General features: G+C 36.7%; 4 protein-coding genes and 1 long non-coding RNA gene across 6 annotated transcripts; 2 read left to right on the top strand and 3 right to left on the bottom strand.

Annotated features, from left to right (window-relative positions):
• Positions 1-5,828: 5,828 nt before the first annotated feature.
• On the bottom strand, positions 5,829-7,285 carry LOC116107845 (sulfite exporter TauE/SafE family protein 3-like). Its single transcript, XM_031394128.1, has 6 exons — positions 7,129-7,285; positions 6,824-7,024; positions 6,680-6,744; positions 6,532-6,592; positions 6,320-6,485; positions 5,829-6,240 (listed from the first exon to the last, which is right to left on the bottom strand). The coding sequence occupies exons 1-6, from the start codon at positions 7,283-7,285 to the stop codon at positions 5,829-5,831; spliced, it is 1,062 nt and encodes a 353-aa protein (XP_031249988.1).
• A 2,435-nt stretch (positions 7,286-9,720) lies between these two features.
• LOC116107917 lies at positions 9,721-10,514 on the bottom strand. Its single transcript, XM_031394190.1, has one exon. The coding sequence runs from the start codon at positions 10,379-10,381 to the stop codon at positions 9,866-9,868; it is 516 nt and encodes a 171-aa protein (XP_031250050.1). The 5' UTR covers positions 10,382-10,514; the 3' UTR covers positions 9,721-9,865.
• A 43,308-nt stretch (positions 10,515-53,822) lies between these two features.
• On the top strand, positions 53,823-59,831 carry LOC116107844. Its single transcript, XM_031394127.1, has 12 exons — positions 53,823-54,247; positions 54,345-54,472; positions 54,560-54,713; positions 54,846-54,955; positions 55,200-55,283; positions 55,363-55,411; positions 55,496-55,587; positions 56,694-56,877; positions 57,112-57,191; positions 57,274-58,637; positions 58,971-59,078; positions 59,166-59,831. Exons 1-12 carry the CDS (start codon positions 54,155-54,157, stop codon positions 59,741-59,743), a joined length of 3,024 nt encoding a protein of 1,007 aa, XP_031249987.1. The 5' UTR covers positions 53,823-54,154; the 3' UTR covers positions 59,744-59,831.
• Positions 59,832-59,850: 19 nt separating this feature from the next.
• Positions 59,851-60,820, top strand: LOC116107830. Its single transcript, XR_004124539.1, has 2 exons — positions 59,851-60,040; positions 60,201-60,820. It is a non-coding gene; the product is annotated as an uncharacterized LOC116107830 (long non-coding RNA).
• Positions 60,821-66,408: 5,588 nt separating this feature from the next.
• LOC116107909 (AP2-like ethylene-responsive transcription factor TOE3) lies at positions 66,409-69,532 on the bottom strand. Of its 2 annotated transcripts, none has more exons than XM_031394179.1 (10): positions 68,800-69,532; positions 68,673-68,698; positions 68,535-68,565; positions 68,354-68,441; positions 68,091-68,236; positions 67,880-67,924; positions 67,691-67,791; positions 67,483-67,601; positions 67,264-67,380; positions 66,409-67,101 (listed from the first exon to the last, which is right to left on the bottom strand). In XM_031394179.1, exons 1-10 carry the CDS (start codon positions 69,258-69,260, stop codon positions 66,823-66,825), a joined length of 1,413 nt encoding a protein of 470 aa, XP_031250039.1. In that variant the 5' UTR covers positions 69,261-69,532; the 3' UTR covers positions 66,409-66,822. The 2 variants fall into 2 exon arrangements, with proteins under 2 accessions (XP_031250039.1, XP_031250040.1); XM_031394180.1 differs by having other exon boundaries at positions 67,483-67,598.
• Positions 69,533-72,089: the final 2,557 nt, after the last annotated feature.

Genomic DNA, 72,089 nt, shown 5'->3' with positions numbered 1-72,089 from the left:
GATTTCTCGTCGATTGTCAGCCACTACAAGCCAAGGTCTTGTTTTTTTCGTCTGATTTTGATAGTGAATATTCAATCGGTCACCACCATTCAATCCACCAGCCCCACTCTATAAAACCCCTTTTATCTGGCTTTTGGTAACTCGCCGAATGTCGGTTGAGAAATAAAATTTATTTTGAGTGTTAATGGAATATAACTTGGGGGGGAAAATTGTTTTTGAAACTTTTTGGGGTAGAAATGTCATTAAGCAAACCTTGGGTGGGAAAACTTCGTTTACTCTAAGAGGGTGTTTGGTTAGGGGAATGTGAGATTACTAGAGTTATGTCCTCTATATTACTTGATTATTAATTTGATTGTTACGTTGGTAATATTGAGGTAATTTGATTATCTAAATTTTCTTAGGTATTTTAAGATTATTAGGGTAATTTTTTTTTGTTACAATATCCCTATTATAAAATCTTAGGACAATATACCCTTATTTTTAAATTGTTTACATGAATATGACTTTTACTATTTCACCCTAGTTAATTAACTTTTTGGACAAAATACCCTTGAATTCAAAACAAATTGTAGCACACCCAAGCCGCCACCCCCACCCACCTGTTGCCGGCAACCACCGCCGCGGCCAGCTACCGCTGCGGAATGGCGCACGAAAGGCGAAAATGGCCACCGTGTGTCTATATGGCCATTTCCAACCAAATATCTGGCAGAGAAATGGACAAATCGTGACAATCTAGCTGTTTACGGCTAGTCTCTGGTCGAAGATGACCATACGGGGCACGGAGACAATTCCTACCTTCTATGCGCCGTAGGTTGTCGGCGGCCTGTGATGGTTGTCGGCGGCCGACAATGGTTGGGTTGGTAGGGTGCTTGTGTGATTTTCCAAACTTATTATGGGGTTGTTGGCTAAGTTTAAATGCAAGGGGGGTATAATAATCAATTTTAAAAAATATAAATAATAATATTTAATTAGAGGACAATTCAGTAATTTAAATACATACCACCAATTTATTTATCCCAACTAAACAAATAACATAATATATCTACCAACGACCAAACACATTTTCTTAAGATTTCCTTAATCTAACTTTCCAGAATCCACATCCATAATCATTCCCTGAACCAAACGTACCCTAATTGTATAATGAAAAAAAATTCTTCCTCTTCTTTCATATATTTACTTCAAGTCTCTATGTTGTAATTATCAAATTTAAAAGTAAATTTAGATCAATAAGAATTAATAATAAAACATGAGACAAAATCAATCAAACCAAATATCTTAAATTTCTTTAATGATAATTTTTATGCTAGCTGTTTGTCTTAATGCAATGAAACCATATTTTTATTTTCTCAAAATGAGATTATAAATTATTACTTGATTGTAAGAGTTTTGAAGTCTAAGTATTGCAAATTTCCTTAATGAGAATTGTGATATAGGTTTTTTTTTTTATTTTTTATTTTTTCAAATAGGAATGAAACAAGATTTTCTTTGTGAAGCAGTGAAGATGGATCTAAAAGTGATATTGAATAAGAGCTATAAGGTTTTGATCCGAAAAAAAAATTAATCTATAATTATATTACAATGATATTGATTGATTTGGTCTCATATTTTATTATTAATTATATCGATTTAAATTTACTTTTAAGTTTTTATAACAATGGAGAGTTCGTCATATTACATATGATATTAATATTACATAGAATATGCATGAAGGAAAATGTCACACCCACAATTTTTTCTCACAAATTCTCTACAATTCGCGTACAGTTTAATTAGTCTCATCTGAATCCATTTAATAAATTACGATTGACCAGTTATGACCTATCACTCAAAGGTTGTGGGTGTAGTATTACTTATTACTGAAAACTTTTACAAAATGGATTAACTTTTTTTTTTTTTTGGGTCAGAAACAAAACGGATTAACTGATTAATTTGTATTAACTTTAATTAATTTGGATTGGACTGAGGAATTACTCGTCTGACTTTGGGCTGGTGTAAAGGCAATGATCCTATCTAAAAACGACATCTTCATGCCTCCCCGTCCAAATTTCCAGAGTAAAGCAAATGAACAAGCTAATGATCTCAGATTACTGCAATTGTTCATAAGACATACAAAAATAAGAGTACTTATTAAATTACAAGAGTTATAAAATACTTAATTGACCACTTCGATTGAACTACAAATTTTTTTCCCAGAATTGAATAAAAACTTTGAAAATTTGTTTAACGTTTCATCACGGAAGTAGAACAACAGCAACAGCAAAAACAAAAACACTTCCATTTGATTAATACTATTAATTAACTAATCTCACACAAATCCTCAACCAAAGTTGGCCCTCTCTCGCTCTCTTTATTTTCCTTCTTCTCTTCTCTTTCTCTTCACCCACTCTCTTCATTATTGGAAACAAGTTCAGTCAGAAAAGAGAGTTGGCAAATTTGCATTTTGTGCACTGGACCATCTTATAAGCTAAGGAGAGTTGACCAACCAGGAAATTTTTCTTGAAACCATTTTGTTCAGGAATCTTCCTTTCTTTTTTACCCCAGAACACCACTCAACTCCAGGAAAATATGAGGTAAGACTGAACTCTGGCACATAATTTATTTTATGACAGAAAAAATCACGTTGAAGTGGGTAATTTTTGGTAATACTCATAATAATTAAATCGAGCGTCCAATCTCATGGCCAGCTACCTGCACTATGTAAGTTTTGGAATTTACTTAAATAATCTTGAGTAGATTTATTATCAGTTAGGTTCCATCCCCATTTATCATACATGTACGTCTTTCATCCGAGGCTGAACTAAAGTAATATTTTTTAGAAAATGGAAATCCAGGCGCTTTCACAAAACACATATTACAATATTTTCCATCAAATAATATAAACCCATATTGAAGAAGAAGAAAATTCGTATTAAAAAGAAGACATATACTGATGAAAAAGAAGAAAAACACATGTTGAAGGAAAAAAATAAGCTAATATTGAAAAGAAGAAGAAAGCTGTATTGAAGAGCTTTCAAGTTTTTCTTCTTCTTTGGGTAATTATACAATAATAAAAGAATAACAACCTAAAGAGGGAGACTCCTAACCTTGGAAAGCCCAAAAGGACCGAAATACAAAGAACAAGGCAAGGATAATCAATCCTAAAAACAAAAGCAACAAAAACACAAGACACCAACTCAAAAGCTAGAGTGCCTTACACAAAAGAGGCAACAAGAGCAACCTAAGCAGCCAACCAGCTGCACTTGCAATAACAAACCGCAGCCCCAAAGAAAACCAGACAACACACCACAAAACCTCAACCAGCTGCACTCCATAAAACCTGTATAAGCTTCATAATGTGGATGTGCCACACAACAGGACTAAGCTTCAATACCAACAAACATCCCACTGAACACCCTAAACGCAGGCCGCTCTAAAGGCTCAAAATGAACCAAAACGAGTTAGGCATGGTACGCCGAAGCATGCCTCTCCAAGGAGACCATGTTGGATTCAACATCCGTGTCATCCTTGTCATCCATGTCCGAATCACTTATCAGTTTCGATCCCCTTTTTATCTATGTCCCCGAAATTACTTTTCCTCAAATCCTCTACCTCCTCAGAAGCCAAAGTTAAGCATTGGAAGGTATTTCCTACACTGAAAGTTTGTTTCCTCCCTTGATGTTGATCCAAACTACTCTTTTTGGGATATGTCACCACCTTAGGCCTCCTCGCAAATGATCCGAGTTTTCCTTCTTTGGGATGGCCACCCCCACGGGCTGGGTATTGGGATTCGTACCCACTTTGGGACCTCCGGGCATTTTCCCTTTTCCCTTTCGATTAACTATTTGGAATCCATCATTTTCTACAACTGTTATCTTTGTCTTCCCCGTACGAGTACCCTTGTCCTCTATCCTAGGAAGACGAGGACACGACGTATCCCCGTGCCCAAACTCACAAAATCGCTCACACTGCGACGGGCGCCACTGGTAATCAACTCTAACCCCCATTATCTTGGATTCATCGTTCACCTCATTGGGCATCCTTATCCTTAACGATTCCGGCAATTTCCGTGCAGCATCAATTTCCACAAGCACTCTGGCAAATCCAATTCTACCTACTCCAAACCTACATGTGTCTTCAGTGATCTTATCCATACCCAGTGGTTTACCCACACCACTCGCTATGTAGCTTAACCCATCAGGACTCCAAAATTCCAGCGGGACATCAAAGAGCTTCACCCACACAGGAATTAGCCGCGGAGCCTCTTTGTTGAGTTCCATTTCCGGCTGCCATTTTTGCAGCAGCAGGGGCCGATTCTTGAATAGCCATGGCCCATCCTCTAAACAGTTCATCATTTCTACCTCATCCCTCATTTCTACCTCATCCCCAAATTTGAAAAAGAAGAATCCTTTATCATTCAACATGACCTCCTTAATTCCATATTTCTGCCATAATTTCAAAGCACAGCATTGTACTAAATGGAATGGAAGCTTCTTCTCAATAAAAGTCCCAACTAGACAATTCTCCCATTTCCTCCTACCTTCCAGAGCCAGCGAAAAAGGAGGACAGATTGTTGTTGTACCATCCGAGGCAACAATCGGCTTAAAAAATTTCATCTTGAGTTTTTCCTTCTGACAGCTATTTGCAGCCATATTAGCCCAGCTCCGGCGCTGCCCATTTGAACTCCCCGTCGCCAAAATACCCATTGTTTGTTGTAGGTGCCCTTGTGTCCCGACTGCCTTCTTGGTACCCGATCCACAAGCCTCTTCATCTGCATCAACTTGGCCCAAAAATTTTCCACTATCATTAGAAGCTCCAGCTTGGCCCAAAAATTCTCCACTATCATTCATGTAAGGTCCATTCCCCATGTCTTTATCCAGCCCACAACACAACTCCTGCATCCGTGTCGCTCCTGCCCCGACTGCAGCTCGATCCCCACGACCCGTGTCCATCAATCCAGCCCCTTCTCTCATTTCCAAATTTTTTGCCCTAACCAATTCCGTCGCCGGCCGCCCCTGTTCTTGTCCTGCCGCCGGCTTAGCCATTACAACCCCTGTGGCTCGATTGCTATGCTCCATTTGACTACTTGAGCGATCCCGGCCATCTTCATCTTCGCTCACGGAGTTTGAGCGACTATCCTTACGCCGCCATTTCTGTCCCGTTGAGATGCCGCTGTAGGCGCCTCCCTTCTCCGAATTAATCGTCTCAACATCAATGCGTGTCTGACTCCTAATTACCTCAAGAATCTTAGCATTGGTGTTCTTCCCATCCCCGTCCAACCTCTGCACTGGATTTCCCTCCAGAGGAGTTTCTTCCATTCCTGTCTCAGCCACGCTCATCGAGGCGTCTCCCCCATCGTCACTTCCTAACAACCCAGCAGATCGGAGGACGCCGGTAGATGGATTCCTGATGCCTTCTAATTCCAGCATACGCCGGAGCAAATCCCTTCGGCTACCATTTTTCCTTTTCGATATCATAGAGTGGCAATTCCCGGTGAGCCGACGCCGTCACCCAAACAAACCCTTACACAAACACACTGAAAGCCGCCTGAGGCGGGGACGGCTAAGGCTGAAAATGAGAGGAAATTTTCTCTCTCTATCTCTAGAACTCTTTTGGGTCAGTTTTTTCTTAGCATAGTTTTTTTTTTCTTCTTCTTCAATAGAAGATCAAACACAAAAGAAGTACAAAGCTGTGCAATCGATAAACATGATAACAAATTAAATTGAATTTCCGGAGAAAAAAAAAATTCTCTACTCGTTATAGACAACTTGATTGATTAAGTTATACCGAAGAGACTGGAAAAAGTTTCAGGAGGTAATACTCTACCACAGTCATTGATGAAACAAATGTCATGGCAAAGCTGGCTGTGGGCTGTGGGGGATTCCTAGGTCCAAAAATAGAGGACCTAAAATGGCTCCTCCTCCAAGACCAAGCAATCCACCAACTACGCGAGCCTTCATACCAATAGCACAATATAGAACCAACTGATATACTCGCCAGTTTGTGCCTACAGCTACCTTCGACGCAATCCTTCTACGCCCTTTGTACAACCTAAAAGCCTCATATGCGCTCAATCTGCAGGTTATGGTACTTGTAACATGTTTAGTAGCCAATATAGCATTGAACAGGTTGTTGTGTAATTCTGTGAACAAAACAGTTAGGATTTCCATCAGTTCAGCTAGATTGAATACATAAAAGCAAAATGAATTGGGTATTTGAAGGCGATATAATACAATTATAGCAGACAAATAGCTTAGCAATCTGCAATGCAAGGATTATAACCCAGACAGCAAAAAGTAGTCCCAAGTTCTTGGCAGTAAATATTCTCAAGAAGAGAGACCTGGTGAAGTACTGATCATATCCTGAAATTTTTTTGACCACAAAAGTTGTTGCAAACTGTAAAAGCCTCCTTAGTTTTGATCTTTTCGGCTCCTTGGTTTCGTTAGGAGTTGTGTTGATTAAAGACACAGGTTCATATCTGAATTCTTCTGCTTGACTTCCAATTCCTGATCAAGAATTTAATCAGCTTGAAGGATAATTTTCAACACTCACCTAAGATAAAAACACAAACATGAATCGACTCACCATCTGATTCCAAGAGTGTAGCAGCTCCCTCAAAACAAAGTCAGAAGAATTAGAACATGAAAAAATTCACCAGAAATTGCTAGTCTGACTAAGCAAGGCAGAGACAAGATATTACCATCTTAGATATTGTTTCCTTTTTCCAGGTTTCAACTCCTTTCAAGAATGATTTAATTGATATAACTGCAGGCCAGCCATGCCTAACTAAGATACTAATCCAAACAGAAAACTGAGAGAAAAGTGCAATTCAAACAGAAAATACCTGTGAACACGGTTATTAGCAAAACTGTGATCATCCATTCAGCAAAAATCACATTGAGTACAACTCCAATACTGGTTCCAAGCAACAACATTGGTTTAAACAATAGTCCAAGTTCATAGTTGATGATCGGTTGTTCAAGTGTAGGATACCTTCGCTTTATATTGTAGAAATTTGTAATTGCTGTTGCACCAGTGATCATACCTTGCCAGACAAAAACAAAATTTTATCAATGTTCTTCAATCCCTTTAGCCCCGCATTCTATTAATTAAAAAACTGAAACCAATAAAAGGGTTGGTATGTCTTACATTTTGAGATTGCTGCCGCTGATTTTGTATCAAACCCAATGAACAAATTAAGCATAGCAACAAATATACCACATCCACCAACACCTTCTACAACCCCACAAGCTGCTCCAAGGAATCCAATTATGGTACCCACCACAATTTTCCAGCCAAATTTCATCTCCTATGCATGGTAAAGTTTCAATTCATCTATAGACCGTTTGCTTCACCATAGACACATTGACAACACAGCTAATTGAATATGATACTGCTACATTTTTCATCCATTTGACTTGTAAATCTTTACTCCATTTATATCACATATTATTTAGAGACAATATTTTTCACTTTTTCAGCATTTATGTCTGTTTGATGTATAAAAACTGATATCATTGTCAGAATAACATCATTCTTTAAAGAAAAACCTTGTTCAGCAATATTGGACTTGAAGCCTTTACTTAATTAATGAAGATAAGAATTAAAATCTTTGTTCAGCACCTTCTTTTAGTTCAAAACAAGCCAATTATTTGTATAACCAGCATCGTTTCATATCTATTAGTCCAATTTCCTATTCAAAAAGTAATGCTACACTCATAACTTTTTTATACTAACTTTATCTCACAAACTTATATGACAAAAGATGATTGATTAAAAGTTTATTTTAAATTTTAAATTACTCAATTATCTTTTGTCACATAAGTTGATGAGAGAAAATTTATATACAAAGGTTGTGGGTGTAGTAATATTGATTTATAAAAGATGGCAAAACTACTTAATAATTTCATAGGCGGCAAACCTTACAAATTTGGTTTGAGGTATAAAGTGGCGGCCTTCACATTAGGCAAAAGAAGGTATGTTATTCAGTGTGTCAGTTTCCTCCTTTCCTCTACTCTGAACAAGGTATGTTTGTGTAAAACAAAAATATAAATTTATGAGAACTGTAAATAGTGAACCTCCACCATTTATCTAGTGGTGGAGGTAACTTGAGGCGGTGAAAGTAGAGGGGTGTGATGGCTATAAATACCCTCCCATCCCTTTCATTCTTAAAATCCAAAAATTAAGAGGGATTAAGCAATATCAATCACATTTCTCAATTCTCAATTCTCTCTTGTTTGTACAAGATGAACCATTTCTCTAACCTGTGTTGATTCTGTGGTCTTGTTTCTCTCTGCTCCTGAATGAGTGTTGGTGTGATATCATTGATTAATTGAGAAGATTGGCTTTGTGCATGATTCCCCTAATCAATAAAGAAGTCACATACTATGTTGTATACGAGCAGAGGTTATCAAACCCCTTGTAGTCCTTGTGCTGAATCCTTTCAATCATCTGTGCAGTCCCTACACTACTACTTGTTTCAAAACAAAATGAAACCCTTTATGAAATCGTAATCGCAGGCACACTCCGACAATCTTATTATTAGAATTATAATCTCTGGAAGAAACTGGAGTCAGAATATGAATGAAAATTGCATACGTAGTGATAATTAATGCACTCAGAATGATCATCAAAGGCATGGTGAAGACTATTTTATCGATCTCTTTTTCACCACTAATTGAATGACTAAAGCAGCCACGGTGATCACAAAAACGAACTAGAAAGCTGTGCAATCGATCAACATGATAAGTCACTATCATTGAATGTCCAGAAAAAAAAAAAAATAAAACCCATTCCTCTACTAAGCATACGTGTTCTGAATATAAATTCATAAGATCGAAGAAGGTTCATGTGAACACTAATATAAATATCTTCTTGGACATCCAATTTTTATAATTTAGGTATTTTATCTTGTATTGTTTACAAATGAGAGTCTAGATCCCCAACTCAACAGATGAAATTTGGGTAGAAAGTATAACACTCTGGCCTGCTACCAATCCAATACAATCAAGATATTATCCGTTTGGATAACATAAGTGATCCGACTCTGAAGCCCAACCTCTCAGAATTTTGTTTTCAAGCCCAAAAACCTTTGCTCAAGTCCAAAACACATCTTGACTATTGGGGAATTCCCCTTGTATTTAACTAGTTGAAGCTCTTTTGTTAGGATTCAACATTGAGAGGAAAAATGATTGGACATATGGGTTATAAAAGGCTTACGACACCCGGTTTTCTAAGAAAAATACTATCCAAGCCTATGAAAAACCCATAACTCAGCCCAATTATTAAGTTATTGGAGTGGCTCTTACCACCCTCCTTCCCAAGCAACGTGGGATGTCTCATAAACGGCTCAGTGAAACTGAAAAACAAAACCCTGCAAGTGAAACAAACACAAACAATATTTATTTGGTTAGATCAGGACACGTTGCACAACTTACACTTGGGCTTCACTTGGTGAAACTCTGCCAGCAGATGAATTTGGATTGGACTGAGGATTACTCGTCTGACTTTGGGCTGGTGTTAAGGCCCAATGATCCTTCCTCCAAACCATCATCTTCATGCTTCCTCGTTCCAAATTTCTAGAGCAAGGCAAATAAACAAGCTCAATGCATCTCAGATTATAGCAATTGTTCGTAACTTCAGTGACATACAAAATTAAGATTACTGGTTCAATTACAGGACTTTCTAAAATACTTTAATTTGTGCATTCTTAATTGACCAATTCGATTCAACTACAAAAAATTTACCAGAATTGAATAACATTTCGAAAATTTGTTTAACATTTCATAACTGAAGTACAACAACAGCAACAGCAACAACAAAAACAAAAATCAAAAACACTTCCATTTGAATAATTTATACTAATTATTATTTAATTAATCTAATCTCACACAAATCCTTTAACCAAAGTTGGCCTCTCACTCTCTTTATTTTCCTTCTTCTCTTTATCTTCAATCTTCAAGCCCTTTAACCCTTCAACGCACCCACTCCCTCCCTTTCCCTCCGCCACGTCACCAGCACCACCCACCACCACGTCATACTTTTCCTCTGCCACGTCATCACCACCACCCCCACCTGTGACCACCACTTTATCTTCACCCTCCTCCACAACCCCACCACCCTTCACCACCCCACACGGCCCAGTCGCCTCCGGGAGCGAGGAAACTCCTACCACAGTGTCGGAAACGTCCTTGGTCTGGGGCCAGGGGTCGTCCAGGCAGTCTTCCTCTTCGTCGTCGCTGTGGAAGAAAGAGGTGGCGCGTGACTTGACAACGGAGGCGGCTTTAAAAAAGGCTTCCTTGATGGCGTCAGGCGGCAAAGCACAGTCTTCGAGACCCGCATCTTCGAGGCGTGGTGGGATTATCTTGTTCAGCAAACGTGAATCTTCTTTTGCAGCTTCCATGGATCTTGAAACTGAACTGGGCAAACTGAATTTGAAAGTTTAATCTGGAGAGTTCTTGTCTGAGTTTTAGCTATAAAAGGAAATTGGGAATTGCTAGGTGGCATAAAGTATTATATCCACGTGTCCGTTTGTCCTTATGTAGCATTGGAAACTATCCTGTTCTAATTTTCTGAGTAGTGAGTACGTACAAATACAATTAGCGGGCTATGATTTAAAGATAATTATAAAATATTTAAATTTTAATTCAATTTCTATTACATAATAAAATCTCAAATTTTCAGTCCTATATAACACACAAAACATGATATAGAAATACCCTTATTTGTCAACGATAAACAGAGTGGATTATGAATAATAACCTATATAAATTCGTCTTCAAATTCAAGTGCTAAACACCATCAACTCAGTCATCACATTACATACTGAAACAAATAAATCACCTGGTTTTAAATTAAAAATAATTTTAACTCGGTGATATCTTCGATTTCAGCTCCTCAACCGGATTGGTACCCAACGTATTTGAATCCACTTGTTAAATAATGTTCAGAAAACCGGACTGAACATGGCCCAGTCGCGTGGGGGCAAGGAGGGTAGGTTTTAATAGTTTTTAAATACAGTAAAACCTCTCTATAGTTATAATGGTAGGACTAATTAATTTTATTACCATGAAGAAGTTATAATTTAATAGAGGTGTAGTTATAAAATTTTTTTATTTTATAATTCATGTTTTAGTAATACAATATTAGGATTTCAATTCATGTTTTAATAATATTAGGATTTCAATTCAACGCTTTAATTACCTATTTTTTAAACGAACAAAAGATCGTGTCTTAGAACCGACAAAGATAAGTATCTTTGATGAATTGTAAATACAGTTGCTACATGCTTAAATTGATATGAAGCCATAAACAATTACCAATTGTTTTAAGCATTATAAAATTAAGACCTTTGATGTCGATGAATTACAAGTTATAAGTAAAGTGGATGAGAAGAATCAAAGAGTCATTGTAGATTTGAGTGATCGGATTTGACAACTTCACTACATTAATCGAATAGCTATTAATATCTTTCTCAATCATTCAAATGAGCAACAAGTCATATAGTTTTAACTGAAGAAGAAATCATTGCTACAATTACACAAAAAGAGAAGGAAATAATCATGAAGATGATAGTATGGAAATACAAAAAGTTTCGTGTTAAGAAGCTTCAAATATGCTTGAAAAGTTATAAATATTTTAGCTTCAACAAGAAGATGTCTATGCTAGCGAGTAATGTAACCACAAGTTAAAAGTTGTGATAACAACTCTAAAGCATAAATCATTCTTTTAAACAACTTTAGATAAATATTTTATTTCATCTTAAACCTTTAATGTATCAAATAATTTTTTTTTTTTTTTTTGCAATATACACATAATTATTATTATGTGGAGGCAACTTTCCTTAAGATGAGAATTAGAAAAATTATAACTTATTACAATGTAGAGTTTATCCTTATTTATAACTATCTTAAGTTAGGAATAAAATTTTTTATGACTATGTAGAGTTTATTCATTTATAGAGTATCACTATAAAAATGTTTTCCTGTATCATGGAATAATCTTAAATAACATAAGGGGGACGTTTGGTTCATGTAATGTTGGATTACTAGAAAGTTAGATTATCTTAAAGATTACCGAGAATCTTTAGGAAAATGTGTTTAGTTAATTGATGGATATATTATATTAATATATTTGGTTGGGAGGGATAAATTGGTGGGTATGTTATTTAAATTACTAAATTGTCCTCTAATTAAATATTATTATTATATTATTTTTTGATATTGATTATTATTTGGATTATTATAACCCCCCGCATTTAAAAACTTAGCAAAAACAACCCCATAATAAAAGTTTAGAAAATCAACAAACCCTCCCAACCGACCCAGCCACTGCCGGCTGTCGATAACCTAATGGTGCACGGAAGGTAGGAAATGACGTTCGTGCACCGTATGGCCATTTCTGACTAGAGACTTGGTCAGACGTGACAGATCTAGCCTTTGACGACTAGATTATATGTGGCCGTCAACGGCCAGCTTTAGTACAATCTGACCATTTTTTGCCAGATATCTGGCCAAAAATGGCCATATTGGTTTTAGGCCTTTCGTGCATTGTTTCGCCGGTGACGGCGGCTGGCAGCAAGTGGCTGGGGGTGGTGGCTGAAAGATGGATCCATGGAGAATCATGCATATCATACTATAACAAGTATAGTCATAGTTTTAAAAAAAAAATAAATCAAATTGAAATAAGTAAGGTAGAACATGTTACCTTAAGCCCTTAGCAACCTTGGAAGCTCTTAATTTCAAGAGAAATTAAGCAAAAGAGTATCCACACCAAACCGAACGAATGTCACCTAAGTCAGACAAACCATGAAGCATGTAAGTATATTTCGCGAATGAAAACCATCCATCAAATATGGACGCGTCCATTTTTATTGGACGGTCGTTCATTTGAAATGGACGGGAGTCCATTTATAGGATGCCCGTCCATAGTTTAAATTAAAAAAAAAGTTTTGATAACAAAAATCATGGACGCGTCTATATATTATGGACGGGCGTCCTTACTTAATGGATAAGCGTCCTATTAGATGGACGCGTCCCATTGTTTCAATTAAAAAAAAATTTAAAAACAAAAGTAATCTCATTTTTTAGCCAAAGTTTGTGAACATGGATCTGTTTCTTACTTTATTTTTTATTTCAGATGATGGACCCCTTGATTGCATTGATGTATGCATGGCACCTGTTTCTCTACTTTAATTTTTATTGCAGATGGTCATTGATGTATGTAGTTCAAGTGATGAACTTCTATTACTTTGTGTTTGTGTTTGAAAGTAAACAGAAATAGGAGTTTAGAAGAAGAAAATAGAAGGAACTTTGCGGGAAAAAGGGGATTCTGTTGTAGAGCAGAGTCCCTATTAATGGACGGAAATGGACGGGCGTCCATCTAAGAGGGATGCCCGTTCATTGCTTTTGTTTCAATTTAACAATGGACGGACATCTATCAATAGAGACACCCGCATATTATGGACGGGTGTCTATGATTTTTGTTATCAATTTTTTTTTAATTTAAACTATGAATGGGCGTCCTTATAAGGGACCCCGCCCAATAAGTAAGAACGCCCGTCCCTTTCAAATGAATGGTCGTCCAATAAAAATGCGGTCGTCCATCAAATAGGACGACCGTTCATTTTCGCGAAATATTTCTTAACGTGCTATGTGGTTGTCTGACCAGGTGACACATCGTTCGGTTTAACATTTCGGTGCAAGCGTCAGTGTTCGTAGCATATTGTTAGAAAACATCATTTACTTTTAAGGATCTAGTTTTAAAGCTTGTAATATACACTGATGCGATGGGCAAGTTGCCCTGAAATCGTTGAAATATTACTAGGGATATTCTGTGTTTCTTAGTTCAAATTTGATATCCTCATCTTCAACTAAGCAAAAGGTGGATCTATACGTGTGATAGTAAGAGAGCAAACATACTTTGCAGCACATCAATTTCTTCATGCCCGTACTAAGCATGTGGAAATTGTATGCAAACATATGGTAGACGTTCAATTTACTCCTTAGACACACAACTAGCTATATATTATGAAAAGGCACTTCTTACAGTTGGGGGGAATGATGATGATGATACGAAAGAGGTGATGGACGGGCGACGCCCGTCCAAAGGTAAGGGACTGGCGTCCATTCCTAATGGACGCCCGTCCAAACGTAAGGGACGACCGTCCAAAATTTATGAACGGTAGTCCCTAATGTTTATAAAATTTTTTATTGTATTTTAATTAGGGACGGGCGTCCTTTAAATGGGGACGCCCGTCCCTTGTATATGGACGTCCGTTCATATAATATGGACGGGCGTCCATGTGAGTGAACGGCCGTCCAAATTTGATGGACGACCGTTCACTAGAAAAAAATTATTAAACAAATCAGATACGTGTTACACGTAAGCCGGTACACATTTTCGGTGTAAAATTTTCGGTGTCCCTAGCATTATTGAAGATTTATTGGGTAAGCTTCATTTATTTTATAAGATTTCGGTATTTAGTTTATAAGTAATAAAGTATTATGATAATTTTTTATTATAAATAATATTTACTGTTGCTAATATGAGTGGTAATCTTATTGTCTTATTAAGGGGTGTTATTAAAACATTACCGAGGTAATCTGATTTTTCTACCAATTTTGCCCTTAATTAAAAACTATTTCGGACACAATTGTCCTTAAATGTCTACCAAATAACAATTACCTAGCCCCTTTACATTTGAAAAATTAGCTAAAACACCTCAGCTATAAGAAGTTTAAAAGTTAACAAAATACCTCCAGTCATCTAAGACCACCGTCAACTACCAGCTTCATTCGCTGTAATGGCCAGTGGGATTTGGTCGGTCATGCTCCGGTAAGGCCAGATCCATAGCTGAAAACGGTTAGATCTGGCGTTTCTATGGCCATTTCACAGCCAAAGATGTGGTCGTGAACCACATCTTTGGCTGTGAAAAGGCTAGATCTTTGGCCTTGAAATGGCATAGCCACATCTTTGGTCGTGAAATGGCCACAGATCTGACCATTTTTCGGCCATGGATTTGTGATCCATGGCCATTTTCGGCTTTGCCAACGCACGGTCAGCCATATATAGCTAGTCGTGCTCCATTTCGTCGACTGTCGACAGCAACCGACGGTGGTGGCCCGTCAGCAGTGGCTTGGGCTTGGTGGGGGTGATTTTGCTACAAATTAAAGTTTTATATGACTATGGTGTTTTAGCAAAATTTCAAATGTAGGGGGTTAAAAAAAAAAAAAACTATTATATTAATATTTAAAAAGGAGGGCAATTTAGTAATCTATGTAACATACCCACCCATTTATCCTTCCAACCAAACATATTATTCACCAATTTATTTGAACCAACTAAACACATTTCCTAAACATTCCCAGTAATCTTCAACATGATCTTTTTTTCCGTTAATATAATATACCCATATAATAAAACATTATATGATCTAAACGCCCCCTATGTGTAATTTGGGTTATATACTTATAACCCAATCTCATGAATTTTCTCTTACAATCTCGACCTATTAGGTCACAATTGGTCAGCTCGCAATGGATTCCGTCTATCCAATAATGGGTATTGTCTTCCCAATTGCGAGCTATTACATCAGGGTTGTGAGTTTGAGTTGTAAGTTAATCTTTATTGTTGTAATTTTTAACATGGTGTTGATAAAATTTTCTATACTATCAATTAAAATATTATCAGTTGGGATAAAATTTGTAATATTTATGAATATAATTATATCATCTTAGGTTAAAAGCAAAAGAGGTTGTTATAGGTTTTTTTTTTATTTTTTTATTTTTTTATTTTATTATTATGATCGAGAATGTTTAGGCCAGTTTACCTGCACCTCAACTAATCTCTTAGAACCTTGGAATTATCAGTCGGGTAAGAGCTTCAATGGCTATTCTCATTGGCAACCGAGGAGGCTTGAACTACCTCTTGGGTAATACACTCAAAAGTCTCTATCAAACTACTCGATAACCCAAAAATAGTTTTGTTATACGTTATTACTACAATATAATACAACTAAAATTTTTAACGTATTAGTGCCCAAAAGAAGGAGGAGATTGTGTTATATATATATATACACAAGTTGTAAGCGATGATACTGTAAATTGCAATGTATGGATGGACGATGAAAGGATAGAATTATAGAGAGATTGCAAAATAACAAGTTTAAGTGGGTTTAATCCATATTTAGTGTACCCACAAGTTTACCTGTCATTGAATTTTCTACCACCTATAAATCTAAATTATTCTTGAAACTAATAAAATTATGATTATTGTGCTTGTTGTTTTTATCGATTATATAATTGTCATAGGGACTCATAGAGTAATACTACACATACATCATTTTCATACAACATTTCCCATACAACATTATGTGGCAAGATATGATTGGCTAATTTAAAGTTAAAATTAAACTTTCACCCAATCATATCTTGCCACATAATGTTGTATGGGAAATGTTGTATAAAAATGATGTATGTGTAGTATTATTCGGGACTCATAATGTATTAGTACATAAGTTGATAAGTGGTTTAGAAATAGAATAATGCTATAGACATCGACGCTTTGCACCAAAATATTAAACCGAACGACATGTCACCTAAGTCAGACAAACCATGAAGCATGTTAAGTAATATTTCGCGAATGAACAACCATCCATCAAATATGGACGACCGTCCATTTTTATTGGACGGTCGTTCATTTGAAATGGACGGGAGTCCATTTATAAGGATGCCCGTCCATAGTTTAAATTAAAAAAAAAAGTTTGATAACAAAAATCATGGACGCCCGTCTATATATTATGGACGGGCGTCCTTACTTAATGGATAAGCGTCCCTATTAGATGGACGCTCGTCCATTGTTTCAATTAAAAAAAAATTTAAAAACAAAAGTAATCTCATTTTTTTAGCCAAAGTTTGTGAACATGGCATCTGTTTCTTTACTTTATTTTTTATTTCAGATGATGGACCCCTTGATTGCATTGATGTATGCATGGCACCTGTTTCTCTACTTTAATTTTTTATTGCAGATGGTCATTGATGTATGTAGTTCAAGTGATGAACTTCTATTTACTTTGTGTTTGTGTTTGAAAGTAAACAGAAATAGGAGTTTAGAAGAAGAAAATAGAAGGAACTTTGCGGGAAAAAGGGGATTCTGTTGTAGAGCAGAGTCCCTATTTAATGGACGGAAATGGACGGGCGTCCATCTAAGAGGGATGCCCGTTCATTGCTTTTGTTTTCAATTTAAACAATGGACGGACATCTATCTAATAGAGACACCCGTCCATATATTATGGACGGGTGTCTATGATTTTTGTTATCAATTTTTTTTTTAATTTAAACTATGAATGGGCGTCCTTATAAGTGGACTCCCGCCCAATAAGTAAGAACGCCCGTCCCTTTCAAATGAATGGTCGTCCAATAAAAATGGACGGTCGTCCATCAAATATGGACGACCGTTCATTTGCGAAATATTTCTTAACGTGCTATGTGGCTTGTCTGACTCAGGTGACACATCGTTCGGTTTAACATTTCGGTGCAAAGCGTCAGTGTTCGTAGCATTATTGTTAGAAACATCATTTACTTTTAAGGATCTAGTTTTAAAGCTTGTAATATACACTGATGCTGATGGGCAAGTTGCCCTGATAATCGTTGAAATATTACTAGTGGATATTCTGTGTTTCTTAGTTCAAATTTGATATCCTCATCTTCAACTAAGCAAAAGGTGGATCTATACTGTGTGATAGTAAGAGAGCAACATACTTTGCAGCACATCAATTTCTTCATGCCCGTACTAAGCATGTGGAAATTGATTATGCAAACATATGGTAGACGTTCAATTTACTCCTTCAGACACACAACTAGCATATATATTATGACAAAGGCACTTCTTACAGTTTGGGGGGAATGATTGATGATGATACTGAAAGATGGATGCATGGAGAATCAAGTATATCATACTATAACAAGTATAGTCATAGTTTAAAAAAAAAAAAATTCAATCAAATTGAAATAAGTGAGGTAGAACATGTTACCTTAAGCCCTTAGCAACCTTGGAGCTCTTAATTTCAAGAGAAATTAAGCAAAGAGTATCCACACCAGGGAAGAAGAAATTGACCAAGAGAAAGGTTTAGGGTTCTTAGAGATTTTTTTTCTACACAAAAATTGATATATCATTTTCTTTATATAGGATCCTTGTAAACAATTCAATAATTGTTTTGCATTCCTTAAACAATTCCATAATTGTTATGAAGTTGTTAAACTTCTTTAAATTATAACATTGGATTAACATTTAATCACGATAACATTTAATCACAATTAACAATTTAACTCTAAATTGTTTACATAACAATTTAACCCTTAAATTGTTTCAATTAAACCCTTGTAAAATCCAATTTAATAAAGAAAATGATTAATATAAATAACTTTTACCTTTGGTAGGTGTAGCCAACCTTGGATAATCAACTCTCTTTGGCTATTCTTCATTCTCCTTAGTTTTTATGTGTGACCTTTAGGTTCATGTGGCCTAGCCGTGGGCCCAATATCACAGTCTATTTCGATATGTTTGTTCTAAACTCTTTATGAACAAAACTCCCGCTGATTATGGTAAGCATCTAGCAATGCTCCATACCCCTAAGTCACAATGAAGGCATACTCCAACGAACCTTTACAATCATACAGTTGTATAATCAAATCCTTCGTTGTTTAATCCCAATTAAGAAGGATCATGGTATGTCAAAATCCTTATCTTAATTTTAATTAATACATATGGAACGTGTCACCATGAAACAACCTTTCATGAACATTTTATATACCCCGACCGGAGATTCCCTTTTCCAATGTATCATGACATTTGTTAGAACTTGATATCAATCTATACCAAGTCAACGGATCCCAACTTGACTATCACTTGTCTCACACAAAAACAACACATGGCCAAATCGGCTTATTAACACATGGCATGATTAGCCTCATGTTTATACACCATATGAACATATACGTTTATGTAGAATCAACCGTGATATTCAGGTTAAGGATTAATAATACCCTAGTACGATCTTATGATAAATCATTGACTACATTTTAAATGTCCATGTGATCATATAAATGGCCATATTCGATAAACAGTTCACTAACTGCGTTCCATGCTAATGCCCTGGTGATATAACTTTATAATCACCCACACCAATACCATCACATGATATTCTACGGAGGCATTCAGCATGCCTACTATGTAATATTATTGCCCAATTAAATTACCTATGTAGGGAATACTTTGTGATTTTAATCTTCTAAAGATTGTATCAGGACATTCACATGTAATACATATATATAAATGAGCAATAAACCATATGTGAAATAAGAACACTTTCTTCTATTGATAAGATAAAATGTATATACAAACTATATACGTTCACATATAATACAAAACATAATGCCTCGGAATCGATGACACGATAGGTTCCTAGGGCATACATTAACAAAACTCCCACTTGCACTAGAGCTAATCGTTATGGTATCTAATACCCATCTTTCAAGATGATAATCTAATTGCTTATGTGTCATCGCTTTAGTAGTGGATCAGCTACGTTATCCGCTGAAGGTGTTTTCTGCACCAAAATTTCTCCAACTTCAACAAGCTCTCTCAAAATATGATATTTACGCTGAATTGTTTTGATTTTTGGTGTGCTCTTGGTTCTTTTGCTTGTGGAATAGCACCATTATGTCACAAAACAAGATTATCGGATACCTCATGTTTGGAACCACGTCAAGTTCAGCTACAATTTGCGTATCCACACATCTTCTTTTGCTGCTTCTGAAGCAGCAAATATTCAGCTTTTGTAGTGGAGTCGGCAGTGGTCGACTGTTTGGAACTTTTTTAACTAACTGCTCTCCATTACATGTAAAGTGAAACCGGATGTAGACTTTCTATCATCCACATCTGATTGAAAATCAGAATCTGAGTATCCCTAGATTTTCAATTCTGAACCTCCATAACTTAGTATTAAATTAGTTTCTCTCAAGTACTTAAAGATTGTTTTAATGTGACCCATGTTTTTCTCTGGATTTGATTGATATCTGCTCGCAATACTACAGCATAGGCTTATACAGGCCTTGTATAGCATTGCATACATAAGACTACCCACGGCTGAAGCGTAAGGTATATTACGCATCCGCTGTCGCTCTGATTAGTCTTAGGACTCAATCTAGAAAGATGTAGTCCATGACCGCAGGCAAAAAAACCTCTTTGGAGTCTTGCATGTTGAACTTTTTCGACATTTTATGCTCTGAGACGCTCTATTTCTATAGATGCGATTCATAAGATGTTATTGCTCTCCCAAATCTTTCTTGAGAAGTTTTGACAACACATCTTAACTTCAGTCATCATGCCAATATCATCCCATTAATAATATGTCATCTACATATAATATGAGGAAAATCAGACATGATCTCTACCCACTTGTATACACATGATCATCCGGATTCTTTATGAAACAAAAGTTTTGATGTTTCATCAAATCGGTATTCCAGCTTCTGGAAGCTTGCTCAATCCTAAATGGATCTATGCAATTTGCACACTTTTGTCTCTCAGCATTGGATACGAAACCTCAGGTTGTTGCATATATAGTTTTCCTTAATAAATCCATTGAGGAACGCGGTCTTGAAATCCATTTGCCAGATTTTATATCATAGTGTGCTGCTATAGCTAGCAAAATTCTGATGGATTTAAGCATTGCAACTGGTGTGAAAGTTTCCTCATAACCAACCGTTTCTGAGTATAACCTTTCGCTACCAGTCTAGCCTTAAGGTCTTACCTTTCCATCAGCGCCAACCTTTCTCTTGAGAACCCATTTACAACCAATAGGAACTATTCTTCTGGAGGATCAACAAGTGTCCAAACTTGATTAGCGTACATGGATTCTATTTCAGAATTCACGCTTCTAGCCATCTTCCAGAATCGATATCTAATATCGCCTTTCATAAGTTTTAGGATCATCTCCATGATCAACTTCTCCCACTGAAAAAGATTCAAAACTTTTTTAGTAGAAAGCCATAATATCTCTCTAGAGGTCGAGATATTCTGAAGATTTACAGGGGTGGAACCATTGTGTCATGCGTTGAAGGTTCTGATCTGGTTCACTATTTTGAGTATGATCGATTTGAGACTTTCAGAAATTCTTTGAGTTCAATTTTTCTTCTGCACCTCCTTTCTAAGAATTCTTTCCAAGGAAATGTGCATTTCTACTGATTGAAATTCTTTGATCAGTAGGGAAGTAAAAATAATATCCTAAACTTTCTTTAGGATATCCTATAAATCGACCTTTTTAGTCTTACGTCCAACTTGTCGTTTTAACAATCTTGACATAAACTGGACACCCCAGACCTTTAAATAGTTAGACACTAGGTGGTTTGCCATACCACACTTCATATGGTGTTTTCTGGACTGATTTAGATGGGTGTCTATTTTAAATATGCACTGCTGTTTGTAAGGATACCCCACAAGTAAATCGGCAAGTCCGTAAAAGTCATCATCGATCGCACCCTATCCAATAAAGTACGATTTCTCCTTTAGATACACCATTGTATGTGGTGTAAATGGAGGGTAATGTGATAAATTCCATTTTCTTTAGAAAATCTCGAAATTCCGTACTCAAGTATTCACCTCCCCGATCTGATAGTAGAATTTTAATACTCTTTCCAATTTGTTTCTCTATTCATTCTGAATTCCTTGAACTTTTCAAAAGATTCTGATTTGTATTTCATTAAATACAAACACCCATACCTTGAATAATCATCAGTAAAGGTAATGAAGTAGTGAAAACCTCCTCTGGTCATTTTATAAATGGTCACATACATCTGTATGTATTAATTCTAGCAATTCTTTGGCCCTTTCCCCTTTACTCTTAAAGGGTGACTGGTCATTTTTCCTTGAAGACAAGATTCACAGGTCGGATAAGGTTCTGAACCCAATGAACTTAAAAGTCCACTTTCTCCTAACTGGTTTATTCTTTTGTCTCTTATATGGCCTAATCTATGATGCCAAAGTAATTTAGGATTAATTTAATTCCGAGTTCGTTTTATAGTAATGGAATTCATTATGCTATGCCCATTTAATTCTAGCACATACAAACCATTTGTATTGATAGCTTTGCCAACAGTTTATTTCCAAAATAAACTAAACATCATTTCTATTGAACTGTATACTGTAACCATATTTACATAATACAGAAACAGAAATTATATTTCTAGTGGCTTTAGCAAAATACAGGACATTGTACAAATACAAAATGTGTCCTGATGGGAGCCTAACTGCATGTTCCCATGGCTTCGGCAGCAACGTTTGTTCCATTCACCATTCTTAACATGACTTGATATTTTGCTAGAGCAAACTATTCTGCAGGTCCTGCAAACAACACAAATATGTGAAGTGCAGCTGAATCCATATCCAGGTTGAATCATTTGAACTAACATTTAATTCAAATTCAATGACATAACATTGGGACATACCTAATCCAGTCTTGCAATGCGAAGAGCTTTAGCCTTCTAAGACTTTCTAGATAAAGAGGACAATTCCTCTTCCAGTGCCACTTCTTTACACAAAGCATGGGCCCTTTTCATAGATTTATGGCTTGAGGAGCAGCCTTGTTCTTAATACCCTTTCCCTTGGGTTTGTTCCAATTTCTTTTGAGATTTCATTGGCTTTTTCTTCTTTGTCTTACTGGAAGAAGCCATACTTACAACCTGCCTTTGCCTTTTTTTTTTTCCTGATCATAAAACTGGTGAATCTCATTTAACAAATCGAAGTTTTCTCTCATACTCTTGAGATGATAATTATTGATGAAAGGTGTAAACTTGGAGGTAGAGATTGGAGAAACAAATCCTCCTGAGGGTATTCGGCATTACAATTCTCATGGCATGTAATTGACCCAGAATGTTAATCATTTCCAGACATGTTCTTCTAGTGACACGCCTTCTTTCAACTTCATTCCGAATGAAGTTGAACTTAATTTATATGCCTTATCCTCGAATTCTCACGAACAACTCTTGTAATGCGAGGTAAATTCATTAGCACTTTCATCTTTTCACACTTTCTCTGAAGCTCGTCACTCATCGATGCCAACATATAAGAGCGAGCTTTAAGTTCATCTTCCTTCCATTTTTTATATTCATTATGCTCACAGAAGGAGCATCGAAGGAGGGGTTCAGGCGGGGTGTTTCTAAAACATAGGCTGCGTTTTCTAATATATATGTCAGTTTCCTCAGCCAATCATTGAAATTATTAAGGCTAACACTTGTTCTTATCATCAGGATTTTCAACAGTAGATTATTCATCTTTCACTTTTATTCTTATGAGAGGTGCTGCAAGAAAATTAAAAACAAATTATGGTGTTTTGTTATATATATTTTATTAAGCATATAATTAGCTCCCACTATTTTATTCAATATTATACTTCCCCGGATAAAGATTCGGAAATTTGCTGGATTAAAATTTCTAGTGGGGAATCAAATTCTTAACAAATTTCATAAACCTCACATAATAGAAATCTTGGTCTATTAAATTCAATAAGTAGGAAACTATTCCTTTTATATCACCATATAAGCTATGATCATTTTCTTGCCTTAGTTTCAGATACCTCACATAATAGAATCTTGGTACCCTACACTATAAATCCGACCCATTATGCTTTCTTAAAATAGAATTCCTATTATATCCTCACATAATAAAATCTTGGGTAAATGTGAATTTCTATCCAAGAACTAAGACAACAATTCTAAGTCATAAATTAGCATCCCTACATAAAGAAAACTGGGATCTTTAATTTATGGCAAGAATTAAGTGACTCATAATGGAAGGCATAGACTTAATATTTTAATTAGGGAAGATTTAAAGTTTAGGTTTTAATTTTAGGTTAATGTTTTAAATCTACCCTATACTATCTAAATATGTATCAACTAAAATAAAACATAAACCCCCAAACTATAAACCTAAAACTAAATGTCATGCCATAAAATTAAGTTTCAACACTTCATTTAAATATTAAAACTAACTATAACAATGCATAATTAATATGCATAAAACATACAAGCATATTGCATGATTCAATATAGCATCACGTTATCAAACATGACAAAATGCATTATGTTGATATAACACACATATATTCATATATCAATATATTCACATTGCCCATCAATAAGCATAATTAAAAACATTTATTAAACTTTAGGGTATAATGTACATTTACATAAATAAGCATATTCAACCCTTATCTTATAAGACACATGGCATTGAATCTTATCAAACACATAAGCAACAATTAAACATGCTTATCTATAAGACACATGTCATATTATATAAATTAATCTAATTAATCTTATCAAAACAAATTAACAATTAAATGTGTGTCACACTACTTTTCCATGTTTTTGGCACAAAGACAATTTACCCTTAACTCTTAAGACAAATTATTAATACCCTTTAATGTCCATTAAATCACATATTTAACAAACACAGTATAAAATAACAAATATGCCAATTAAGATCAAACAACCCTTTTGCACTTACTAAAAAAATAGCAACTATTTCTCATATGAACAAAAAACATCTCCATGTATCCATGAACATTTTAATCACTATTAAAACATTCATTTGAATTGTTAACAAGTATGCTAATTAATCAACAATTAATTTACAAACTTGTCATGGCCAAAATGTCATATAATCAAAATAATGTGAACAACATTAATTTCATCAAAATTGACATTGTAGCATCCATACAATGTCCTAACCATAAGAATCTTATTCTCAAGCATAAATATTGAATAAGCAACATTTTAACCCAAAACTCATTTAGCCAACTTCAATCAAATATCAAATTTCAATTAAATCTTGATGCTTGTGCATAACCATCATGTTATTCAAACAAAAAACATAAGAGCATAAATTGAAATTAAAACTTTCAAACACTAAGTCATGGGCCGAATTTGCTAGTCCACTAAAATGATTAAAAACAATTTTTTTTTTTTTTTTTTTTTTTTTTTTTTTATGGCATATTAAGCATACATATGCATGGATCTACAATTCTTACAAAGCAAGTTAACATGTAACTCACAAATCAAAATTTGGAAAATTACACAACATTATTCAAATATGAACATGAACTTTTTGGCCAATTTTAGACAATAAGGATCAAATCATTGGCTCTGTACCATTTGAAAGATGGATGCATAGAGAATCAAGCATATCATACTATAACAAGTATAGTCATAGTTTAAAAAAAATATTCAATCAAATTGAAAAAGTGAGGTAGAACAGTTACCTTAAGCCCTTAGAACCTTGGAGCCTCTTAATTTCAAGAGAAATAAGCAAAAGAGTATCCACACCAGGGAAGAAGAAATTTGACCAGATAAGGTTTAGGGTCTTAGAGAATTTTTCCCTACACAAAAATTGATATATCATTTTCTTATAGGAATCCTTGTAAACAATTCAATAATTGTTTTGGACTTCCTTAAACAATTCCATAATTGTTATGAAGTTGTTAAACTTCTTTAAATTAAACATTGGATACATTTAATCACAATTAACAATTTAACTCTTAAATTGTTTACATAACAATAACCCTTAAATTGTTACAATTACAACCCCTTGTAAAATCCAATTTAATATAAAGAAAATGATTAATAAAAATAACTTATACCTTTGGTAGGTGCTAGCCAACCTTGGATAATCAACTCTCTTTGGCTATTTCTTCATTTCCTTAGTTTTTATGTGTGACCTTTAGGTTCTGTGGCCTAGCGGGCCCAATATCACAGTCTATTTCGATATGTTTGTCATAACTCTTTATGAACAAAACTCCCACTGATATGGTAAGCATCTAGCAATGCTCCATAACCCCTAAGTCACAATAAAGGCATACTCCCAAAACCTTTTACAATCATACACGTTATATAATCAAATCCTTCCGTTGTCTAATCACACTTAAGAATGGATTCATGGTATGTCAAAATCCTTACTTAATTTTAATTCAATACATATGGAACGTCACCATGAAACAACCTTTCATGTAACATTTTATATACCCCGGCGGAGATTTCCCTTTTCCAATGTCTTGACATTTGTCTAGGAACTTGATATCAATCTATAACAAGTCAACGATCCCATCTTGACTATCACGTGTCCTCACACATAAACAACACATGGCCAAATCGCTTATTAACACATGTCATGATAGCCTCATGTTTATACACCTATGAACTATATACGTTTATGTAGAATCCAACCGTGATATCTCAGGTCTAAGGATTAATATATACCTAGTACGATCTTATGATAAATCATTGACTACATTTTAAATGTCCATGTAATTCCTCTAAATGGCCATATTCGATAAACAGTTCACTAACTGCGTATCCATGCTAATGCCCTGGTGATATAACTTTTATAATCACCACACCAATACCATCACCTGATATTTACGGAGGCATTCAGCATGCCTACTAGTAATATTATTTCCCAATTAATATTACCTATGTAGGGAATACTTTGATGATTTTGATCTTCTAAAGATTTGTATCATCCGGACATTTCACATGTAATACATATATATAAATGAAGCAATAAACCATATATATAAAGAAGCAATAAAATATGTGACAATTAAGAAACACTTTCTTCTATTGATAAGATAAAATGTATATACAAACTATATACATTCACATATATATACAAAACATAATGCCTCGGAACCAATGACACGATTGGTTCCTAGGGCATACATTAACAGATACGATGTTGTTGAGTTGATGAAACTTCAATTATCAAGGAACTAATATGACTTTTAAGAGTTGTTAGAGTTTGTTTCATGATAATGTTTTTATCTTTACTTTTGCCTTACGAGATAATGTTGCACTTGTAGGCTTACCAAATACTGTATACATGGTTTATAAATTGAAATAACATTCTGCTCTTGATAACAGAGCAGAATAGCTTAAATGAAAAAACATAAATCTCTTGATTCTTTTTCATAGCGAGTGCCCTTTGATATGAATTTTCAGATCTCACAGCAAATAAATTTCATATCTTCGCTATTGCCTTAAAAGATATGTTGATTGTTTTGTTATTTGCAGGATTTATCTAACCTTTTGAAGGTGCTAGAAATCTTCAATAGATATTGCAAGAAAAAAGAAAGATGGCATATGTTTGGCAAGATAGAAAACAAGAGAAAATTTTAGAGAAATGAGATCTATTTTTCAAAGTACAATTTTTCTACCCCTATATATATATCTCTGTTCCCTTTTCTATTTCTTCTGTACCGTTACTCTTTGCATCCTCTACAATTCCCTTTCACTTCCTATGTGAACTTCTTTGTCATCTCCTACTCTTTGACATCTTTTGCATCAATTTTCTTCAGATGAACTCCTTTTTATCACAATAATACTCCTACACCTTGTTTTCAATTATTGTGGTGATTTTTCACACCAACAAGAAGTATGTGAGCCTTCTGGGTGAGTTCACGCAAAGGGCCTGTGCAAGACCATGAAATATGATGCTGAACAATGAGCAATAATAACAATAATGCGTGTAAATAGATAAAAAGAGTAGACAAAAGTAGTTTTTAAAGTGGTTCAGATACAAGACACAAATCTCACATCCACTATTATTTTATTGATGTGTTTACAAGAGATATTCTTTCTCAAGAGAGAAAGTTGCTCTTTAGCTATTGAGAAAATGAAATTCTAGATCCCTGATTTGGGGTGAGAGACCCCTATTTATACTATTGGATGGGTGCTCTTACTCTTGAAGTAACTCTCTTATCGCATGACAAGTGGTCTAACAAACCCCCCTTATTGGAAACTTAATAGTGAAGTAGTCACCTCATAAGGTGCCATGCAACCTGAATGATAGCTTAGTCCTGAATTTGAAGCAATCTTTAGTAGCCTTACAAGTGAAGTAACTTCTTCTATGTGTGACACGCGACCTGGTCAGATACATTGTTACTAAAAAAATGGTGAGAATGCATGCTCTAATTTGCTTATTCATAAAACACGTGTCGGGAATTCATGCCCTACTAATTTACCATATAACATCAATAGATTGCTAAATTTACATGTTTGGGTCGCATTCAACTTTGTCGTAATTTCAAAGAAAAATCTCCTTGCTGACTTTTCCAAATTAAGAGAAACGTAAAGAGACATAGAAGACTGCAAATGTGGATTATTATTCAAATACGGTGGCTTGAAATCTTTGATTAGTATGGCATCATGAATAATAGAATTTCTTGGCATGAGTTCAATTGATTAGAGTTCCAGTTAGATTCATCTAGTTTCAGTAATGAAAATATTGTATGATACATAAAGGATCATAGCACCATGTACAAAAGTATTAACATTAAGATGCTTGAAAGAAACAACTTCTTGGCGTGGGTTCAAATTAATCCTACAGCATATGTATTGTGAATTTGTGAGGATTAAGTACACTATGTTTGTTCTGTGTCTTACTATAACAGGTTCATTTCATTTTTTTTAGAAATGAAACTGTAAACGCTAAAATTTACAATTGAATTGAAGACAAAATCTTGTGGGTCAAGCCACTGTCAACCTTGATGGACATGTGGAGGATATTCCTGCAAGTAGAGGGGAACTTTAGCAGTGTAGGGAAGTTGGAGTATGTGAAGTATGTGAAGAGCTTGGGAATACGGATACTAGAACCTTAGGGTGATTTCTGAATGTCTAATGAGAGGGTCAACCTCTGTTTATATAGTGAACCCAAGGGGTCTGAATCCTAATAGGACTCTAAGTCCTACTTGGTAGGTGAGTTATCTTTTTCGGAAAGAGATTAGATTTTCTGCCTTTATCAATTTAGGCTTTCCTCTTTGAGTGAGATACGAGATCTTGCTAAAAGAGGAATTTGGTTAGGATTCTGATCTTTATTATGGACTGCTATGGGCGAATGGGCCGAACCCAGTTCAACTTAACTCGGGAGGTAGCCCAACTCATAGATCAGACAGTTCACAAGACATTCTAAGCGTGGCTCAATCGGGATCAGGCCGAGACTTTGGGTCATCACATATTTGGCCCATACAGAAACCAGGTGTAATATGAATGCCTTAATTTGTGGCGATGTTAACGTGATGCATAGCCGCATAGGTAGTATTATATATATTTTTATTGATTAATATATACATAGACCATTATCCTGCCTGTACAAAAATGTAGCACTATGGGGCCGTTTGGATCGAGTTGATATTATAAAACGGGGGTAATATATTTTAAATTGGGTAGATAACCATGTTTGGTTGTTTTGTAAAAAAACATTCCTTGGAAAAAAAAAAAATGTCAAACAGTGCCAAATTGGAGGTAAATCGCCGAGAATAATATATTACCTGGAGGGAGGATGTTATTAAAATATTACTCCGGTAATCCAATTTTGTCTCAAAACAGTGGACAATGTGGACGAAAATATCCTTGGCCTTGTTAATAATTACAAAACACCCAATTTGCACAAGAAGACGAATTTGTCCTCAATTTTTTAATTTTTGGGACAAAATTGCCCTACTTATTATCAATATTTTCAGAAATGCCACAAAATATTGGTGTGCCCATATTATCCTCACATATTTGCATATTGTGACCAATATGCCCTTTTATTTCACTAAAAAATTCTTAGCCCTAATACAAATTTCGACCGAGACTCTGCCTTGAACCTCCATCGCCACCACTGGTCTTCTTCTTCTCGAGCTTGCTTGCGACTTCATCACTCCGATCACCATTTTTTGGTAAGTCAAATGCCCTATTTCCATTGTGTTTTTCATTTTGGGTTTGTTTTGCGTTCGTTAGTCTAAGATCTTGGTCTTGCCTCTACCGTTGATCGACCATCTTCGCCGCAACGCCTTGGGTCTTCGTCTCCATCCGTTTGATCCGGACAGCACTCCATTCGCCATTTCTGGTAAGTCCCTCTCCCTCTTTCCATTGTATTTTTCGTTTTCTGTTTTGTTTGCATTCGTTAGTCTAACTTCTCCCTCTTCCCTTTGCCGTTGGTCGACCATCTCCACCGCAACAAACTCGGGTCTAAGTCTCCATTTGTTTGGTCCCGACAATGACTTAACAATAAAATACTTGGCTAAAATATAAGTAATACAAGTAATCATCCCAAGGGCATTCTAGTAAAAAGGTATTTTAGGACATCTGTTATTACTATCAACCAAACACATTAATTATTAATACATCTCAATTGAACCAAGCACAATGATAATTTAAACCCGACAATCTACAATGTAATATTTCTTTTCGGTAATCTTATTATAAGATAAAAAAACATTATATAATCCAAACGCCCTCTAGTTAGTATTCAGCAGAAGTTCTCTGATTAGTCTACCGTATGGCCACTCTGAAAGGAATTTAACACTACCCTTTCTTCAGTGAAGTATTTGTGCCTTATTTATGCAAGTTTTACCAGATTTGACACAGTGAATGAAATTGTTGTTTACATAAATATCTTTATGCATGTTTAACAGCCGCCCAGTATACTAAGGGCATCTCCAACCCACGCCAAAATGGTGCAAAAAACACCAAATTGGCGTGGGTTGGCACTCCAACCCACGCTAAACACTGCACCATTTTGGTGCAGTGCTACAGTGCTGCGCCAAATTTGGCGCAGCACTGTAGCACTGCGCCAAAATGGCGCGGTACTGTAGCAAACAAAATATATTTTTTTTTAATTTTGGTTTTTTTTTTTAATTTTGTTAAGTTAATTTGGGTATTAAATTTTACACCAAAAATCACACCAAATTTGAGTATTTGTATTTAATTTAATTTGATTATTATTTATAATAATGATATAATTTAAAAAATGTTGAAAAATTAAAAATAGAACTTTATTCAATGCAAATATTAAACTACAATAACTCAAAATAAAAATTAACACTAATTTAAAAACACTAAAATTAAAAGAAAATACAACATAAACTAAAATAACAATTTAGTATTCCGGTAGATTAGTTCCGGATCCAGTAAGATCATCAAAATATTGAAAAAAGAAAAATTGAAAGACAACACATCTTTTTTTTTTTTTGTATCATTTTTATTAGATGTAATGGTTTCTATATTAAATGTAATGTTTATTGATTAATAAATGCTTAATTCTATTAAATTAGTATAATTTTCAAAATAATATTATTTAATAAAAATATCATTTCCAATATTAATTAAATATACAAAAATAATGAGTGAAAAGATAATTGTTGATTATTACAATAAAAGAAAAAAGAATATTAAAGAATATTCTAGGGAATATTCTTTTTAGTGCAATATTTGGTGTTGTGGGTTGGAGAGGAATAGTATTTTACACCAAATTTTGTACTAATTTGGTGCAATTTTGCCACCAAATTAGTGCAATGGGTTGGAGATGGTCTAATACTACTAGTCTGTAACTCGGACCTTTGTTTCCTGCACGATTAAAAAAAAAAGATGATTGAGGCACTTGTGGACCTAGCTGTTTTCAGTCTTAATTCTACCAGAACACCAAATCAACACCACCGAGCTGTAATCATAAATATTTTTTTGGTTACTTTTAAATTTGGTCTTTGTCATCTTCCTCCAGAATGAATGCGAAAATGAAGTGAAAGATTATGATATATATCTGTAAAGAGCATCTCACCAATTATTCTTCACGTAAGTAATACTAGTACTACCACTTCAAACGATTATATTACGCGTTTATCTTTTAACTCTTGAGAGGTCAAGGACACACAAATTAGAAATTGAGCCCAACTCCTTTTTCTATTTGATTGCAGACTTTTTTTTGCAGAATATTGATGATGGTGCCTGTCGTTTTGTTGGCTAAGACTAAGAAGACTTAAGACTTTATATTTACCAAGTCTTTCTTTATTTTATTAATTGATTGATATATGAATATTTTTCACTCCTGTTACTATTTTTTTATTTTATTTACATATTTGGTTACAATGAATTTAACCCAAATTTAAAAGATAATTCAGAAAATTACAAAACAATGGTCTACAATCTCTTATAATATGATTAGTTTGTACAGAATCATTATTAACAACACTTTATTATAAATTAAACAAGAGTCAACTTTAGGAAAAAATTGTATTTAATTGAGTTGTATCTCAAGTATATAACTAAATAAATAATTATAATAGACAGTCTCATTGAGGTTCTCCACCTCAGCCCAAAGGCCCAAAATCAAGGGGAAACTAAATTTTCTCACCCAGGTTTAGCTAACGTACTTTTTCACCTTCAAGTCTCAAAACGATTTTCCTACCCACCGTTATGTTCCGTTAGAAAAATCCATTATATACAAATTTTTTATTAAAAATAATGTTTTACTAGAATTTAACTAAAATTTATTAAAACCACAAGATCTACCACGTTCTAACAAACCTATTAAAATTTCAAATGTGCACCTTTGTGTGTGTGTTTTTTTTTTTTTTTTTGGGGGGGGGGGGGGGGTTCGCATGTGCACAAGGTAGGTGGGGGTTCGTGTAGTGGGCTTTGGGTGGGGTTTTTTGTCGAACTAGTGGTGGACGACTTGGCAAGGTAACTGTGTGAAGGGGTTGGATATGGTGGAAATCGGCCAAATCTTCCACAAAGCATAAATAAAAAACAACACTTAAAAAAAAGCCACTTCAAAACCAAATCAAACTCCACAAAATCAACAAAACAACCCACTTTCAACCGTCAAATACAAACTTCTCCAAACAACGGCGACAAAGGCAGAGGTTGGGGTGTGAGATGACGAGGAGCGATCGGTGGGGGACGATGGGACAAATGGAACTGGCGGTGGTTGGAGGGGGGCTGGATGCAATTGCTCGCAGTCGCGGGGTGCTGCGACTACGAAGGAGAGAGGAGGTCTTTGAGACAACAACTTAGTGGAGAGGTATGCAGAATGGGTTTGGGGCAATGAAGAGTTGATGAGGGAGGCAGGCAAAGTCGTTGGGTGAGAGAGGCCGGTTGTGGCGCCTGCAGGGGACGGCTCGTGGCTAAAGGTTGTGACGCCGCCAGCAAGGAAATTTAACTCGCCATACCTCCCAAGTTTGCATTTAAAAAAAATAACCCTGAAAAAAATTTGCAATTTTTTTTTAAGTTAGAAAAATTGACATGACACACTTAGGATTCATTAAATATGTAAAATGGGTTAAACTAAAAGGATTTAAACATATGTGGGTAATATTATAATTAATGAAAGTTTGTTTAAATTTTAAAAAATTAAACCTTCCCTTCAAAATCGCTTAATCGAGCAATATACCCAAAAAACGACCGACGAAACACCTTTGATTTCTCTGCAATTTCTAGCGATAAAAGTTTCCTATTTCCGGCCAATATTTGATCCTAAAGATTCATTACACAAAATCATGGCTGATATTCACAAAGAGGAGGAAAACCCAACCCCACTCCAAATCCTAGACTCCGGTGGTGGCAGCTGTTCCAAGGTTGTCGAAAAAGACGCTCCGGTGGATCATCCGATGAGTCAAAGTGGTCCAGAGGCAGAGGAGACAATGGCGACACAAGAACAAAGAGAAGAATCGGAAAATGGTTCTAAAGAGGAGGACATCGGTGAAGAAAGGGTATGTTTTTACTGGTGGTTTTGAATTTGATGAAAAAATTGATAGGTTTGTGCGAATTTGGGGGATATGTAGTTGGTTTTATTGTTACGATGGTTGTGGGTTTTGTCGAGCAGTTGGCGGGCAACGGGGGAGTGGCTTTGTTTGGGTTCCAAAGGATGGGGGAAGGCAAGGAAGGCCGTAGGGAGGTTGTTTGTGGGAGGTTGGAAGGCTCCAGTCATGGAACCTGCCACAACAGCTTTTGTAGGGCCTATGTTAGCTTCCTCGGTCCTCTCGAAGCCAAAAACACCCACTCCTTGATGCCCTCGAAGCCCATATCCCCCAAATTGGCAGCCTATTGGTTGTTTTGGTTTCTTTTTTTTGTTGATATTTAGTTTATATCGATTGTGCAGCTTTTCTGAAGCGTAAATTATAAAGACTATGGGTTGGAGGTTGTAAATGATAAGGTACCGTACTTCCCCATAAGGGTGACAGTTAGGTTGAGTTGGCAAGTTTTTATGAGAATAATAGAGATTTTAGAGGAACAAAAGAAGGGTACGGACCGATTCAAAGAGAGTTGTTTCGATCATTTTGCGGATATCGGAGAAAATTGGAAAAAAGGTGTTATGGGGGCAAGGAGTGCATTATATGTTGCTGCACTTAGTTAAAAGCCAAAAAAAAAAAAAAAAAAATGTGATTTATGGTGGATGGGAAGCCACTACATTTTGGGATAATGGAATATGCCCTAATAACAGGCTTAAGATGTGGGACACTTCCAGATGTGGAAGAGTAAGAGAGAATAACGAATAGTAGGGTAGCCAATAACTTAGCTAAAAAGGTTTTGGGGGGGAAGGCGTCTATTACAGGACACGATTTAGAAGAGAGGTTAGGATAATGTAGGTATACCTCTTCAGAGAAGTTCAAGATGTGGATGGTATGGTTCGTGCATTTGATCCTAATGGCTTCTGACTCAACAAAAGCTGTTAATATGGATTGGGTGAAGTTTGCAAGTAACATGGACTTCTTTAATGCTCATCCGGGGGGACAGTTATCATTTCAGCTAACCATTGAGTCCTTGCCTGGAAAAGACATGGCAATAAAGCATCGTCAAGCTGTCGAGAATGATAGACCGAGCACGTACAATTTGTTTGGCTTCCCATGGGCAATGCAGGTAAATATTAATAGCTTTTTGTTTATTTTTTGTATTATATGTGTTTTAATTATGATATGGAGTGTTTTTTTTTTTTTTTTTCCAATGTAGGCTTGGATGTATAAGGTCGTCTTTGTCCTATCTAAGGCGGGGAAGCGGAAGAAGACTTCGGATGAGTGACCGTAATTTCCTAGGATGTTGTGATGGCACATCAAGAAGTGTACCCATTGGGATTACGACAAAATAGAAATGGAAATTCAAGCGGCTCGGGTAAGATTAAAGAATTAATCTTTTGAATATGCACTTACTTTTAAATGTGGCTTAAATTTGATTGATTTTTTTTCTTATTGTAGGGAGTCGTCCGTCCCTTCCTCACCCCTACTATGGGTGAAATGGGAGAGGAGTATATTACATCGTTTAGAGCATTGGACAATGCAGCAGATGAAGGGATAAACTGCCTAATGTGGGACCTAGAAGGGGTCACACATGTGAGTGCAGCTGCAAGACCGCTACTTGAGAATGTTGTTGAGGCCGAGGATGATGAAGCTCCAATCGGCGAGAGGGAAGAGGAGGAGGAGGAGGATGAATAGGTTCGTACACCTTCACCCAATTGGCAAACTGGTACAACAAGTACCGCTTTATGAGAGGTTTGAGAGTTTTGCAACAGTCAAGTTCTTATCAAGCTTTTAACTTCTAACATACTTTTGGATGATAAATATCGGGCAAAAGTGTCAGATTTTGGGACTTCAAGATCCGCCGCAATTGATCAAACTCACTTGACTACTCAAGTTCAAGGGACTTTTGGGTACTTAGATCCAGAGTTTTTCCGATCAAGTTAATTTATTGAGAAAAGTGATGTTTATAGTTTTGGAGTAGTTCTTACCGAGCTTTTAACTGGTCAAAAGCCTATCCGCTTAAATAACAATGAAGAAGAAAAAAGTTTAGAATATATTTCTTGAATGCAATGAAAGAGAATCGTCTGTTTGAGATCCTTGATGCTTGAGTTATGAAGGAGGATGAGAAAGAAGAGATCATGAAAGTTGGTAATCTGGAAAAAAGGTGCTTAAACCTCAGTGGAAAGAAAAGACCCAACAATGAAAGAAGTAGCAATTGAATTATTGGGGATTAGATCAACAAATGGTGCTTTTACTGTGCAAGGAAACTATGAAGAACTTGATTTTGTCAATGATGATGCAAATAGATATTTTGAAACTGGTACATCTTATAGTGGATCTTTTCTGAATAGTTTTACTAAACTAGTTGACGTTGAGCCTCTGATGTTGAGCAACCAATGATGAAAGGTAATCTGTAATGAGCTTAAATGTTACATTTTCCGTATGTGATTAGAGAATAAATCAGTGGTCTTCTTTTCTTTTCAAAATATCAATTTGAAAACTTCTTGTTCAATGAACTTTTCTTTACATAGCAGAGATATTGGATATACGAGGCTTTTACTATAGAGGAAATATTCCTGCAGGATTGCTCAAAAGTACATAAACCTTATCATTGCACCAGTTACTGTTTGAGACCCTTGTTTTCTCACTTGTTCTAATAAAAAAACCTCTTGACACTTTTGTTAGGACTTCGGACAATAGTGTGGAAGATCGAAGGACGTTGCCCAAGCGAGTTAAACAGCAGCCGGTGTGGTTAAGGGACTATGTTGTATTCACCGCAAAGTGTTAGGATGCGGTAGTTGTCTGGTTTTTTTAAACTTGGTTTAATTAGGCGTTTTAGTCATTGTGGTGTTAGGATTATTGCCTATTTAAGATTGGACTTATGGAATAAAAAGTATCGATGAATTAACCTAAATCTCTCTTCTCTAATATTAACATAGACAGATTAGATCTCTATCATTTTTGTTTTGGAAATTTAGAAGTTTCTTAGCATCCAGCGAAGATGTATTTTTTGAAAACTGGCGATTTGAAGAACTAAAACTAATCAAAGACACCAGTTCATACATGTTAATTAGATGTTAGTAGTAGTTTTTCTAAAAATGGAGAGCATGCTTCCAAGAATATCCTTTTTTAACAAGGTTCTCTTTTCTTTTCGAAACATCAATTGTAAAACATCCTTTTTAATGAACTTTTCATTAATTACGTAGCAGAGAAATTTTTCTGGGTACCTGTATATGCTCAATCGGAAGATTTCTTCCAAGATTGCTCAAACTGTACAACCTTATTTTACTGGGTACCAGCCCTTATTATCAGGCAGGATTGCTAAAAGCAAACATCTAGATCTATGACATTACATTTCAAACTTCTAAATGTCTAATACAAAGTTTTGGAAAGAGTGTTTGAATTGTTATCACAGTGTTCTGGCAAGATGTATTTTTTTGGAAACTGATGATTCAAATGAATTGAGACTTCCATTGTTAGATGTTAATAGCACTTTTCATAATCTCATATTTGCATAGCTTTCATCATTTTCTCTATAATAATAGCAAAAATTGGGGCACTTATTTCCCAAGAATCTTCGAACAACATTGATCAAGAAAAACATTGTATAATAAGTTTTAAGTCTTTCTACACAACATATTCCACAGAGAAAAGAGGAAGAGTAAAGATAAGAAAATAATGGATGTTCATCTGGTGTTGCAGATTGTCTGGTATAATTTGCAGTTGGTGTACTGAAATACTATTGAACCAATGCACGTTGAGCTGCTTAACCATAAGGGTTATTTAAAGAATGATAGAGGAAGGAAAAATGTTGCAAAGGAAGAACCAAAAACCTTCTGATTCTTATTTTACGGTTGCATTAGAATAGGCTAAGAAAGAACAGCATTGTCCATGTTCTAAATGTATGGCCGCACCTTCTCCTCCAACATCTCGTCAACTGATCATCAAAAAACATATCAGTATACCTTTTAAGCAAGTCTGGAAACTGATATGTCGAATAAACCATATACTTCACTCAGGCCAATAAATATTAACTGGTACTAACCTTATTTTGTCGCCATTTAGTTTCCCACTGAGCATCCAAATTTTATCAGCAATTTCTCTTTGGGCATTAGGAAGAATCGTCTTCTCATACAATTTTTTCGGGTCTAATGTTAGAAACCACAACTAACACACACAATAAAATAAAATAGAAAAATAAATAGGACACTTAATTTACCCTAGTTCGTTCCAAGTAAGGAACTACGTCCAACATTCAAATAAAGATTTTGTATTATTGTTTCATAACTCTGCAGCAATTACATTCTATAATGATGGCAGTCTCACTCTCTCTATTTGTCTTAACTTTGGTTTCTCATTATTACATCATATATAAATATAATAGAAAACTCTACCCCATTTGGGTCTACCTGAATCTAATCTAATCTAGACCTAAATATTAGTAAATCAATAACAAGTTCAATTACTAATAGAACTTACTGTAAAGGGGGCATTGCCCCCTCATTGTGAAGTGGGACCCCCGAATGCGTTTGCATAGGGGACTTCAAACCCATATAAAGTATGAACAATATCCAACATTTTGACATCATCCCACTACTACAAAAACGTTTAACAATGACACTTCAAAGATCCTCACTCCAAGAAGAAGCATTGAGTGGAAGGTCGACTTCAATGCTCAACAGTTAGTCAATGTACATTTCCTTACATTATCAACAAAGTAAAACGTGCATGAATAGTGAAAAACACAAAATAGTGTATAAAGAGTTACACAGGATATGCTTTGTTGATGTGTGATTTTGACACCAACTAAACGTACGTGTGAAATGCTGAGTTGGCCCAGAAGACACACGTGAATGGGGGATTGAGGATGTAAATGGTGGCAAGACAATGTTTTAATTTTTAAAGTGGTTCGGATGCTTGACCAAGCGAATCCTAAGTCCACTAATATTGTATTTATATTTGAAGGATTAGGTCGCGGACTAGCGAGCTGATGAGAGTACAAAAGAGAGAGAGAGAGAGAGAGAGAGAGAGAGAGAGAACTATTACAGAGAGAATATAGCTAATCAAGAGTAAAAATGAGCGAATCCCCCAAACGGGAGAGGAGCTCTCTATTTATAGTGGGGATACATTGAGGTACCATGCAAATCCTCCTTTGCGTCCCGTTATTCACCTACTCACGTGATCTCCTCACTTTATGCAGGGATTGGACACGTGGATGACCTCCAGCCTTTCGTCAGTTTGGCGCGCACCCACTGCACTGGCAGGAGCATGCTGCTCACGCCAGCATGCGACGTGGTCGCGTCTGAATGGCTGCAGGATCTACCTAGACCTTGACCACTTGAGCTAACTGGGCTCTACGTCAGCCCTACTTTTCCAGGCATAACAGAAGTCCCCTAATTTTTTAGGTTTGAGAATCGAACCTTGGAAATTACAAATGCCTTGATCTGACCTGCTTGATGCTGTTTGAAGCGACTTGATTATGAAAGAGGTCAAGAGAACATCTTCTTGCATGCGACCTGGGGTGATCATTGCCCTTACATTCAGCGACCTGGATTTGGGGATCCAGTGCTATAATGATGATTCTAACCTGGGTGGAATCCTCGACCTGTTTACACTTAGCAGCTTTCAAGAGGATAAGTGGTCGCTGCTTCGCAGCTGATATCTGTCGAGGTTGAGGAATCATGTCGCTTCGCAACCGACGTGAGATGAGGTTGAAGAGTTACGTCGCCTCGCAACTTACAAAATGAAGAGTATTTTTTATAACGACCTCTTCAAATGTTATCCATTGCACTTTTGCAGCAGATACATTAAATGAAGCACCTTTTGCTCTAACAAATGTGTCTTAAGTGTAATAAGTGTCAGCCATACGCATTAAATGCAAGCCATGCTGAAACGACATTTCCTATCAGAGCATTAAATGTAGACGTGGGCGCATTAAATGTAGAGGAGGGAAAACGTGCCGTCGCTTGAGTATTTCAACAGGAGAGGATGACGATCTGGTTTCTCGAGGCGTGACGGTCACACTTCTTCGCTGATTCGTGACGCGTGGTCGCGATCAATGGTTAGATGTGTTTTTCACCCAAACGTCGTTTGACTTCGGGAAACCAAAGTGCCATTTCCCCAGCTATATAAACCACCGGACCAGTTGGAGCGGCTCCCAGCGGTCCCTCCAGCGGGGGCACACCGACGGCCGCTTCGGCCAGACCTGAGGGCACTGTTCCCCCTAAATAGAAAACTACGGCCTAGAAGCCTAAAAAGAGGAGGCTAATTTGGACCGAAGAGTTAGAGTCCGAACCGGAAGGCTTGGGCGTCCAGCCCTAGAGGTCGTAACCCTACCAAGCCTACCACTTGGGAAGGCCAACTAGTGGCGCGACCGACATCTCCATCGCTACCGGGGGTCAACAGGTGAGGCAATAAACGATCTCTGTCCCTGGGAGGAGGTCGGGAAAGGATCTGGTAGGGGGGACTCTACCTGCGGCTGGCACTTGTACTCCCGTCCTGGAGTCAATGGGACATCTATCAGACCATCTGCAACCAGTAGTCTTCACGCTGCTCGAATGCGGGCTTGTAGAGGTTTTTGAGCAGTTCGTGGCTTCCGATACCATGGACCTGATGACCACGTCCTTCCACCACCTGAGCCAGGTAAATGAGCTGCCCTTGGTGAGGACATTTGCTTATGCAAAATAATTAACTTTATTCTCTTCGCTATACAAGCCTTGTTCTCCATGCACCTGTCCCTGCAGAAGGTCCAGCTCGGGACTGCTGAGGGATTGGTGGAGATGAGGGAAGAGAATGTGCGGCTTAAGCGGGACTTGGCGGCCGCTGACGCAGAGAGAGATTTGTCCATCACTTCGGCGAATCAGTACCTAAACGAGAGAAATGCTGCTCTTCGCACGATGGACTTTCAAAAGGCCGAGCTGGAGAGGCAAGGGGAGGAGATGAACGAGCTCCAAAAGATGGTGGTTAGACTCACCAGGGAGGCCGGTGAGAAAGACCAAGAGCTGAAAGGGCCACTGAGTGGGCCTCGCGAGCAAAACAGGATAGGGGCGAGCTGTGGGAGAATATTGAGAAGCAGCGGTCAGAGCTTGAGGCCGAGCTCCACTTTACTCGAGGTCGCGTTACTTTGCTAACTGCGGAGATGCAGCAACAAGAGGTGAAGATCGAGAATAGGGCTACAGAATGGACGATTCAGTCCATCTTCGCCCTTCTTTCGAGAAATCTTGAGATGGATCTGTCCGACCTTCTTGACGAGTACCAGGACGAGCTGGCTTCCATGGCACAGGCCGAAGCTGAGGAAGCGACTCGGGGACTCGACCAAGGAGAAGAATAGCCTGAATTCGTTCCTGAGGAGCCCATGTCCGATCAGGCAGCTGACGACCAGCCTGGGGGAGAGGATCAGTGATCCGCTTATCTTGTTTTCTCCCTTTTCGCTTATGTACTTTCCTTTTTCATTAATAAAGATATTGCTTTTCACATTTTTTTATGAGTATTTACAATTTCCGTATTCTTTACATATGATATCGTATTCTAACTGCTTACAATAATATTGGTATAAGTTTACATGAACAGAATTGTATATATATGGGAAAATGATTACAAACGATCAGAATTGCACACTTGCTATTACAAAGATTGTAAAAATTAAAACCGACCTTTACAAGGAAACAAATTATTGGTAATAAGGTCGGAGATGCTCGACATTCCATGCTCGGGGTACTTCGGAACCATTCAGCCTTTTGAGATGATAAGTCTCCAGTCTTATCACTTTGGCGATGCGGTATGGGTCTTCCCAGTTCGGTCCCAAAACTCCCGCACTTGGTTCTCTAGTACCGAGAAGAACTTCTTTCAAAACAAGGTCGCCGACCTGGAAGTCTCTTCTTCTGCCCTTAGAGTCGAAGAACCTTTTCGTGCGTTGCTGATAGACTGTTATCCTTAGATGAGCCTTGCTACGATGTTCTTCAACTAGGTCCAGACTTGTGCGTAGAAGCGTTTCATTGTCGGCTTCGTTGTACAGGTCCCTCCAAAATGAACCGGTTCCTACCTCCACAGGGATCATCGCTTCGCAGCCATATGCTAGCGAAAAAGGGGTTTCTGAGGTAGAGGTTCTCGGAGTTGTCTTGTATGCCCATAGGACTTCGGGGAGGTCGTTGACCCAATTCTCCTTGGCTGCAGCAAGCTTGGCCTTAAGAGTGTGCTTGATGGTTTTGTTGACAGCTTCAACTTGACCATTTGCTTGCGGCCTTGCGACTGAGGCAAATTTTTTATGAATACCCAACTTATCGCAAAACTGCTTGAACTCCTCATTGTCGAATTGTTTGCCATTGTCTAAGATGAGAGTATGAGGAATCCCATAGCAGCACACAATGTTCTTGAAGACGAAGTCCTTAAGCTTTCTGGTCATGATCGCGGCTAACGGTTCTGCTTCAACCCACTTGGTGAAGTAATCCACCGCAATCACGGCATACTTGACTCCCCCTTTTCCAACTGGCATGGGACCGATGAGATCGATTCCCCACATGGAGAATGGCCAGGGGCTGGTCATGGTTATCAGCTGGTGGGAAGGAGCTTACGGTATGTTCGCGAACCGCTGACACTTGTCACACCTTTTGACAAAGTTGTAGGTGTCTTCTTGGATTAGAGGCTAGTAGTACCCTTGACGAACAACTTTGTTTGTGAGAGATCGTGCAGCGGTGTGATTACCGCATATCTCTTTATGTATCTCCCTCATGATGTAATCTGCCTCTTCGTCGCTTACACATCGGAGGAGAGGGGCGCTAAACCTTCCCCTGTACAGCTGGTCTCCGATGAGGGTGTAACGAGCAGATCTTGTTCGCAGGGTCCTTGCCTTGACCTTGTCCTCGGGCAAGTTCACATCTCTAAGATACCAGATGATAGGGGTCATCCAGGAAACTGATTCTGTTACATTCACGACCTGTTCGACGAGCTAATACTGAGGGCCTCAATGAACCAAACATGAATGCTTTCTGGTGCATCTGAATCCAATGACGAGGCTATCCTCGTCAAGGCATCTGCCACAGAGTTGTTATTTCTAGGAATCTATGTGATCGTGAAGTGCTTGAACGGCTCGAGTGCGGCCTTAGCTTTCTTTAGATAGTTAATCATGTTTTCTTCCTTGGCTTGGTATTCCCCCAAAATCTGGTTGACGACTAGCATGGAGTCGCTGTGGATGCTGATCGCAGTTGAACCCATTTCCCTGGCCAACCATAGTCTAGTGAGCAGAGCTTCATACTCAGCCTCATTATTGGTTGCCTTAAAACCGAACCGGAGAATACCATGAATGCGAGTCCCTTTGGGACTCAAGAGGAGAAGACCTGCCCTGGCTATCTTTCTGTTTGATGATCCATTGACGTAGAGGCTTCAGGTTAGATTTTGAATAGTTTCCTGAATGACTTCGCTGGGCTGTCACTCCGACTCATTCATCGGATGATATGAGAATTCTGATATAAAATCGGCAACGGCCTGCCCTTTGATGGTTGCTTTTGGTCTGTATTTCAGATCGAACTGACTTAATTTCATGACCCATTTAAGTAACTGGTTATTAGAGGACCTACCTAAGTGGGTAATTGGTTATTACATGAATCGTATGGGCGTGGAAGTAAGGTCGCAACTTTCTGAAAGCGATCAGCAGGGCATAAGCTAATCGTTCCATTTTCGGATACCATATCTCGGCATCCAACAAATGCTTGCTTGCATAATACACTGGCCATTGGACCTTGTCCTCTTCCCGAACTAAGGTTTCACTGACCGCGAACTGAGAGATGGACAGATACAAGAGGAGGATCTCTTGCGGGAGAGGTTTGGACAGAAGAAGAGGCTTCCCGAGGTGTTCTTTAATACTCTAAAATGTCTGTTCGCACTCGGGAGTCCACTCAAACTTTTTGTTGGCCCTTAGAACATTGAAGAACGGCAAGCAGCGATCTATTGCCCTCGATATGAAGCGACTGAGCGCCGCTATTCGCCCATTGAGGCTCATGACCTGATTTTTGTTGGTCGGGCTTTTCATATTGAGGAGAGCTTGGATTTTCTCGGGGTTGATCTCTATTCCCCTCTGGTTAACCATGTATCCCAGGAATTTCCCCGATGACACTTTGAATGAGCACTTAAGGGGGTTTAGCTTCATTCTGTATTTTCGGAGAATGTCGAACATCTCAGCGAGATGCGCTATGTGATCTGAAACGACATGCGACTTGAACAACATGTCATCTACATAGACCTCCATCGATTTCCTGATCTGCTCGGAGAACATTCGGTTAACCAGCCGTTGGTTAAGTTGTGCCAGCGTTCTTGAGGCTGAAGGGCATAACTTTGTAGCAATACAGTCCTCAATCTGTAACAAAGGATGTATGCTCTTTGTTCAGTGCGTACATCAAAATTTGATTGTATCTAGAGTACGTGTCCATAAAACTCAACAGCTCGTGGCCGGAGGTGACATCCACGAGCTGGTCGATCCTAGGAAGGGGGAAACTATCTTTTGGGCACGTTTTGTTGAGGTCAGTGAAGTCGACATAGGTCTGCCATTTGTCGTTGAGCTTCTTTACTAGAACCGGGTTAGCAACCCAACTCGGATAGAGCGCTTCTCGGATGGATCCGTTCCGAAGGAGGTTATCTACCTTAAGTTTCAAGGCAGCATATCACTCCAGATCCATTGCTATTCTCTTCTAGCGAGCCGGCTTGGCTTCACTGTCGATGTTCAAGGCATGGCAAATAATATTCGGGCTGATCCCGACCATATCTGCGTGCGACCATACGAACACATCGATATTCTCTCTGAGGAAGCTGGTCAGTTCGGTGGCAAGCTAGGGGTTGAGATTGCTCCAAATCCTCAACATTCTGCTCGGCTCGCTCTGGTCGACCGACACCTCAGATAGATCCTCAACTAGCCCACTGGAAGGACATTACTGGATGCGAGGATCCATATTATCCTCGGCTGGGCCAGGCTGCAGCTCGATCCGGCTAATCACCATTGCTTGTCAGGGAATACCGCGCGAGATGCCTTTCCCTTTGCACGCCATTTGCACTGCCTTTACATAACAATCGCAAGATGCGCGCTGCAATCCGCTAACTTCCCTTATCCCCATCGGGGTAGGGAACTTCATCTTCAGATGGTATATTGAAGTGACCACCTTGAAATTTCTCAGCAGAGGTCGCCCTAGGATACCATTAAAAGCGGATAGGCAATCCACTACAAAGAATTCAGTTACCTTGGTCACCTCGTTGAAGTCACCCAGCGTGACTGGAAGCGAGATCGTTCCTTTGAGGATCAGGTGGTCCCCTGTAAAACCGTATAGGGGGATCGAGGCGGGCTTCAGGTCGGCCTCATCCAAATTCATTCTTTCGAAAGCTGCCTAGAACAGGATGTTCACAGCACTTCCACATTCCACCAACATTCTGTGGACGTCGAAGTGCCCTATCGGGGCGTGATCACAAGAGCGTCATCGTGGGGATGATGTAATCGAACTACATCCTTTTCGGAGAAGGTAATTTCCTCCTTCTTGCGAACCTTTGGTGATCGTCGTGTCGTGCTCATCACACTGATAGGATCGTGATGGGCTACGGGAGCATATCTTTCCTGGGCACCTCGCGAGTTCCCCGTAAGGTGAGGTCCCCCAAAGATCATTCCGACGCTGTAGATACCCTTGAGATCACGACGCTTCTTTCCTAGTTCCCCTTGATTTTTCTCCTATACATGAGTGGAATCATCAATATACTCTTTGAAATGCCCTTGCTTAATGAGGTCTTCGATTGCCTGTTTGAGAGCTCGGCACTCATCGGTGTGATGCCTATTATCCCGATGAAAGCGACAGTATTTTTTACTATTTCTGGCTGATGGGGGATTTTTCATGGGCTCAGGCTCTTCGAGTAGGCTAACTTCTTCTGACTTGTCAAGAATAGCCGATATAGATGCATTCAAAGGCGTATACTGATTTCTGTCGCGATTGCGACGAGGAACTGGAGCATAAGACTTTTTGGGCTCATACCGCAGTTTCTTTCCTTTTCTATGATTGTCATTAGCCATCTGCAATCAACTCCTCTACCTTCCCCCCAACCAGGCGCACTACCTGAAGCGTCGGGGTCACGGCAGTGGAGTGCCGCTACGGAGTTTTCAATACGGAGGTACTTCTCCGCAAGGTTATAGAAGCGGGTGAGGGAAACATCATCCTTAGCATGTAACTCTTTCCACAGGTCGGTCTGCGGGCGAACTCCCGCTATAATGAAAGTTCGAACAGACTCTTCGGGAGTGCAAGCTACCTTATTAAGTTCTCTGTGGAATTGATCGATGTAAATTGGAGGGATTCATCCCTCTCTTGCCTTATGTTGTTGAGGTAGCTTAAAGGCATTGAGAACTTTCGGTTCGCTTGGAAGTGCCTCAGGAATGTAATGCTCATCTGAGGCCACGAGCTGATCGATCTCGCAGGGAGCGACTTGAACCACCGTTTGGCCTGAGAGGTTAGAGTTACTGCCAAACAACGACACTTCGTCAAATCTGAAACCTGGTGAAGTTCCATCAGATCGTTGAATTCATACAAGTGATCATGCAGATCAGAATTTTCATCGAACGCCCGCATATCGGATATTCTAAATATTGATGGGAAAAGGGCGGCTAATACCGCCGGAGAAAAGGGAGACGCTGCTGCGACCTACCCTTGCTCGTTTTGCTGAGCCTTTAATTGATCTAGAGCTCGCTGCAGCTCCTCAATCTGAGGCAGCAGAGCTATTTGGGGATTGCTTTCACCCATGCGAGTTTGACCCTCGCGATTGCGGTTGAGGAAAGTCCGGAGGTCGGATTCCTCTTCACCTCGGTCGACAGTTCTGGCCACCCTTGACACATGCTGGCTAGAGTCGTGTGATGGCGATGAATGGTGCGGGGAATTTTCACGATCTCTGCGGTGGTAAGAACCACCCCGCAAAGTGTGGGAACCTCCCGCACGATGACGATCAGGATCGTTATTCTAGCGGTGATGAGAATCGCCCCGCCTGGCACCTTTATGGGAGTGCTCATGCGATGTGGCATGGAACGGCTCGAGATGCGACCTTTCACCGAGTCTTAACGCCATTGATATTCTACTCGGGATGTGGTCGGTGTTCGCCGACCTTTTGGAGCCTTTAGGCTCGCTGTTTACCACTTGTTTACCCTTCCTTCGACGCACTACAGTGCTCGCGGCACGGGCTATCGCCCTTTTCCGCACTTTTGCTCGACTTGTAGGTGTTTTTGGCGGTTGCACCACCCCATTTGATTCGGGTGGCATGTCCCGGTCCAAACGGTCTAACCTTCGGTTGACCGTTTAGAGAGTATTGTTGAACCTCTCTAGGTAGCTCATCATGGTGGGGTCAAGCTGTGAACTTGAAAGGATATCCCCTGCGGCATTTTGTGGAACTGAGGGCACCTCGGGAGAAGCGTCCTCCTACACTTGGGGGATCTCCTCAGCACCATGATTGATTCGCTTAGGTTCAAATCAGCGAGCCATTTGCTGTTGTAGGACCAGTTAGTCAGAGATTCTCTTGATAAAGGACGAATACTAAATCAGGCCCTCATTCTAGCGCCAAACTGTTGATGCGTGATTTTGACATCAAGTAAACGTATGTGTGAAATGCTGAGTTGGCCCAGAAGACACACGTGAATGGGGGATTGAAGATGTTAATGGTGGCAAGACAATGTTTTAAAGTGGTTCGGATGCTTGACCAAGCGAATCCTACGTCCACTAATATTGTATTTATATTTGAAGGATCAGGTCACGGACTAGCGAGCTGATGAGAGTACAAAAGAGAAAGAGAGAGAGCTATTACAGAGAGAAGATGGCTAATCAAGAGTAAAAATGAGCGAATCCCCCAAACGGGAGAGGAGCTCTCTATTTATAGTAGGGATACGTTGAGGTAATCATTACTGAATCCGTAAAAAGGGTTCAGTTATTCACCTACTCGTGTGATCTCCTCGCTTTATGCAGGGATTGGACACGTGGACGACCTCTAGCCTTTCGTTAGTCTGGCGCACACCCACTGCACTGGCAGGAGCATGCTGCTTACGCCAGCACGCGATATGGCCGCGTCTGAATGGCTGCAGGATCTGCCTAGACCTTAACCACTTACGCTGACTGGGCTTTACGTTAGCCCTACTTTTTCAGGCATAACATGTTTCGTGACTTCTGTTTCTAAAGCCTTCTTGGCCTTGTAGTAAGGGATCTATGGAGATTAAAGCCTAAAAATGATAAATGATTTCAAATCAAGAACTTTCGGCAAATTATGAAACACAATCTTTACAACTTTCCATGGACTCCAAGTATCACTGAATACATTACCTTTTGGTGTCCATCCAATAAAATATCAACTAGACAAAAGCCATTTCATCACAATCTTATTGCATTAAACCCATATAGCATATTCTGCACGGACAGAAATTTAATTCCCGTAAAGATTTGTACCTCTCAAAGGAAAATCATATTAGATATTGAACCCAAAGTGTCAATGAGATTCGTAACCCAGCCACGATTTTGCTTGGCCACCACCTCCAGAAGTTGATTGTCCTGCATAGAGTCCTAGACCACAACTATCGAATATCAAATTGAAACATTTCTACATTCTGAGTTTAAAATCTCTTAACATTTCTAAGATTTTGATAATTGAAATTGCACTGATTCATGGATTTCGAGAAAGAAACGCCAAGGAAGTAGAGAGAAATGAGAGAGAAGGTTTAAAGTTATATTCATATATTAGGGGAAATAGTAGTCCTTACAAGAGTTTGATGGTCAATTTGAAGAGAGTTTTTTAGTATGGCAATAGTGCTTATATATTCACATAATTTCCCCAATTTCCCATTTAAAGGTATCTAAAATTTTCAAAATTACAGATAGTCTTGCCGGCTATCAGTCACTTCTCTTCTTCAAACTTTTTTTTTTTTTTGGCAAAAATTTTTTTTTTTTAATTTTTATTTATTTACAAATACCCCCCATTCAATGGTGTTTTTTTTTTTTTCAAAGATCTCAATGAAACTAATATATTTTTCTCAATCTTTTAATAACCGAAAATCTCAATAAAATCACACAATGTCACCTTTAAAAAATAAAAAAAATGTAGTGATTTGCTAGGAATTATAGTTATGGAGAATTAATTATATGATTTTTTTTTTTTTTTTTTGGGTGGGGGGGGGGATATCTGAGGTATCTAGACCCACATTGGAGTCTACTTAATCCTGAGGCCACAAACATCTACAAGCCTAATGAACCAATGTAATTGCATAAATGTAATAGATACCCCTCTTACACTCGAGCACAGACCCCCTAAATATAACTAATTCCAGTAATAAAGTTTGCCATCCGGCCACAAAGGAAGAGATATTAGATGAGTTTTGAAGGAGAAGCTAAAGAGATGTGAATTAGGTCAATTTCATTCTTCAAGATTAGAAAAATTGGGTTTGGCTATTTTTAAGATACTTCCCACTTTGAGACTAGTTTTTATTTCACACCCTAAAATCGGGTAAAATAATATAATATCTTAAAACCAAAATACCCGTTATTAAATATTTTTTACCAATTATAAAACATAAAATAAATAAATAAAGCCATCAATGAGCCTTGTTCCGCAGGCCCAAACAAACCTCAATCATCATTTCCATCACACACAAATACTTAAAACAACTCCAAAGCAATAAGAATAAAAAAACCTCATTAAAAAATAGATCATTTCCTCCATCTAAGCCAGTACAAATTTTACAAAAAAAAAAAAAAAAAAAAAATTTCCTCCACAATAACATTATAAATAGGATTATCTTAATGTGTGTCCTCAGTATGTTAATTAAGGATATTAGAAAAACATAATATTTAATATATTAATATCAATGTATTAGTAATTGTGTTTTTTTTTTTAATATATAATATGCATCAAAAGAGATAAATATTTTGTCTTCTAGTGTCCTTAATTTGTGCCCTTAAAGCACACATTGAGACAAAGTTTAGAAATATAAGGCATCTAGAGGTAATAAAATCAAGGCGCCATGTATAAAGGAATGTTGTTCGATGGAAGAATTGTAGCCATTAAAAGGCTTAAGATGGTCAATAAAAACAAGCTTGAACATTTCATCCATGAGGTAGTAATTTTAACGCAAATTAACCACAAGAATGCGGTTAAGCTACTAGGATGTTGCTTGGAAATTGAAGTTCCTCTCTCAGTTTATGAGTTCGTTCCTATTGAAAGTACCTTTCGATATATACATGACCAAATGGAGGAATTTCCACTAACATGGGAAATATGTTTACATATTGCTATAGAAGTTGTAGATGCTTTATCCTATTTACATTATGACGCTTCCATACCCATGGTCTAGTAACATTTTGGATTATGAATATCATGCAAAAAGTTTGGGGACTTCAAAAACTGTTGCAATTGATCAAACTCACTTAACCACTCAAGTTCAAGGGACTTTTTTTGGGTTAAACCCGATAATTGCCTCTCCCACGACTTGAAAACAAGACATTTTGAGTATAGCTAACCCCTATAGATAAAGGCCTTACCATCCGACTACAAAAGGAGAGATAAGTTCAAAGGACTTTTGGGTGCTTAGATCCAGAGTTTTATTTTTTATTTTTTTATCAAATATATTTACAGAGAAAACTGATGTTTATAGTTTTAAAGTAGCTCTTACCGAGCTTTTGACTGACTTAAAAAGTAAATATGTTTAACAAACAAGGAAGAAGATAAAAGTTTGGCAACATATTTTTTTTATGCAATGAAAGAGAGTTGTTTGTTTGATATCTCTGATGCTCTGAGTTATGGAAGGTGAGAAAGAAGAGATCATGATTATTGGTAATTTGGCAAAAACATGTTTAAACCTTAATGGAAAGAAAAGACCAATAATGAAAGAAGTAGCAATTGAATTAAAGGGACTTAGGTCATCAAATGATGCTTTCATTGTGCAACGAAACTATGAAGAACTTGATTTCGTTGATGATGAAATAAATTGATGTTTTGAAACTGGCACAACTTCTAATGGATCTTTTTTGAATAGTTTTACTCAATCTGTCGATGTTGAGCCTCTAATGTCGAACAAGTGATGATGAAAAGGAACAGGTTATCTGTCTTTTGATGTGTATTCCAATGTAGGAGGACTTAATTTAGAGTTGCAAATTGTTATGCCTGAAAATGTAGCGCTAACGCAAGTCTCAGTCAGCACAAAAGGTCAGAGCTTAGGTAGGCCCGCAGCTAGTCAAAGGCGGCCATGTCATACAATGACAAGGGCGGCATGCTCGCGTCAGGGTAGTGGGTGCGCGTTAGACCAGTCAGGAGCTATAGTGATTCCACGTGTCCAATCCCTGCACCAAATCGCGTAAATCACTCTGGAAGGTGAGCAATGGGACATAAAGAAGGATTTGCACGGATAATCCCACCAACTCACAGATTCAGTAATGATAACCTTAATCCATCCCACTATATATTAAGAGCTCCTCTCTCATTTAGGGGATTAGCTACTCTCTCGAAAGAAAAATAACATTCTCTCTCTTGTATAATCATTTGTAAGTCAGTCCGCTGAACGCGACCTGACCACTATCATTAATACAAAAATCAATGGACGTAGGATTTGCTTCCTTAGCATCTGAACCACTTTAAATGTTGTTCTCCATTGCATTTACTCTCACATTCACGTGTGTCTTCTAGGCCCGCTCAGCATTTCACACGTGCGTTTGATTGATGTCAAAATCACGCATCAACACAAATATTTGTTATGTCGTTGAACAAAGAGTCCTTTGGAGACCATTAATTTCATAATTTTTATTGAACTTATATATTTTATGTTCCATGTGTGATTAGATAACTAGTCCTTGTATGTACCAATGTACTGAAACCCGACCCAGGGTGTCACCTGGTTAAGAGGTCGGGTCCCAGGTTGATTGGTTAAACCGATAGTTTTACTGGTGATCCAGAAAGCTTAAAATCTAATAAACACACCCCTAAAAAATACATATCAGTCCCTATAATTTTGAAATCTAGTAAATACACCCTGACAGTTAGGTTTTCGCTTTTTCATCCAAATTCCAGTTGATTTCGGCTGCCAAAATTCAATCTGATACCACCACCTGAACCATCAGGTTCCATTCTACAAAACTCCTCTAACCCCGACACTTGGTAGCCCCTCATTCACCGACCGTGACTCGCGTATACCTTGATTTTTTCGGTTAAATTCCAATTGATCCCCACGGACAAAATTCAATCCGACACCACCACCGGCCTCCACTCTATAAAACTAGGGGTGTTCAAAAGCGGTTAACCGCTTTTTTGAACCGAACTGGTTTTTCGGTTTGGAGGAAAAACCGGTTTTGAACCGGTTTTCCCTTTTTTTTATAAAACTTATTTTTTTATTTTTTCCTAAATTAAATTGTAAATATAAATAATACATATCCAAATAAAAATTAGACATTCATATATATCCATTGACCACTACTAACAATACATTAAAAATATTATTATTTTTTATTTAATGTATAATATATAATATTATTATTTTTTATTTAATATATAATATATAATATTATTATTTTTTATTTAATATATATATATATTTTTTTTTTTTGTTTGTAAAACCGGTTCAAAAAACCGGTTTCGGTTAACCGCTTTTTATTTTTTCCGAACCGGAAATTCGGTTTTTTGAATTTTTCGAACCATAACCGAACCGTTTTTTCTGTTAACCGGTTTTTCGGTTCGGTTTTTGTATTTTTTTGAACACCCCTATATAAAACCCCTCGAACCTCAGCACTTGGTAACTCCACGTTTGCCGACGATCAAGTTAGGGTTTTCAGGAATAGTTGAAAGTGGTAACCAAACTAGGAGAAGGCCCTAGGTCTCATTCTGACCGGTTAAATCGGTCGGGCCGGGCTAGGTTTCAAAACAGAGCTATGTACCAGCACTTGTGCTATAAGAAGATTTCTTCCAAGAATGCTGAGCCCGATGGGACTTTAATGGGCCAATGCTGAGCCCAATGGGACTTTAATGGCCCGATTATGACCGAGCTGAAAAAACCAGCCCAACCTTAGCCAATTGAAAGCCATTCAACAGCCCACAAAATTAACCAAATTAGCAAATAACGGCAAGTAGAAGGGCAAAAGTAGAAGGGACAAACGTAGAAAAAAAAAAAAAAAAAAACAATTACTTTAATGACAGCTCAGGGTAACGCAAGGAACAACGGCAACACCATAACAGGTGACAACTCAAAAAAGCCATCCATAAAAGTCTTACATGTGTTGGGCTTACATTCATCACCCAGAATCAATCTAAAGAAAAGTTTTTTTTTTTTTTTTTCTCTCTCCTTGTAATCTAAATCCAATACAATCTTATAGCTTTCCAAACAAAAGATAATTTCCGCTTTTTCGATCCCACACTGTAAGTCTCCTCTTCTACTCCCTCTCTATCTTTTCCTTGATTCTCTCTTTACCCTTATCCAGATTCGCATTTTCCGTCATCCTACCAAAATAATTCCAATAAATTATTAAAGGATTTTGTTTTTGTTTTTGGATTTTAGGTATTTGAAATGATTTTTTTTTTTTTTTTTTGAATCTAGGTCTTTTGGAAGTGTGTCTGCGTTTCTTTTTTTAATTTTGATTTAATGATGTTTATTTGTGTGGATGAAAGTATTTTTGTTGTTTAATTTTTTAGATTAATTGGATTGAAGGCTTCAGGGTTTGACTATTATGATACTATTCACTTAACATTGAGTTTATGGATAACTGAGTGTGAGTTTGATTTTTTTGTGTTGGGGAATTGTGGAGTTGATTTGTGCGTTATTGTGGGGTTAAACAATATAAAAAGAAGTCTGTATAATCAGTTCATTTCTTCGTTTTTATTTAGTTTTGTGGTGACTATGAAAGAAAGTTTATGGAATTTCGATTGATAAACATGAAAAATCTTTGGTTATGTGGTTGTTGTATGTAAGATAGGTATTGCTGGATAAGTGGTTGCTTAATATCATAACAGATTGGTCCTTAGTTTACTGCATTGTTTTGGGTTGGAGCAGTTGTGTTTGGATGAAAGTTGAAACTAGTCTATTTGGTTTTCTAGGGTTGCTGAATTTTGTTTCCATAATTTTGAACCACTGCACTCTAGCTGAACTTCAACTGCAAATTTAGTAAATTTTAGTTAAAGTTCACTTGATATTTCATTTTTTTCTTAATTTCATGTTTTAATGATTGTGGCTGATTCATTTTAATCATATGGGGTTTTTAGTGTTATGGTTTTAGTGCAAAAATGGATATAATTTTGATTAAGCTATTTGCAGCTGTGGTGTATCTTTTTTAAAAAACTTTCATGAAATTGCATACATAAATGTTCACTCATTGTTTTTATGTATGTGTCATGGAAAAGTTTTGGAACATCCCTCAAGAGCTGGGAGTAGCTGAAGCAGAATTTCTCAGTGACCGTACTAATTTTTCAGATATTTTAGTGTAGTTATTGTAGCTTTAGTGTGATACTTCACTAAGCCGATGTATGGAAAATAAAAACAAGGTTTCTTGTTGAAAAATGGATGTCTAAGATATCTAACATTTTTCATGTGGTTGAACTTTTAGGGCAATCATGAGTGACAAGGGAGAAAAGACATGCCCTCTATGCGCTGAGGAAATGGATTTGACTGATCAGCAATTGAAGCCATGCAAATGTGGTTATGAGGTTTGAGCATCTATCCAATACATAAAGTTCATGTTGCCAACAATACATGGGTTGTTTAATTTTTTCTGTAATTACTTGTTGTTTATTATCTTTATAGATATGTGTTTGGTGCTGGCATCACATTATGGAAATGGCTGAGAAGGATGGCACTGAGGGTCGCTGCCCTGCATGCCGTACTGCTTATGACAAAGAAAAAATTGTGGGGATGGCAGCAAAATGTGAAAGGTTATTATGGTTATTGTTACTTTCCTAGTTAATTTCTAATATTATGTTATTGCCTATTACGGTAGAAACACATTCTTTGTTGTACAGGATGGTGGCTGAAATAAATTCAGAGCGTAAACAGAAATTGCAAAAGGCAAAGCCTAAAGCATCTGAAGGAAGGATGCATCTTAGTAATGTTAGAGTTATTCAACGGAATCTAGTGTATATAATTGGATTACCACTTAATCTTGCAGATGAGGAAGTATGTAGTTTTTCCCTATTGTGCATCTCATTGTTGTTCCTGTGGGTGTTTTAGTGGAAAATGATGCTATTGTTTCTTTTATTTTAACATGCTGTTATCTTTTGTTTTTATTTATTTATTTGTCTCAACCAGCTTCTTCAGCGAATGGAGTACTTTGGCCAATATGGAAAGGTTTTGAAGGTGTCCATTTCTCGTACAGCAACTGGGGTTATTCAGCATTCTGCAAACAACAGTTGTTGTGTGTAAGCTGATTGACCGTCTGTGTCTTGAAATTCTGAACTTAATGTGGAATGAACTATATTTGATTTTCTTCACCATCTTTCTATTTGATGGGCATCACCTTTCTCTAGTGAATCACATGCAAGGATTAGAGTTTGCTAAGTTTTCTAGTTGGCCAAATCTTGAATCTTCGTCAGGTGTTGTTCCAGGTTGTTTTTAATCAGTGTTTTACTCACTTTGTTATAATAATGCTGGTGATTATGTTAGGTACATTACATACACAAAAGAGGAGGAAGCAATTCAATGTATTCAGTCAGTGCACTGTTTTATCTTGGAAGGTAGACCTTTGAGGTAAGCATTCTTATGATTAACTTGTAGGGCTTTAAGTCCATAAGACGACTAATTAAGAGTTATGACCCTTCTTTTGCAGGGCTTGTTTTGGAACCACGAAGTATTGCCATGCTTGGCTAAGAAACATGGTAACAATTTTTTACATTCCAGTTCCTTTTTGTTTTTAAGAACTAACTTAGTTGCCTTTCTGATCAATGTTTTTGTTGATCCAGCCTTGTAGCATCCCAGATTGTTTGTATTTGCATGATTTTGGCTCTCAAGAAGATAGTTTTGCCAAGGATGAAATTGTTTCAGCCTGTACAAGGTATAATTGATTTTTCATGTATGAAAGTGTGTTTAGTTCAAGGGCCATGCTCTCTATGTTGCATGAAAACAATTTTAACAGTTTTCCTGATGGCCATCGACTACTTTGGTCATGTGTTGATGTTTTTAAGCAATTTACATAAAGATGTGTTTTACAAACAATTTGATCGTTCTTTCTCAGTGGAAAAGACTGAGAGTGACTGGGTTCTTCTCATCAGTTCGTTTTACCTTGAGATGAAAAATTATTATAATCTTGGAAAAGAATGTGACTTAAATCAGAAGCAGTGTAACCAAATTTTATCTTTATTTTCTAGTTGCTTCAGACTGGGATTCATTCGTAATATCATATTACGAATAATTTTCTCTTATAAAAAAAATCATAATACAACTTTCATAAAAAAATTTGATTTTAATCATGGTTTTGAGAATTAAAAAAATAAACAAAAAATTGAATGATTAAATTAAGATGAGACAAACATAATATGGGATGTTTTATCATTCAGAATGTTGAAAGCTTGGAAAAAATGACATTATGCAATTTATTATGACCTTAAACTGAGCAGCTAGCAGCAGTGAAAATGCTAAAATGTTGCTAAACTTGAGTATTGATGGTGATTTATTGATGTCTAGGAGATGGGTTAGCAGATATTATGTTTAGATGTTATAATATCTAGAGATTAGTGAGTGGTTGTTTGTTCTGGAAATTATTTGCTTAGATGATTTGCTGATTGATACTTCTAATTTAGATGGTTTTGTGGTATAAGCTGGCTATGAATCTAATTTCTATCATGCTGATTGATTTTCAATTTCTTTAAAAAAAAATAGAGAAGTTTTGAGGTACTGCACAGATATTATTTACCATTTAATTCCCTTCTACCTATTGGTTGATAAATTAATTCTATCCCCTGTTTAGGGTTTTTTTTTCAGTTTTTAAAGACCAATTTGCTTGCTTTTATTTGTGTCTTGTCCTTCTTCCTTCCAATTTCTCTCCTTCCCTCTACTCACTCAAAGTTGGTTGTGAAAAAACTTTTCTGCTTTTTCTGGTGCTTGATTAGCTGTGCTTGATATCTTTATCATGTTCTGAACTAAGTGCCTATGGTTATAAAGGAGTAGAGTTCAACAAATTGTTGGTGCCACAAATAATATGCATCGACGCTCAGGAGATGTTTTACCTCCCCCAGCAGATGATTATATCAATAGCAGCTTAACTTCAACAGCCAAACCTATTGCCACTAATTCTTCAAATGTAAGACTGCATGTAATTTGCTCCTTTTTTTCCCTAGAAAACATGGTCTTTTTTCGCAGTTATATTTTGGATAATACATTTACATTGGGCAAATTATTATGAGGCAATGCTTAGTGATATATCATATGTAAAAATACGGGGTGAGTGTTACCAATATTTTACATGCAGAACTTCGAAAATACTATCAGGTTATAATGAATTTGAAATTTATGTTAATTTTGATTGTATTTATGCATCGGTTCTACAGTTTTATAGAGCTTTGTTTTCTGTTTCCTGCAGAATATTGACAATCAGAGTAAGGGATATTGTGCAGATATTGGTGCTGGAAAATCTAATTCGCTTCCTGCAGCAACCTCATGGTATCCTATTTTCCAATCCATGGAGTCCTGAATTTGATTTCGTGTGATATGATGGCTTATTTTTCTAAATTTTCTTTACCAGGGTCATGCGTGTCTCGGCTAGTCTGCCACCAAATAAAAATTTGTCTGGTTCAGGTCAACCTCCAAATGATCAGCCTAAGATATCTAATGGTCTCCAAGTCCTTAAATCAGATACCGTAAGCACCACTAGATCTACCCACAATGTAAAGTTGATGGAAGCTGAAGCAAATTGTGAAGTTCTTGGTTCTAAGTTGAATTCATTGGAATTGCAAAAAGAACATATCAATGGTGATTATCAAATTGATTTATCAAATAGAAATGCAGAAGTTATTTTGGGTACCACTCCTGCCACTTCAACAACCAAGAACCACTCGCCTTATCTGCCATCTTCAAATGGCAGTGAAGCAATACCTCTACAACATAAGAAATCCCTCTCTAGTCCTAATTCTGTTGAGAATGAAAATCATCATGTTATTAGGGATATCCAGGGTTTATGCTCTGGGTTATCGTCATCTGGCCTTCAGAATCACATTAAGAAAGAGTACTCTGTTCCTGTTGTAAACAGTTCATCTTACAGTCATGCTTCAGTGAACATGCTTGAAAGTCAAGGTTCACAAGAAGATATCAGCGAGCAATCTAGTGAGTCTACAACATCTCCAGCATCCAATGGAGCTCCAACAGATTTTTTAGATTTTGATGATCGACAATTGAAGAGCTTAAAAGGCATCCATCATCAAGCATCCATGTCTTCCTCACCTTGTTCGCTGCAGAATTTAAATCAGTCAAGCTATAGTTCTTGGCAGTCAGGTGATATAAACAGTCATAGTAATCTTGATGCACATACTGGAATTGCACCCATGAAATATGATAGAGTTTCTTCTCCATTGATATCTAATGGGTTCTACAACAACAAAGTTAGTAGCTTTGTTAATTTGGATGCAAGTGTCGACCATTCCGGAGTATTTTCAGAGGTGGGATTAGGAAACTACTTGGAAAACTATGATAGTAAACCACCTTTACATAATAGTGTTGCTTCAGATGTTGGAGAGAGCAGCATAATATCAAAAATTTTATCTATAGACTCAGATTCATGGGAAGATTCATTGACATCGCCATCCAGTTTAGTTAAGTTGTTGAGCAAAAATGATCAACAATATAATTCTCTTAAAATCCCAAGCTTGTTCAAAGAATCAGAAATCAGGCAATCTAGGTTCTCATTTGCTAGGCAAGATGATTTCTCCAATCACACATCTGATTTGGAGCAATCTGTTCGTGATATCAGGCATTCAGTGAAATGTCATGCCTCAAACGATTTGATGAAAGGCAAGGATTTTTGCAGAGATGAATATCGGAATATCTTTTCATCAAGCAGCTCTATGGAATCTGAGAATTTTCCTGGCTGTTATTCTTCCATATCTTCTTCTGGTTAGTCTCATTTAACTTGTTTCTGTTTTTTTTCTTCATCTTTTCCTTTTTCTAGTTTACTGCCATTCCATTGAATGTCAATGGAACTTTCTGAAATAATTATTAAATGGCTATAAGAAAGAAATATTCATGTTATGTTGATTATTGGTTGGATCTTTGCATGCAGTGTTATGTGCTTTCTATTTTTTGTATTGCTGATCAACTGAAGTTTGTTTCCTTTTCCTCATTTTGTCCCCTGGCAGTATTTTTACTCTTTTCGTTATATTGGTGTTTTAAATATTTAGTTCTTTAAGATTCTTCCTGAAATTCTTTGCTCCATTGCCTTTTTAACAGTTTCAAAAGCTCCAACTTCAGCCCCCCCAGGATTTGCAGTACCAAGTAGGCCACCCCCTCCAGGTTTTTCTTCTCATGGGACAATGCACAAGACTTTTGACAGTTCTGGTTTGTCTTTCCTCCCTACTCTTTCTAGGAAAGGGAATATCTTGTTTGTTGCTTCTAATATTCCTATTCTGTTGGATCTCTTTGCAGTGGGTACGAGTCAGTTGCTACATACCTCTGCACAACCAGTTAGAAGCAGTTGCAGAAATGGGGATGTTGCATTTTTTGATCCTGCAATAATGGATGTTGGTCAAGGGATACATGCAGCAGGGATTAAAAATGTAGGCTCTGAAATGAGGCAAACTTCATCTCCAGAGCTTAATTCTTTTGACCATGATGCAAGGCTTCAGCTGCTGATGAGACAATCAATTTCTGATAATCAGAATCTACAGTTTCCAAACCATTTAGCGAACAGATTCGATTTGGCGAATAATAGATTTTCTCCCCCAAATGATACTCGCCGTATTTCACCGATGCTTTATGATCAATCACAACCTAATAATCCATCTGCATTTGTGCTATCGACAGCCCAACACTTTAGAAATGCACACATGTCAAGTGGCCATTTGGGTGATTGGAATGAGGTTAAGAGCATTAGTGATCTGGGTGTGTCAGATTTCATGACAAATGGGGGAGCTGGATATAACAATTTTATTCCCAGTTATGAGGATTTAAAATGTCAGATTTCCAGTCCCAGTAATCTGTACAACAGAGGATTTGCGATGTGATTTTTGGAACGGTAACCCCTCTTAATGCTTTGAGGGAATAACAAATTTGATCGGGTCAGCTTCCCTTGTCCTGAATGAACCGTGCTCCCCCCCCTGATCCTACACATCAGTTTCCTGGTAACACCCAATGAGAAGCAACCTTTCTCTTTTCTGTGACCGGAAGTCACATTTTATCTGAAATGAAGGAATTAGGTTATGATGTCGATAGACTAAAGACTGGAAACTGCGGTTGGTGTATGTGCCCATGAGAGTGGCAAGCTCTGAGGATGGATCGAGCTCTCAAATTCACTTCACGTGGTAAGCCTTAACCGAACCTAGTAAATATTCCTTTAGTGGACTGTTTATTAATGTGCTTATGTGAAGGTATGACATTGAGAACCAAAAGAAGTTGGGGTGGTGAATACATGTATATGCTCATTACAAACTCTTGGTGTTTTATGTTCTTGCTTGTTTGCAGGTGAGCTGCTATGGGCGACTGCAATTTGCCACTGGCAACTTTGTCAAGACCTTATGAATGATTGTCATATTCTGCAACCGGAGAAACCCAAAAAAAAAAAAAAAAAAAGAATCTGGGTGGTTACATCTTGTTTACAGGAATCTGTTTGATGAAAAATATGCCATAATAAAAATTGGATTCCATTTGAAATCAAACATTAACGAAATAAGCTTTTGCCTTCTGACTTGAAGCAAGAACAACCTTGAGCTGGGCCTGGTAAAGAATTGCTTTCAGAGGTCTTAATTTTGTACTGCAATCTGAACATTAATGCCATCCTGGTTTCTTTAAGATGTTACTTGGGGTGAGAGATGCCCTGGGAAGCATCATTTCAATTGTGAAAAAATTCATCTTGAAACTGTGACACCCATAGAGAATTTGGAAGCTGAGTTGAAGACTTTTATTTAACTTGTTCTGTATCTGTATATTACTGTTTCAGTGATGAAATCCCCAAATCAAATTTTTTTTCGAGTTACAAAAAACTAAAGAATTTATGATAGTAACATGTATGTTCATCTAACTATTTCTGGGTTGTTAAGTGGTTTGATAGAGATTTTTAGTTATTCAAGAGGATTTGAATTTGAGTTTTTCTTCCATTGTTAATAAGAGTAATTTATGAAGTTGTTCTCATAGATTCAGAGTCTTTGGGGGATTAATTGAGAAATCATGCTATTAAAATCCAAGTGAAAACGACAAATCCAAGTGAGAACGACTGAAAATTGGAACCAAGAATCACCAGGCTGGCATGTCGAAGTTGGCCCTTTGTTGCTATTCAATGTATTCAAAACTTGTGCTACAGAAAACGAAAAAAAAGAAAGGGCAGTATTATCCATCATGATAATTGAAATCTTTTTTACCTTATTGAACAGGGACAGGACTTTGATGATCTACAGATGGATTTCATTGAAAAAACAAAAAAGAATTCGGGATAGCACTGTGGTTGAGGGAGGGGCCTAGCCAACCAACCAATTTTAAGAAGTGATAATAATGTGGAGACAAATCCTATGAGAGAAGGCTCCATTTCCATGAATCCACCGGTAAGGAAAGTTAGGAATGGTAGGAATTACTGTAAGGCTTACATCATCCTGCTGCTCAAGCAGTTGAACAATAATGGAACACTATGTTTGTACTAAGCTTAGCCTCCGGTTTTGTTCTTTCTCCACTAAATAAATGCATGCATTGCTCCCCCAGTCGAGTCCAGTCCTTTTCAATCAAACCTAACCTCCATCTTCCCACTTTAACCCACTAACTCACCCTTGACCTTTATTCATCCTCCCTACTACTTCTCAAAACTTGCATCATTATCCATCCAACTCTGGGGCTAAGTTTCAAGCTACCAGCAATCTTTGAAAAGTATAAACATCGTTACGAGATGTTTAATATATTTTGAAAAACTATAGGGATGTTTAAGACTTAATTATCTATGGTGGAATTGATGGTATTAATCCAAATTCTATTCATAAAGTTAATTTGGATCCTTTACCATGTTTTCTGCTGGCTATAACTCAAAAATAGACAAGATAAATGAGTTTATTTATTTAGTTCATTCCAAAAATTCACTTTTGTGGGTGCTTTATTTGTGTTCTTTCAACTTAATAATATGCACATCCTATGAGTTTTATGTAATCATTGACAGATCAAAAGTTTAACAAGATAAACAATCCTTTAAATTCATTCAAGCTTTCAGCTTTTGTTTGACAAAATTAGAATTAGTGCCAGCAACAAGCATATTAAAAAAAAATAACTTTTATCAATTAGGGTTCATACCTATCGGTCGTATAAGAGTTTCAATGACCATCCTTATTAATAACCGATGAAAAACTCAAACTCAGAATCTCTTGAATAATACATCGAATCACTCCATCACCCAAGAGTTGGTTGGTTCATTGTTTTTCAGTAAAATGGAGGCAAATTAAGACCCTTATTTTCATTTCATCACCATTCACTTATTCCTTCATTCTTTGTGTTATGAACCAAAGGCCGTACCCATGATCCCAAAAACCTATTCGGGGAACGTCCATGTTCCATGATAGATTTTTGTCAGTTTTTAATTTACTGTATTGTCATTTGATGCTGCAAAACTTCTGGGCTCTGCAATGCAAGTGACGCAACAAGGACGAGCGTCACGAGCCTGCGAGCAAACAGTAGCGAAACAGTAAGGCTATATATAAAGCTGGAACGAGAGTACCATGGAAAAATAAAAGAAACGCGTGCAGGAAAGTAAATATAGAAGAAAAAACCGGCCAAAACTTTGGATGTTATTAAACATGATAAAGCTTTGATTTGTCACATCAATAAACAAGCGTGATTTTATACTCCATCTATTATACTATTTTACAATTTTACATCAATATAAATTTTTAATTATTTTAAATTTTTATATTATAATAAAATAGTGATAATGTAATAAAAATGATGTAGTGAATAGTATAAATATAACATTATTCTTTATAAATTAACTAGATTTTTCAATGTGTAGTTTCTTTAATTAAACGACTTTTTCTCACTTAAGGTTTGCCTTTTTTTCATCCAAAAGTTTCAAAATATTACTTTTTTACTCAAAATTTATATTTTGTTAATACTCAAAGCCAATTCTGATGGTAAAAATTCTCTTTGTCATCCACCATTTGAACCTTCGATCTTTTCTCTATAAAACTTCTTTCATTCTAGCACCTAATTTCTCTTTGATTATCGACTATCCTAAAGTTAATGTTTTTTATTCTTAGTTAATTTTTAACTAATTTCAGTAACAAATATTTAATTGGTCATCATACTTCAGTCCATCTATCTTTACTTTATAAAACTTCTTTTACTCTTGCTCTTGATTACTCGTCCAATAATGGTTGGAAAAATAAAGTATGTTTTAGATATTAACTAAATATAGACTTGGGCGAAAAAAATGGTATTTTGAAAATTATTAGTTGGAAAATGATCATTAAGGCAAAACTTATGTAGGAGAAAGTCGTTTACTCCTTTAATTATTACAAAACAAAAGTAATTTCTTGGCCACTGCGTGCGCCCTTTATGGGACAATAAAATGAAGCAAAGGAAAAGAAAGGGAGATTTTATGTGGGGAGATATGGTCTGGTTTCGTAGGATAATTAAAGGAAGCAATACTGTTTTTAGCCGACACGAAAATGAATGAAATGAAAGAGACAAAACAAAACAGAATGAGTTATCTTGTCAAGTGAGGGGCCACTTTTACAGCTCAATCATCGATGATCTATAAAGGTTTCACTTTACAGACTGACAGAGGCATATTCATTCATGGTTTTTCTAGTAAATTTTATTATATCCATTTATGTATGTGTTCAGATGAAAAGATATATGATGAAGAAGAAGAGAGCGTGTAGAATACATGAACCTACACCCCATTATCAATATGCAACAGATTAATGAAGAGGAAAAATCAAGTTATAATTATAAACTTGAATCAATTTTTATTCATCTCAAACAACAGCTAAGTTACTAAAGCCTTTGATGATGCACAATGAATGATCTTTTCTGTATCTAATGAATGGAGATTCTGTTTTGAAATCGTTTGTTCTATCCTCATCCCTCGAGTATATATATGTTTCAACTTGAATCACACAATAATAAATAGATACAATATAAATTTATAGTAAAATATTTTCATGTAACTTAATCAATAAATACATGATATAGTTCGTTTTAGGGATTGACGACTTATCGGATGAGACTTGGATAGGATTTATATACATTCTTGGTATGGAAAGGATTAATTCGACCATCTAAATATATATTGTATTTCTATATAGATCCCCGTGTCTATACACCTCATTTAGAATTAGGAATTAACGTCATATTTCAGACTATAACGAATTAGTTAGTTAGTACGAGTACAACAAAAAAAGGGGTACGAATTAGTTAGAAATACAAGCATAATACAGCAAATGGTGAAAAATACATTTGTAAAAAATCAGCCATAAAATTCAGATACGGGAAAAATATGGTACAGGTATATACAAGTTTAATACCGCACATTGTCAATAATATGTTTTAAAAAATACGGCAATATCAATCCTGATTTTAGCACTTTTTATGGACCATCTGTTTAAAATCAACATAGCATTTTAAATATACAGATACGAAAAAAAAAGGTATGAGAATTTTACGAGTATAATATGATAAATAATAAAGAATAAGTTTGTAAAAATTTGCCAAAAATTCTGATATGGGAATAATCTGCGAATAAAACGTATGGCATATAATTCGCGAATAATATGATTGGGTTTATAAAATACAAAAAATTTGCAAATTATACGACTGGGTATATAATTTGCGAATTTACTAACTAGGAAAGAAATACAAATGAGTTTATTCATTGGATATTTTTTTTATGATTAGATTGTTCGGTTGAGCTTGTGTGCACTTCATTTAATTATTAGGACGCAGAGAATATTTATAAGTTTAATATTTCTAAATAAGTCATAAATATGATAAATGGACTCAATGTAATTTGAACGTATAAATTAAATGAAGAAAATAAAATTTCTTGACCTTCAGCCAAGAGCCAACCCTTGGAGTTCACTAGATATCATATAACTCTTGATTCTTGATAAATCTTCATAAATTTTATAAGTGATAAAGAGAACAATTTTTGTTAAAAATGATCTTACTCTAGTATAGCTGATTAGAAATACCAGGCGTTTTGATGTGGATTCATCCATAAAACAAGAATGCGTTCGGTTTGATAACGATGGAATCCTAAACTTAAGATAGATAATACAAAGAACTCGTTTTACATTATTGAAAATAATTTATTTGTGAAAAGTATTAAACGGAGTCAAACTTTTGGGCTTGTGATTTTCTTTTTCTCTTTAACTTTGGCACAGAAAATCTTGCTGGTCCTTTAACCGAGATACGCATGATATATATATATATCCAACCCAGAAAATCACAGACAGTAGGCACACGTTGAATACTCAAGAGGACATTTAATGCCTTCTTATAAGAGTTCAAATCAAAACCCCGCGCAGAAAAACCTCTTCTCATGAAATGAGTTCAATGCAAAATAACAAAGGGCCAGCCCCCTGGAAAAACAGGTAAGATAAATTGCAGAAATGAAGAGTTCCTGATAGGGTGGTTTTTTAAACCCTGGAAAAAATCAAAGTTGTTACTGTTCACACGAACAAGTACATCAGGCTTTTGGGTTTGCTTTTATAATAAAACAGTCTATGGAGGAGGCGAAACTTTTCAGCTTTTGGAGCTGGTGGTACTAGGTCCTCCTTCAACCGGAAACAAAGCCGAGGATTGCGGAAATCTAGTAGAAGGGCCCTCGCAGGAAGCTCCGGAAGTTGGACACGTGGAATTCTGGTGGATGGGCTATAAGACAAAAGGTAAATTAAAGTGTTTCTGACATCTTTGCTTTTCTTTTGTTTGTTTTATGGGAATTGCTTTTCTCAGGAAAACAAATATTTTACACTTTCACCCACAAATCATTAAAAAGTAAAAACATCCATTAATCTTCCTAGGATTTTTATGTATTATTATCATCATTAAGTGATGTTCCCCCATTCTTGCTTTAGAATTTTGAAACTTTGTAGGTTTTGTTATGAAATTTCAACTCTGTCTCTGTCACTTTCTCTGTGGGGAAGAAAATTATCTTGAACATACTGAAGTCCATGATTACTTTTTTTAGGCACAACTAATTAATTAAACTTCAATGTCTTCAGCTTGGTAGGTTAGTTTCATCATGGATACTTGTGGTGGTTTTGGTTTACAAAAAAATAATTAAGCGTCAACCTTGAATGAGAATGGCTAGTTCCAAGTCTTGATTTCTAAGTGTGGGTGTCCGAGCATCCTCGGACCCTAAAGTTGAGGGTAGGATAAATTATTTCAATGGTCTATTAGAGTCTCTAAAGATTTGGAACTTATGTTAATCCTTTTGTTAGATAAATCATGTTAATGGTCAGGGTCTGTGAAAACTTGAAACTTATGTTAATCCTTTTACTGTTTTACCATTGGTTAAGTATTTTTATCATTGAACTTGAGAAAGGAGCATAGATAAAATATATCTCAGAATTATATAAAATGTTCTCAAAATTCGACAAATCAAGAGGAAAACAACTCTGATTGGACCATTTTTTGGCGTTTCATCACATCCCAAAAACAACTAGATGATGAGAATAAATGGTGTAATAGAAATAAGTTAACAAACTTCTTCATTAAAGAGCTGAAAGACATTCAGAAAGTACAAACACTCAACACACTAGAATGCAAACTAGATTCACTGCATCAACATAATATGTAGAGTTCAACTATTACAAGCTATTTTTCAGAACTTGACTTATAACAAGACTTCTTGCAAACCAAACTTTTCTGCTCTTTCCAGCTGTTTTTCCTTTCCTGAGAGCCTTGGCAAAACAACACAGATTTTCTGAGCTCAAACATGTCCTGAGTGGAACATGCTTCTTCCTCTTTTAAGGAGATTAAATTGAAGTTCAGACAGAATAACACTCGGGAGTTACATATGAAAGAAACATGGATGGCTAAAACACACTACATTAAGAACTGATTAAATCCACACAATGTAACTACTGTTGCTTTTCATTTCTTTTACCACTCAGCCCCTGCGATAGTACCAAGGGGGGTTGTGAGGGATGTCACGGGGGATGCAGGAGGTGTTGTAGGGGGCGACGTTGGTGTTTGAAAGAGAATAAAGGTGGCGAAGGATTGCTGAATTTGGATAGTCAAATTGATTAGCGGCAGCTGAAGGTACAGTGAATTTTGTAGCTGAGAATCCTGATGATGCTGCAGTAGAGAAGATTGGCACAGAAGGGGGTCCCTTGTACGTGGCCTCAGATTGCCATGCCCCTGTGGGATTCTTCTCTATTGCTCTTTCCTGTAAACAACAAAGTTGAACCAACAACAATGTGAGACAAGTGTGGAATCGTACATCAGCAGGAAACATTTCAAAAATACGAAAATGTCTCCATATTCGGTCAAGCATTAAAAGTTCATATCTATCACGATCAATCGGCTAATGAATAGACAGTGGAATCACCTGATAGACTGGAAAGGAAGGGGAATATCCACCACTCCAGGTAGGAGGGTTCCCAGACACCATAACAGTCCCATGCTGTGATGGAACCTTCATTGTTGCTGGTATAAAACTCCCAGTCTGTCAAGTACAATAAATGGATCTTAAGTAAATTAACTAAAGATCTTGTAATCTATGTAATTCAACATTTAGGAGAAGTTCACATGTCCACATCAACATTACCCCAGCCCCAAAATCAATGGGCATCTCATTCCGGCCATTCGGATTGCTCTTCTCCTTTTGGCCCCCAGGCGAATGAGAGGGAGCAATTCCCAAATTCAGGTCAAGATTCTCATTGACCACTGTATCAGAAATCATTAAGAGTTCACATTAAAGCTTTACTAACACACATTAAAAAACAAATTATTAACCACTGAAACCAAGTAAATACCAGCGCCAGTGTCAACAGTCATCTCTTCCTCATACAAGCTTGAGGAAAAGTTGGTGACCGCGTCATTTCCATTGAATTTCAAGGCAGCCCTGTCATAAGCCCTGATTTCCAAGATAGTAAAACATCAGATTTAGAAGAAAATAAAATTTAGACATAAACCATAAAGGTTGATTTCAAATTCATCTAGACCTCGCCGCTTCAATCTCGGTGTCGAACAGCCCAAGATATACATACCTGCAAAGCAAGAGATGATTTCCAAGTTCTTAGTTCATTTCACAACTTTAAAGCAATTGAAAATAAATTGAAATGACTTCCAAATATTATAAAAAACAGAATCATTAATTAAGAATAACTAGAGAAATGCCTCAACAAGAGTAGATTAGAGTGAAGAGTATCTTACTTCCTGCCCAGAAACTGCCCCATTCGAGCTTCCCATCGCCCACATTTGTGCAGGGTCACTCCCCTGTACTTCGACGATCCTCGAGAAAAGCCATTGCTATTGCGGCGCAGAACGTTCACAAATTCTTCTTTTGAGTAAGAACTCATCTGCAAAAAATAAAAACGAAAGAAAAATCAAGCAAAAAGAAAACAACTAAAATATTAATAAGCTCTTTAATTAACTAACCACTTGTATAACAATGTAAATTCAGGTCTTCAACGTACCGATTGAATTTCTTCACTGTAATCGCCAATATCAAAGTTTATATCGGCATCAACACCACGAAACTTGATTGCCGCTCGATCATATGCCCTAAATCATAAGAAAAAATTTCTCCACTATGGCATCATAATAATCATACCAAAAAAACACTAACAAAACCAAAGCATTTTAAAGATTATATACCTTGCCGCAGTAAGAGCCGTGTCAAAACCTCCTATAAAAATTCAAACTTTAGCATCAGACACAGCATTAAAAAGCCGATTTTTTATGATTACAATATAACCCAACTGACAAAAAATTACACAACACAAGAAAACTCACCCAAGTAGACTTGCTTTCCACAATCCCTGCAAAAAATGAACAAAGAAAAATCAAATCAAAGTGTGAATTTTCAAAAATCTTTGAAATAAAAAATCAATTTTTTTATTACTAGTTTAAGATCACTGACCAGATATGGGACTCCCATCTCCCAGTCCGCCTGTAAAACGTAACACCGCGATACTGCGAGCTTTTTGACCTCGGTCCTCGCCGGCTTTTCTTCATGGGCTGCGGCTGGGGCTTTAACTTGTTAGAAGCGTTCAGCCCGTCAAGAAGATGATTCAAACTGTGAAGTCTATTTGAAAGTGAAGGCTTCCCTTTACCCTCCGGAAAAAACTGAATGGTGGCGGACGTGTTGTCCACCTCTTCACCGTCACACAGTTGCCCAACAGTATCATAGTTGGTGTTGTAATTCTTGTCATCATGGTTGTTGACTTTCAAGATACTGAAAGAAAGAGTGGGAGCGTTTAACTCGGATGAAGAGGAGTAATTTTCAGAACTGTCTCCATTGAGGACGGTGGAACCCAAACTCCCAGAAGAGGAGCTTGAACCACCAGAAGCCACAGTAAGGTTAAGATCCAAGATTACCATGAAAGTAAGCTTTGAACGTGAAATTGGAAGGGTCTGATAGGAGTTAGCTAAAAGAAAGAGAGAAAAGAGGAAGAGGTGGGTGTGTGAAGAGTGAAGAGTGATGTTCAGCTTGTGGTTGAGTTGAGTTATAAAGTGTGAAAGAGGAGAGCATAGAGGCTTTAGCCGGCTAAAAGCTAGAATTGAGGCCGGTTTTGGGATTCGATTTCATGGAGAGAGAAAGAAAGAGAGATGGGACGTAAGAAGGAACAAGTCGCTGCTGCTATGTTACTGTTTGAGTTTCGATATTACGATTTTTTTATTTTATTATTTAGTTTCAGATCTTTTTCCTTTTTGGCGCGTGATTCTCATATCTAATTTATGCAATGTTGATTAATCATTAATGATTTTTTTTCATCATCGGTTTTTTAAATATTATTTTATTATCTAAATTTTTTTTTTTAATAATCCTTCGGTACCATCATTATTATTCAACAAAATCCCTCCAATCGCACACAATCAAACAACTAAGTTTTACGTAATCATCCTCTTAAATAAAATTTTAATTAATTCTAATTACCAAAATCTAATATTCTATCATCAAAAGAATTATCAATCTTTTTTTTTTTAAAACTCTAACAATTTAGATCGAATTTACTCCTTGTTCACATTTAAAATATAAATTTAGTATAAATTTAAATAATAAAATGATATTTTAAAATTTGATAAGTTAAAAACTGTTATTAAAGAATTATTTGGGTGGGAAAATGTAATTTTATCGAAAGTGGGGCGGAAGCATTTGATGGTGACTACACATTTCATCTGTGTTGACTAAACTGTTTCAATGGAGGTCCCCCTTTATGATTACACACGTGTCAAGCGGCAAGAGGCCCGTGCTATAAATTAAATCTACCGCTTGGTTCGGTAAATATTTTAATTAAAATAATTAAAATATTTAAGTGTTGATCCTTAAAAAAAATGAAAATGACTTGTTCTTAAAGAAAGTTTAATTTTGAAAATTTTAAATAATTAAGTGGATCCGAAGGCAGCTAATCACATTAAAGTTTATTTTTAGAAAATGAAAAAGAAATAATGTCATATAATTATTGTGGGGCCTAAATCAAAAGTGACACCTCAACTACCTTAGTTACCCTAGGATTGCCTACATTCTCATCCAAGGAAGAATACTAAGTTTATACTTTATTCCAATATTTTAAGAGAAAATATTTTCTCACCCAAAATTTGGTGAAATAAGGCTTTCCCACCTATTAAGTTTTAAAACGACACTTTCCTACCTGTTTATTAGAGATGGGGCGTGGGACAAGATGGGGATGTTAGGGAATCCCCCCATCCCTCGCCTTGAAGGTCGAGGATTTGCGGGTATTAATCCTTGTAGGGAATTTTCCTCAAACGGGGAATTGTTTCAAACTTTTTTTTTATATTGATTTTGTATAATTCTTATGTGATAAATCATAAAACATAGTAAAAAAAAAATTATATATATATAATTAATAAATTTTTTTTAATTTAAGAAAAAATTGGTAAAGGGGCATAAATTATAATCAAATAATAAGAAATTACTAATATAATTAGGGGATACATCAACAATTCAACTTCATAATTCATACATCAAGTCTTTGTAATTTGTAAACCATTAAATAAAAATAAAATAATGTTTTTTTCAATTGAAGATATGATTCTAAATTCAAAAATCTTAGTTGTATTTTAATGTTTAATATAATACTAAGTTTTTAATTAAATATTATAGAGAATTAAGAAAAACATTTAACATTTTCATAAAATTAATAAAAGTATATTCAATCTTAATATAATTTACTTGGTGAATTAACATTTTCATAGATCGATTTTATTATTTGACTCTCAAATCTTAACATTTTCATTGATTCAATCTTAAATTTATTCAATTCAAAACTTCATCTCCATCATGGAAGAATTAATTTACCGCTTCTGTAAATTAGACCGCATGCCTTTAAGTTACTTTTTTTCCATAATTAAAATATACAGTAATATATTTAAGAAAACAATCACAAATTTTGATAATTTGATACATGACTAAAAATCTTAGATCATGGGATATATATATATATTGTTGACACTTGATTTTGGACGCCAACTACTTGCACATAGGAAACGTTGAGCTGACTCAGGAGACACACGTGAATGGAATCATGAGATTTGAATATGGAGCTGAGATTATATATTTTACAGAAAATATCAATAAAAGATTGGCAAGAGGGGTTTTTATAGTGGTTCGGATGCAACAAGCGACTCCTACATCCACTGTTATTTTATTTGATCTCTCCCTATTTCTATGAATTTGCCCGTAAGGCATACAAAGATGAAGAAATACAGTGTTTTTACAGAGAGAAAGAATTGAAGCTAAATCTCAGCCCAGCCTCTCTTCTTCGGGAAGAGGAGGCCCATTTATTCACATTTGCAGTCAATGCAATGAGAGCTTTTGCAAACTGCCTTGACACATGGAAGGCTCTCGTCTATTCATCTCTTTGAAATGAGATAAAGTTGGTGAGAATATCTTTGGAGATATGGGCTTAGCTGCTGGTACAAAGAGACATTAATTGTGCTGACATAGGCTTGACTTTTGAGGCATAACAGAAGCCCCTTAGTTTTTGAAGTGCGTTGCACTTTAGAAACTAAAGTCTTTGATCTGACTGGCTGCTGTCTCGAACTGAAGAGCTCGAACTGAAATCTGAAATCTGGTAGGAAAACGACTTGAAATCTGAAATCTGTTAGAAAAACGACGAGAAACCTGTTAGGAGAACGATCATAAATCTGTTAGGAGCTCATCCTGAAATCTGAAGTCTGTTAAAAAAA

The sequence above is a fragment of the Pistacia vera genome, unplaced genomic scaffold (assembly GCF_008641045.1).
Source record: "Pistacia vera cultivar Batoury unplaced genomic scaffold, PisVer_v2 Contig549, whole genome shotgun sequence".
In the NCBI taxonomy this organism is placed as follows: Eukaryota; Viridiplantae; Streptophyta; class Magnoliopsida; order Sapindales; family Anacardiaceae; genus Pistacia; species Pistacia vera.
The sequence above is the reverse complement of the archived record's forward strand: the minus strand, read 5'-3'. Positions and strand labels throughout refer to the sequence as shown.

Coding starts and splice junctions, on each gene's coding strand:
- LOC116107909 (XM_031394179.1), bottom strand. CDS start 69,260: ATGGTAATCTTGGATCTTAACCTTACTGTGGCTTCTGGTGGTTCAAGC. Junction 68,442..68,534: donor ACGGCTCTTACTGCGGCAAG/GTATATAATCTT, acceptor CTTATGATTTAG/GGCATATGATCGAGCGGCAA. Junction 67,925..68,090: donor GGGCAGTTTCTGGGCAGGAA/GTAAGATACTCT, acceptor CTTGCTTTGCAG/GTATGTATATCTTGGGCTGT.
- LOC116107845 (XM_031394128.1), bottom strand. CDS start 7,285: ATGAAATTTGGCTGGAAAATTGTGGTGGGTACCATAATTGGATTCCTT. Junction 6,745..6,823: donor GCTAATAACCGTGTTCACAG/GTATTTTCTGTT, acceptor GCTGGCCTGCAG/TTATATCAATTAAATCATTC. Junction 6,486..6,531: donor TGTTTGTGTTTTTATCTTAG/GTGAGTGTTGAA, acceptor ATTCTTGATCAG/GAATTGGAAGTCAAGCAGAA.
- LOC116107917 (XM_031394190.1), bottom strand. CDS start 10,381: ATGGAAGCTGCAAAAGAAGATTCACGTTTGCTGAACAAGATAATCCCA.
- LOC116107844 (XM_031394127.1), top strand. CDS start 54,155: ATGAGTGACAAGGGAGAAAAGACATGCCCTCTATGCGCTGAGGAAATG. Junction 54,714..54,845: donor TTAATCTTGCAGATGAGGAA/GTATGTAGTTTT, acceptor TGTCTCAACCAG/CTTCTTCAGCGAATGGAGTA. Junction 55,284..55,362: donor TTGGAAGGTAGACCTTTGAG/GTAAGCATTCTT, acceptor CTTCTTTTGCAG/GGCTTGTTTTGGAACCACGA.